Source organism: Pleurodeles waltl, chromosome 2_2, assembly GCF_031143425.1.
Source record: "Pleurodeles waltl isolate 20211129_DDA chromosome 2_2, aPleWal1.hap1.20221129, whole genome shotgun sequence".
NCBI classification, from domain to species: domain Eukaryota; kingdom Metazoa; phylum Chordata; class Amphibia; order Caudata; family Salamandridae; genus Pleurodeles; species Pleurodeles waltl.
The window spans coordinates 54298974-54371062 of record NC_090439.1 but is presented as its reverse complement, the minus strand read 5'-3'; the positions used below and the strand labels follow the sequence as shown (position 1 = coordinate 54371062).

At 47.2% G+C, this 72089-nt stretch overlaps 1 long non-coding RNA gene across 1 annotated transcript; it reads left to right on the top strand.

The window, feature by feature from the left end:
* Positions 1–40670: 40670 nt before the first annotated feature.
* LOC138272944 (uncharacterized) lies at positions 40671–58449 on the top strand. Its single transcript, XR_011200268.1, has 3 exons — positions 40671–40778; positions 40951–41040; positions 56452–58449. It is a non-coding gene; the product is annotated as an uncharacterized lncRNA (long non-coding RNA).
* The last annotated feature ends 13640 nt before the right edge of the window (positions 58450–72089 follow it).

Genomic DNA, 72089 nt, shown 5'->3' with positions numbered 1-72089 from the left:
CTGTGGCAGAAAGTTCTGGAATCTGGGAGGAGCCACAAATTTCCTTCCACCCAGCGTTCCCCCAAGTCTCCCGATAAAAATGATACCTCACTTGCGTGGGTAGGCCTAGCGCCCGCGACAGGAAACGCCCCAAAGCGCAACGTGGACACCACCAAAATTTTGGAAGAAAACAGACCTGTTTTTAGCGAAGTGCCTACCTGTAGATTTTGGCCTGTAGCTCAGCCACCACCTAGGGAAACCTACCAAACCTGTGCATTTCTGAAAACTAGAGACCTAGGGGAATCCAAGGAGGGGTGACTGGCGGGGCTCGGACCAGGTTCTGTTACCCAGAATCCTTTGCAAAGCTCAAAAATTGGCTAAAAAAACACATGTTCCTCACATTTCTGTGGCAGAAAGTTCTGGAATCTGAGAGGAGCCACAAATTTCCTTCCCCCAGCGTTCCCCCACGTCTCCCGATAAAAATGATACCTCACTTGTGTGGGTAGGCCTAGCGCCCGCGACAGGAAACGCCCCAAAGCGCAACGTGGACACATCACAGAAAACAGACCTGTTTTTAGCAAAGTGCCTACCTGTAGATTTTGGCCTGTAGCTCAGCCGCCACCTAGGGAAACCTACCAAACCTGTGCATTTCTGAAAACTAGAGACCTAGGGGAATCCAAGGAGGGGTGACTGGCGGGGCTCGGACCAGGTTCTGTTACCCAGAATCCTTTGCAAAGCTCAAAAATTGGCTAAAAAAACACATGTTCCTCACATTTCTGTGGCAGAAAGTTCTGGAATCTGGGAGGAGCCACAAATTTCCTTCCACCCAGCGTTCCCCCAAGTCTCCCGATAAAAATGATACCTCACTTGCGTGGGTAGGCCTAGCGCCCGCGACAGGAAACGCCCCAAAGCGCAACGTGGACACCACCAAAATTTTGGAAGAAAACAGACCTGTTTTTAGCGAAGTGCCTACCTGTAGATTTTGGCCTGTAGCTCAGCCACCACCTAGGGAAACCTACCAAACCTGTGCATTTCTGAAAACTAGAGACCTAGGGGAATCCAAGGAGGGGTGACTGGCGGGGCTCGGACCAGGTTCTGTTACCCAGAATCCTTTGCAAAGCTCAAAAATTGGCTAAAAAAACACATGTTCCTCACATTTCTGTGGCAGAAAGTTCTGGAATCTGGGAGGAGCCACAAATTTCCTTCCACCCAGCGTTCCCCCAAGTCTCCCGATAAAAATGATACCTCACTTGCGTGGGTAGGCCTAGCGCCCGCGACAGGAAACGCCCCAAAGCGCAACGTGGACACCACCAAAATTTTGGAAGAAAACAGACCTGTTTTTAGCAAAGTGCCTACCTGTAGATTTTGGCCTGTAGCTCAGCCGCCACCTAGGGAAACCTACCAAACCTGTGCATTTCTGAAAACTAGAGACCTAGGGGAATCCAAGGAGGGGTGACTGGCGGGGCTCGGACCAGGTTCTGTTACCCAGAATCCTTTGCAAAGCTCAAAAATTGGCTAAAAAAACACATGTTCCTCACATTTCTGTGGCAGAAAGTTCTGGAATCTGAGAGGAGCCACAAATTTGATTCCACCCAGCGTTCCCCCACGTCTCCCGATAAAAATGATACCTCACTTGTGTGGGTAGGCCTAGCGCCCGCGACAGGAAACGCCCCAAAGCGCAACGTGGACACATCACAGAAAACAGACCTGTTTTTAGCAAAGTGCCTACCTGTAGATTTTGGCCTGTAGCTCAGCCGCCACCTAGGGAAACCTACCAAACCTGTGCATTTCTGAAAACTAGAGACCTAGGGGAATCCAAGGAGGGGTGACTGGCGGGGCTCGGACCAGGTTCTGTTACCCAGAATCCTTTGCAAAGCTCAAAAATTGGCTAAAAAAACACATGTTCCTCACATTTCTGTGGCAGAAAGTTCTGGAATCTGGGAGGAGCCACAAATTTCCTTCCACCCAGCGTTCCCCCAAGTCTCCCGATAAAAATGATACCTCACTTGCGTGGGTAGGCCTAGCGCCCGCGACAGGAAACGCCCCAAAGCGCAACGTGGACACCACCAAAATTTTGGAAGAAAACAGACCTGTTTTTAGCGAAGTGCCTACCTGTAGATTTTGGCCTGTAGCTCAGCCGCCACCTAGGGAAACCTACCAAACCTGTGCATTTCTGAAAACTAGAGACCTAGGGGAATCCAAGGAGGGGTGACTGGCGGGGCTCGGACCAGGTTCTGTTACCCAGAATCCTTTGCAAAGCTCAAAAATTGGCTAAAAAAACACATGTTCCTCACATTTCTGTGGCAGAAAGTTCTGGAATCTGAGAGGAGCCACAAATTTCCTTCCACCCAGCGTTCCCCCACGTCTCCCGATAAAAATGATACCTCACTTGTGTGGGTAGGCCTAGCGCCCGCGACAGGAAACGCCCCAAAGCGCAACGTGGACACATCACAGAAAACAGACCTGTTTTTAGCAAAGTGCCTACCTGTAGATTTTGGCCTGTAGCTCAGCCGCCACCTAGGGAAACCTACCAAACCTGTGCATTTCTGAAACCTAGAGACCTAGGGGAATCCAAGGAGGGGTGACTGGCGGGGCTCGGACCAGGTTCTGTTACCCAGAATCCTTTGCAAAGCTCAAAAATTGGCTAAAAAAACACATGTTCCTCACATTTCTGTGGCAGAAAGTTCTGGAATCTGGGAGGAGCCACAAATTTCCTTCCACCCAGCGTTCCCCCAAGTCTCCCGATAAAAATGATACCTCACTTGCGTGGGTAGGCCTAGCGCCCGCGACAGGAAACGCCCCAAAGCGCAACGTGGACACCACCAAAATTTTGGAAGAAAACAGACCTGTTTTTAGCGAAGTGCCTACCTGTAGATTTTGGCCTGTAGCTCAGCCGCCACCTAGGGAAACCTACCAAACCTGTGCATTTCTGAAAACTAGAGACCTAGGGGAATCCAAGGAGGGGTGACTGGCGGGGCTCGGACCAGGTTCTGTTACCCAGAATCCTTTGCAAAGCTCAAAAATTGGCTAAAAAAACACATGTTCCTCACATTTCTGTGGCAGAAAGTTCTGGAATCTGAGAGGAGCCACAAATTTCCTTCCCCCAGCGTTCCCCCACGTCTCCCGATAAAAATGATACCTCACTTGTGTGGGTAGGCCTAGCGCCCGCGACAGGAAACGCCCCAAAGCGCAACGTGGACACATCACAGAAAACAGACCTGTTTTTAGCAAAGTGCCTACCTGTAGATTTTGGCCTGTAGCTCAGCCGCCACCTAGGGAAACCTACCAAACCTGTGCATTTCTGAAAACTAGAGACCTAGGGGAATCCAAGGAGGGGTGACTGGCGGGGCTCGGACCAGGTTCTGTTACCCAGAATCCTTTGCAAAGCTCAAAAATTGGCTAAAAAAACACATGTTCCTCACATTTCTGTGGCAGAAAGTTCTGGAATCTGGGAGGAGCCACAAATTTCCTTCCACCCAGCGTTCCCCCAAGTCTCCCGATAAAAATGATACCTCACTTGCGTGGGTAGGCCTAGCGCCCGCGACAGGGAACGCCCCAAAGCGCAACGTGGACACCACCAAAATTTTGGAAGAAAACAGACCTGTTTTTAGCGAAGTGCCTACCTGTAGATTTTGGCCTGTAGCTCAGCCGCCACCTAGGGAAACCTACCAAACCTGTGCATTTCTGAAAACTAGAGACCTAGGGGAATCCAAGGAGGGGTGACTGGCGGGGCTCGGACCAGGTTCTGTTACCCAGAATCCTTTGCAAAGCTCAAAAATTGGCTAAAAAAACACATGTTCCTCACATTTCTGTGGCAGAAAGTTCTGGAATCTGAGAGGAGCCACAAATTTCCTTCCACCCAGCGTTCCCCCACGTCTCCCGATAAAAATGATACCTCACTTGTGTGGGTAGGCCTAGCGCCCGCGACAGGAAACGCCCCAAAGCGCAACGTGGACACATCACAGAAAACAGACCTGTTTTTAGCAAAGTGCCTACCTGTAGATTTTGGCCTGTAGCTCAGCCGCCACCTAGGGAAACCTACCAAACCTGTGCATTTCTGAAACCTAGAGACCTAGGGGAATCCAAGGAGGGGTGACTGGCGGGGCTCGGACCAGGTTCTGTTACCCAGAATCCTTTGCAAAGCTCAAAAATTGGCTAAAAAAACACATGTTCCTCACATTTCTGTGGCAGAAAGTTCTGGAATCTGGGAGGAGCCACAAATTTCCTTCCACCCAGCGTTCCCCCAAGTCTCCCGATAAAAATGATACCTCACTTGCGTGGGTAGGCCTAGCGCCCGCGACAGGAAACGCCCCAAAGCGCAACGTGGACACCACCAAAATTTTGGAAGAAAACAGACCTGTTTTTAGCGAAGTGCCTACCTGTAGATTTTGGCCTGTAGCTCAGCCGCCACCTAGGGAAACCTACCAAACCTGTGCATTTCTGAAAACTAGAGACCTAGGGGAATCCAAGGAGGGGTGACTGGCGGGGCTCGGACCAGGTTCTGTTACCCAGAATCCTTTGCAAAGCTCAAAAATTGGCTAAAAAAACACATGTTCCTCACATTTCTGTGGCAGAAAGTTCTGGAATCTGAGAGGAGCCACAAATTTCCTTCCCCCAGCGTTCCCCCACGTCTCCCGATAAAAATGATACCTCACTTGTGTGGGTAGGCCTAGCGCCCGCGACAGGAAACGCCCCAAAGCGCAACGTGGACACATCACAGAAAACAGACCTGTTTTTAGCAAAGTGCCTACCTGTAGATTTTGGCCTGTAGCTCAGCCGCCACCTAGGGAAACCTACCAAACCTGTGCATTTCTGAAAACTAGAGACCTAGGGGAATCCAAGGAGGGGTGACTGGCGGGGCTCGGACCAGGTTCTGTTACCCAGAATCCTTTGCAAAGCTCAAAAATTGGCTAAAAAAACACATGTTCCTCACATTTCTGTGGCAGAAAGTTCTGGAATCTGGGAGGAGCCACAAATTTCCTTCCACCCAGCGTTCCCCCCAAGTCTCCCGATAAAAATGATACCTCACTTGCGTGGGTAGGCCTAGCGCCCGCGACAGGAAACGCCCCAAAGCGCAACGTGGACACCACCAAAATTTTGGAAGAAAACAGACCTGTTTTTAGCGAAGTGCCTACCTGTAGATTTTGGCCTGTAGCTCAGCCACCACCTAGGGAAACCTACCAAACCTGTGCATTTCTGAAAACTAGAGACCTAGGGGAATCCAAGGAGGGGTGACTGGCGGGGCTCGGACCAGGTTCTGTTACCCAGAATCCTTTGCAAAGCTCAAAAATTGGCTAAAAAAACACATGTTCCTCACATTTCTGTGGCAGAAAGTTCTGGAATCTGAGAGGAGCCACAAATTTCCTTCCACCCAGCGTTCCCCCACGTCTCCCGATAAAAATGATACCTCACTTGTGTGGGTAGGCCTAGCGCCCGCGACAGGAAACGCCCCAAAGCGCAACGTGGACACATCACAGAAAACAGACCTGTTTTTAGCAAAGTGCCTACCTGTAGATTTTGGCCTGTAGCTCAGCCGCCACCTAGGGAAACCTACCAAACCTGTGCATTTCTGAAAACTAGAGACCTAGGGGAATCCAAGGAGGGGTGACTGGCGGGGCTCGGACCAGGTTCTGTTACCCAGAATCCTTTGCAAAGCTCAAAAATTGGCTAAAAAAACACATGTTCCTCACATTTCTGTGGCAGAAAGTTCTGGAATCTGGGAGGAGCCACAAATTTCCTTCCACCCAGCGTTCCCCCAAGTCTCCCGATAAAAATGATACCTCACTTGCGTGGGTAGGCCTAGCGCCCGCGACAGGAAACGCCCCAAAGCGCAACGTGGACACCACCAAAATTTTGGAAGAAAACAGACCTGTTTTTAGCGAAGTGCCTACCTGTAGATTTTGGCCTGTAGCTCAGCCGCCACCTAGGGAAACCTACCAAACCTGTGCATTTCTGAAAACTAGAGACCTAGGGGAATCCAAGGAGGGGTGACTGGCGGGGCTCGGACCAGGTTCTGTTACCCAGAATCCTTTGCAAAGCTCAAAAATTGGCTAAAAAAACACATGTTCCTCACATTTCTGTGGCAGAAAGTTCTGGAATCTGAGAGGAGCCACAAATTTGATTCCACCCAGCGTTCCCCCACGTCTCCCGATAAAAATGATACCTCACTTGTGTGGGTAGGCCTAGCGCCCGCGACAGGAAACGCCCCAAAGCGCAACGTGGACACATCACAGAAAACAGACCTGTTTTTAGCAAAGTGCCTACCTGTAGATTTTGGCCTGTAGCTCAGCCGCCACCTAGGGAAACCTACCAAACCTGTGCATTTCTGAAAACTAGAGACCTAGGGGAATCCAAGGAGGGGTGACTGGCGGGGCTCGGACCAGGTTCTGTTACCCAGAATCCTTTGCAAAGCTCAAAAATTGGCTAAAAAAACACATGTTCCTCACATTTCTGTGGCAGAAAGTTCTGGAATCTGGGAGGAGCCACAAATTTCCTTCCACCCAGCGTTCCCCCAAGTCTCCCGATAAAAATGATACCTCACTTGCGTGGGTAGGCCTAGCGCCCACGACAGGAAACGCCCCAAAGCGCAACGTGGACACCACCAAAATTTTGGAAGAAAACAGACCTGTTTTTAGCGAAGTGCCTACCTGTAGATTTTGGCCTGTAGCTCAGCCGCCACCTAGGGAAACCTACCAAACCTGTGCATTTCTGAAAACTAGAGACCTAGGGGAATCCAAGGAGGGGTGACTGGCGGGGCTCGGACCAGGTTCTGTTACCCAGAATCCTTTGCAAAGCTCAAAAATTGGCTAAAAAAACACATGTTCCTCACATTTCTGTGGCAGAAAGTTCTGGAATCTGAGAGGAGCCACAAATTTCCTTCCACCCAGCGTTCCCCCACGTCTCCCGATAAAAATGATACCTCACTTGTGTGGGTAGGCCTAGCGCCCGCGACAGGAAACGCCCCAAAGCGCAACGTGGACACATCACAGAAAACAGACCTGTTTTTAGCAAAGTGCCTACCTGTAGATTTTGGCCTGTAGCTCAGCCGCCACCTAGGGAAACCTACCAAACCTGTGCATTTCTGAAAACTAGAGACCTAGGGGAATCCAAGGAGGGGTGACTGGCGGGGCTCGGACCAGGTTCTGTTACCCAGAATCCTTTGCAAAGCTCAAAAATTGGCTAAAAAAACACATGTTCCTCACATTTCTGTGGCAGAAAGTTCTGGAATCTGAGAGGAGCCACAAATTTGATTCCACCCAGCGTTCCCCCACGTCTCCCGATAAAAATGATACCTCACTTGTGTGGGTAGGCCTAGCGCCCGCGGCAGGAAACGCCCCAAAGCGCAACGTGGACACATCACATTTTTTCATTGAAAACAGTGCCTACCTGTAGTTTTTGGCCTGTAGCTCAGCCAGCACCTAGGGAAACCTACCAAACCTGTGCATTTCTGAAAACTAGAGACCTAGGGGAATCCAAGATGGGGTGACTTGAGGGGCTCTGACCAGGTTCTGTTACCCAGAATCCTTTCCAAACCTCAAATATTGGCTAAAAAAAACGCATTTTTCACACATTTCGGTGACAGAAAGTTCTGGAATCTGAGTGGAGCCACAAATTTCCTTCCACCCAGCGTTCCCCCAAGTCTCCCGATAAAAATGATACCTCAGTTGTGTGGGTGGGCCAGGTGCCTCCAACAGAATAAGGCCCAAAACTTGTAGAGATACAGGGGATAGTACTGCGAGTTTATAAGGACATATTCTTTTATACATCTTTAGACTGACTCTGCTTTGGGGACCCACATACGTGAGGTGTCATTTTATTTGGGAGACTGAGGGGAACACTGGGGAGTAGGAATTTTGTGCTGGAGTGGTGATCGTACGAAGAAAAGTCCGGAAAATATGCTTTTTTTAAGCACATTTTGAGGTTTACAGAGGAGTCTGGGTAAGAAAATGTTGGGGGATCCACGCAAGCCACTCCTCCCTAGACTCCTTGGGGTGTCTAGTTTTAAAAAATGTCTGGGTTTGGTAGGTTTCCCTAGATGAAGGCCGCACACAGGACCAAAAACATAGGTGCCCTCTCCCCCCCCAAACACAGGTAGTTTTGTAATATATCGTTTTGATGTGCCCACATACGTCCGTGATGTGCCAAACACTAAAATTTTGAAAAGAAACACACTTAGGTTATGTGAAAAAGACCCCTCACCCACCAACCAAGTTGGTGGCATGCTTCATCATCGGGGTCCCACCTGAGGCACCTAGCGTGTCATAGGTGTGCTGCGACGCCTGATTACAGCGGAGCAGGTTTGGTCATTTTTACCACACATACTGGTTGGATTTGGCACGAGGGTGAGTGATGGTTCAGTGGATCAAATTTTACTAACAAGAGCTTTCACAAAAATGAAAAGCACTGTTAGTAACTGAAAGGCAAAAAACTGAACCAATGACTCACAGCTCGTGAGCTGTAAAGCCGCGACAAGGCACCAACCGCTTTACAGTCCATTCACACAACTTTCATACATGACACACACAAGGCCATTCACACCGCCAGCCACGGGCCCAGCACATTACAACACTCACATCGACAGACAGCGCCACTCAAGGGCCCATCACTTACATACGCCCACATGCCTGATACAACAATCACACCAGCTGATGGGAGTGTGTGGACTGGTGTTTGGCTTGCAGTGTGTTGCAGTAGCCAACATCAAGTCAATATGTACAGTCTCAGCCAAGCCCCACTCCACACACAATGGCATCATATTTTTTTTTTTTTTAACAGAGGAACCCCTAACTAAGTAGAAAGAATTACAAAACAACAAACACAAAAGCTCTAACTAACAACATGACAGAAATGCTAACCATGAAACTAAACACATGAAAATACAAAACAGACATGAGTTTACACTCATGGTTGTTCCCAGAAATTCTTCTGGGTGTGGTAATTCTTAAAACAAGCACCGACACACAGCCCAGGCTTTGAAGGACAATCTGGGCAGTACATTCGAGACTCCCTCCGGATACCTCTTCGAAAACACACTCTACATTTCTTAGCTGGAAAGTCTTTTTTGGGTGTGGGAGGAATGTGCTCAGCAAAGTGGCGATCTTTCAATCTAGCCACATCCTCCACCACTGCTTCTCTAGGAACTCTGGCCTGTTCCACCACAATAAGGCTCTCTATCACTGACTCCTGAAATTTCACAAATGTCATCTTTGAGTCTGGAGACCTATCCCTAAACACAATAAAAGCATTGAAGGTTGCTAAGTGGAAGAGGTGAAGTGCTAACTTCTTATACCAAACATAAGACTTACGAATAGCAGTATAAGGTTCCAACCTCTGGTCAACTCTATCTACACCTCCCATGTGCTTATTATAATCTAAAATGCACACAGGTTTGCGCACTTCAGCAACCTGGCCCCAAACAGTCACAGGGGAAGTACTCTCATCATGGATGGTACTTAGCATGTAGACATCCCTCTTGTCTGAAAATTTCAAAGCTAGCAGCTCCTCGTTCCGCAAGGCACAGCACTGTCCCCTCTCAAGTTTTTTACAGACAAGCTCCCTTGGATAGCCTTTCCGGTTAGAACGGATTGTGCCACAAGCAACTGTGTCCACTCTAAACAATTCCTTGAACAACTGCACACCAGTGTAGAAGTTATCTACATACAAATGGTGACCTTTGTTGAACAGTCGTCTACCAAGATCCCACACTATTTTCTCAGTAACTCCAAAAGTGGGAGGACAACCAGGGGGGTCAATATTGGAATCCCTACCAGTGTACACACGGAAACTATACACATATCCTGTCCTACTTTCAGACAGCATATACAATTTAATTCCATATCGTGCCCTTTTGCTAGGAATGTACTGCCTAAAAACCAAACGACCCTTGAAGAGGACCAAAGACTCGTCCACACTTATCTCTTTGCCTGGAACATAGACCTCCGAAAACCGATCTACAAAATGATCAAGGACAGGCCTAATCTTAAAAAGACGGTCAGAATCTGGGTGATCTCGTGGCAAGGCTAATGCATTGTCAACAAAATGCAGCATCCTAAGAAGAAGCAAATACCGATTACGACTCATGGTAGCTGGAAATATAGCTGTTGCCATCAAGGGACTAGTAGACCAATAAGAAGCCAGTGACGGCTTCCTTATCAACCCCATCAAAAAAGTCAAACCCAAAAACTTTTTTAGCTCCTCCAAATTTGTGGGAATCCACTGCGCAGCTCTAGAGTGTGGCCTAAGTCTAGCAGCGTTGTCCCTCAAATGCTGCTCCGCATACAAATTAGTCTGCTCAACAATCTCTTCCAAAAACACATCATCCATGAATAACTCAAAGAAATTGATAGGCATAAAGTTCTCTGTATTGGCGTTACACCCCGGGAGACCAGTAAAGGCAGGCAACTCTGGCTGCTCCATGTTTGGGGCAACCCAGACATCAGGTCTTCTAACGGGAAACCTTTCAGCCCCAGGTTGCTGCACTATTGGCACATCAATGTCCTCCTCTAAAACAGAACCTTCATCTGCACTGAGTGTGGCTTCATCATCAGAAGATTCCCCTCCAACAGAAACATCACTGCCAGAATCTCTGACTTCCTCCTCTGCCTCAGATGCAGAGTCCGTCTCATAGTCATGATCAGACTGTGACTCAAAAAGCATACCAACCACCTGCTGAGCGGTCATCCTGCGGCTAGCCATGATCTCTCCTGCTAAAATTAACTGGACAAATTCACCACCAACAACCAGCACTGTGTAAGACAAGTAACAAAGTGTAGCTTTGTTAGTAAGAGTTACAAACTCAAAAACTATACCGCTCACTTGCCTGAAAAAGCTTGATTCACCAGCAACTACACAGCAATCACCAATGATATCCCACTAAAAAGAAAGAAAGAAAGGCAAATTAGAAATAAGACACAACAAATATCATTGTGCACAAACCTAAGGACAATTTCACACACAATCCTGCATTTAGTACACCCCCTACAAACATGTCATTCATGCATGGCAACAATACTCCTTTGGAGTAAATTGTTTTTACTTACCTAAAACATGCAACTGTGCAAACTGCAGGTCAACCACCGCCAAAACCGCAAGGAGCCACAGCAAATAAAGCAAAAGCTTTGAACTAGAACAAAAAGGAGGAAATTTTTTTTTATCACAAATGCAAAGACTTCTTCAGTTGACAAACACCCCACCATCAAACATTTTAGAAATTGGTGCCTAAGTGGATTCTGTCATAGGGGCAGATGGGCCTACTAAAAAAATAGGCCTGTCTGCCCCAAGGAAGCCAGAAAATACCTTTAGTACTGTGTCCCCATGGAGAGCGACCCTTGCCAAAGGGGACAGCCCTCAAACAAAAAAAAAACAAAAAAAACACACACAACACTATCCCTGGTGCCTAAGTGGCTTCTGCCCCCTTGGGGGCAGGTGGGCCTAAGAAAATAGGCCCATCTGCCCCCAGGGGGTGCAGAAATGGCCAACAGGTCAATGCCCCCCTTGGGGGGGCGCCCCGTGACCAAGGGGACGCCCCCCCACAAAAATAAACACATAAAAAAAAATCCCTGGCGTTCTAGTGGTTTCTGCACCCCTTGGGGGCAGATCAGCCTAAAAATAATAGGCTGATCTGTCTCCAAGGGGTGCAGAAATGGCCTGGGTACATGTGCCCCCAAAGTGGGGGGCGACCCTTGCCCAAACCCCCCCCCATCCACTAACACACACACACACACACACTATCCCTGGTGTCTACGTGGCTTCTGCCCCCCTTGGGGGCAGGTGGGTCTAGAAAAATAGGCCCATCTGCCCCCAGGGGGGGCAGAAATGGCCAACAGGTCAATGCCCCCTTGGGGGGGCGCCCCGTGCCCGAGGGGACGCCCCCCCACAAAAATAAACACATAAAAAAAAATCCCTGGCGTTCTAGTGGTTTCTGCCCCCCTTGGGGGCAGATCAGCCTAAAAATAATAGGCTGATCTGTCTCCAAGGGGTGCAGAAATGGCCTGGGTACATGTGCCCCCAAAGTGGGGGGCGACCCTTGCCCAAGCCCCCCCCCATCCACTAACACACACACACACACACACTATCCCTGGTGTCTACGTGGCTTCTGCCCCCCTTGGGGGCAGGTGGGTCTAGAAAAATAGGCCCATCTGCCCCCAGGGGGGGGCAGAAATGGCCAACAGGTCAATGCCCCCCTTGGGGGGGCGCCCCGTGCCCAAGGGGACGCCCCCCCCACAAAAATAAACACATAAAAAAAAAACCCTGGCGTTCTAGTGGTTTCTGCCCCCCTTGGGGGCAGATCAGCCTAAAAATAATAGGCTGATCTGTCTCCAAGGGGTGCAGAAATGGCCTGGGTACATGTGCCCCCAAAGTGGGGGGCGACCCTTGCCCAAGCCCCCCCCCCATCCACTAACACACACACACACACACACACTATCCCTGGTGTCTACGTGGCTTCTGCCCCCCTTGGGGGCAGGTGGGTCTAGAAAAATAGGCCCATCTGCCCCCAGGGGGGGCAGAAATGGCCAACAGGTCAATGCCCCCCTTGGGGGGGCGCCCCGTGCCCGAGCGGACGCCCCCCCACAAAAATAAACACATAAAAAAAAATCCCTGGCGTTCTAGTGGTTTCTGCCCCCCTTGGGGGCAGATCAGCCTAAAAATAATAGGCTGATCTGTCTCCAAGGGGTGCAGAAATGGCCTGGGTACATGTGCCCCCAAAGTGGGGGGCGACCCTTGCCCAAGCCCCCCCCCATCCACTAACACACACACACACACACACTATCCCTGGTGTCTACGTGGCTTCTGCCCCCCTTGGGGGCAGGTGGGTCTAGAAAAATAGGCCCATCTGCCCCCAGGGGGGGCAGAAATGGCCAACAGGTCAATGCCCCCCTTGGGGGGGCGCCCCGTGCCCAAGGGGACGCCCCCCCACAAAAATAAACACATAAAAAAAAAACCCTGGCGTTCTAGTGGTTTCTGCCCCCCTTGGGGGCAGATCAGCCTAAAAATAATAGGCTGATCTGTCTCCAAGGGGTGCAGAAATGGCCTGGGTACATGTGCCCCCAAAGTGGGGGGCGACCCTTGCCCAAGCCCCCCCCCCATCCACTAACACACACACACACACACACTATCCCTGGTGTCTACGTGGCTTCTGCCCCCCTTGGGGGCAGGTGGGTCTAGAAAAATAGGCCCATCTGCCCCCAGGGGGGGCAGAAATGGCCAACAGGTCAATGCCCCCCTTGGGGGGGCGCCCCGTGCCCAAGGGGACACCCCCCCACAAAAATAAACACATTAAAAAAAATCCCTGGCGTTCTAGTGGTTTCTGCCCCCCTTGGGGGCAGATCAGCCTAAAAATAATAGGCTGATCTGTCTCCAAGGGGTGCAGAAATGGCCTGGGTACATGTGCCCCCAAAGTGGGGGGCGACCCTTGCCCAAGCCCCCCCCCATCCACTAACACACACACACACACACTATCCCTGGTGTCTACGTGGCTTCTGCCCCCCTTGGGGGCAGGTGGGTCTAGAAAAATAGGCCCATCTGCCCCCAGGGGGGGCAGAAATGGCCAACAGGTCAATGCCCCCCTTGGGGGGGCGCCCCGTGCCCATGGGGACGCCCCCCCACAAAAATAAACACATAAAAAAACATCCCTGGCGTTCTAGTGGTTTCTGCCCCCCTTGGGGCAGATCAACCTAAAAATAATAGGCTGATCTGCCCTCAAGGGGGGCAGAAATGGCCCTAAAAGACATGCCCCCCAAAGGGGAGCGACCCTTGCCCAAGGGGGCGCCCCCCCATCCACTACACACACAATCCCTGGTGCCTAAGTGGCTTCTGCCCCCCTTGGGGGCAGATGGACCTAAAAAAAATAGGCCGATCTGCCCCCAAGGGGGGCAGAAATGGCCAACAGTTCTCTGCCCCCTTGGGGGGGGCGCCCCTTGCCCAAGGGGGCACCCCCTCCCAACATACCTGCACAGAAAATATAATTCCCTGGTGATCCAGTGGTTTCTGCCCCCCTTGGGGGCAGATCCGCCTAAAAAGTAGGCCAATCTGCCCCCAAGGGGGGCAGAAATGGCCGTAACTAATTGCCCCCACAAGGGGAGCGACCCTTGCCCAAGGGGCCGCTCCCCGCCAGCAAGAAACACGAGCAAACAACAACAAAAAAAAATCCCTGGTGTCTAGTGGGCATTCCTGCTGCCCGATCGCAATGCGATCGGGCAGCAGGAATGCTCAAAGAGACACCGGGGGAAAGGAAAAGCCTTTCCTTTCCCCCGGTGCCTCTTTAGCCCAAACCCCCCACCCACCGGGAAGAGGAACTCACCTCTTTCCTCGTCGCCGCACAGGAAGCAAATGGCTTCCTGTGCTGCGAAATCCCCATAATGAAGTCAGCGCGCGATCGCGCGCTGACGTCATTATGGGGGGGTGGGGGGGTCGGGGGTGGAAGGGGAAGGGCTTCCCCTTCCATCCCTGACTTTGGGGGGGTGGGGGGAAGCACACAGAGGGAGCGAGAGCGCTCCCTCTGGGCTGTGTGCCGAGGACGTAGTGGTTACGTCCTCGGCACAGCAGCACTGTGCCGCGGGACGTAACCACTACGTCCGCGGCACAGAAGGGGTTAATGCCCAGATGCAGTTGAGGATCATTCAGCATGCTACTTGAGTACTGGGTAAAGCACTCCTAAAGGAGGTGCCAGCACATTGGAACTCAACCTACTACATGTTACAATATCTGTCTGAGCTGTAAAGATGGATCACCATCTATGTCCTTCAAAGAGGAGGTGATACAATTAGGAAAAGCACGGCCATGGAGATGTACAAATGGGCCTAGTGAAATGCCTGTCAGAAATGCTACTTACTTTCGATGTTTTCACACAAGAAGTCAGCAAGGAGGACTGTACAATGAGCTGAGCAATCCTGTTGTTGCATATGCTACAGATCCCGCAAAGGTTCACCAGTTGAACAAAGAAGCGTATTAGGTGGTTCAGAGCTTATTCCTTCACTTAGCTGTTAATAAAAATGGAAAAAGAAAAGACGACGGAAGGAACTCTGACCAAATCAAACATTCATCCCCATTCACAGATCTGTGTATAATCCATATTTTTTGCACACCATGCCTTTCCAATTTGGATTCAGCCATATGCAAATCAGTTTTGACCTTTTGAACTTCCAGGCCAGGTCCTCCCTGGACTGGATGCAAGCATCCTGTGACCAGTTTTGGGGTACCACTCCTCATCAGCCAGGCTAACTTGAACCTGAAAGGCATATCAATCATGGGCCCGACGACTGGGCATACCTTTTCCAGTTGGGGTGACAAATTAAAAAAAGATGATGGATGGGATGCTGAACAAATCAAACATTCACCCCTAGCCACAGATCTGGGTTTAATCCATTTTTTGTGCAAGCTATGCCTTTACAGTTTGGACACAGCCATATACAAATCAGTCTTGACCCTGTTCCACAAGGGAACAGTCCAGCCCATGGCTGATGAGCAGTGATACCCAAAAACTGGTCTCAGGATGCTTGTTTCCGGTCCATGAAGGACCTGGCCTGCCAGTTCGGGCTAGACTGTTCCCATACGAAGCAGGGTCAAGACTAATTTAGAAATGGCTGGGTCTAAACTGGGGTGGCCTGGTGGGCAAAAAAAACAATGGATTACATCCAGATCTTTGTGACTGGGATGAATGTTTAAATTGTTCAGCATTCCATCCATCATCTGTTCTTTTTTCCCTAGCTGTTAATACAAGGCTGAAAGGAGAGATTGTGTACTCCAAAGAGTACATCTGTGGCACAACACTTGATCCACAGTACAAAAAATACTGTCCACTTTCATTCCTTTTTTAGAAGAGCTGTTTCACCTTACAAGATGTGGATTGCTGAGCAAGAGACAGACCTGGAAGAAGAATGGCTGAAAGTTAGAGGCCCTGGCAGAAGCTCTGTAATGAGCCTTCAACCTGCAGAGAGGGCAGTGCTATTGTTTCACAGTAGCCGACACCAACAACACCAGCAGCAACACCAACAACAACACCAGCAAGCACAGCAGACAATGCCAGCAACAGCAGAAACAACACCAGCAAAAGAAGAATCTATCTCAAACTCTGCAATGGCTTGGTTTCAAGTGGCATGGCTTACGTCAGGTACAGAGGTGAAGGCAAAAGAGATTGAGCAAGTGGCAGCATCAATGACGTTCAGAAGATGATCCAAGACTATCTGGATGACCTAAAAGAAGACTATCGGGATCAAATCCATTGGTCTATTGGTATGGGAAGATGTACCAATGGCCAGAACTCAACAAGCTGGCAATAAAGTATCTGGTTTGTCTTGCAGCCAGTGTATCTGCTGAGCATGTGGTCAGTGCAGCAGGATCAGTTGTGACAGTCAAAAGAACCATTTTCTTGCCCCAAAATGTGAAAAGATTGACCATTAATAAAATGAATCAGCACTTCATACTACAAGATTACACTGTTCCTGAAACAGCATTAGAGGAAGATGAGGATGAATGGTCAGATTCATGTGGATTAGCTGACCAGCTTCTGGGCGAACCCCGTGCATTTGAGCACAAACTCTACTTCCTTAAGGGGCCACAATAGAACTTTTACATTATAATTAAACTGCTTTGCAAAAAAAGAAAAATGGTTACAGCTAGAGAAGCATTTGTATTTCTGGTGATTTAGGCAGTCCTACCAATTATTCACATATATGATCAGATTAAAGTTGGACCAGTGTGCACAGACGAAGCCTTCTCATTCACTTAAAGGAAATGAAGACTATGACTGCCTCTGTCCAGTCCTTCTTTTTTCATTCTTTGGCTGGCCTGCCCTACTAATGATAATTAATTTGTAGGACTGCCATTATGTTGCTTCTGTTGGAAATGAGGACATACACTAGATGTAGGAGGTTGGCCTGGTTTGTAGTGGGTACCTTGGGTACTTACACCTTATACCAGGTCCAGTTATCCCTTATTAGTAAAATGTAGTAGTGTTCTAGCAGCCTTGGCTGGTAGAGGTAGCTATAGCAGAGCAACTGAAACTGAACTAGGAGACATGCAAAGCTCATGCAGTGCCACTTATAGTTACACAGTACTTATACACAAGTAAAGACAATTCTCAGTGGTACCAAAAATAAAGGTAGTTTATTTAGGTGACACAGTACCAAAAATATCTTAGAGGCAATACTCCTTCTGGAGGTAAGTATTATACACAATATATACACTAGACACCAAAATAAGGTAAGTAATTAGACATAGTATAGTGCAAACAATAGGAAATGCTGTAGAATGCAATGGGAGAATATAGGTCTAGGGGCAACACAAACCATATGCTTAGGGAGTGAAATGCGAATCACAAATTCCCCCCTAGACAAGTGTAGTGTGTGCAGAATCAGTGGGAGAGTAAGAATACAGTAAAAGTAAGTAAATTGCCCGACCCCAGAGCCCAGAAAAGCAGGAGTAAAGTACTGCAAGTTTCCTTAGTACACACTGCACCTCATGATTGGAATTATTGCAAGAACCAACATAGTCTGCAAGCAACAAACACTGGATTCCTGGACCTGAATACCTGCAAAAGAAGGAGACCAAGTCCAGAAGTCTCAAGAAGTTCCAGGAAGGACAGGAGCCCCTGCAAACCCAGAAGAGGGTGCAAAAGAAGAGTCCTCGGTTGGACGAAGACTGCAGAAATGCACCCTAGGAAGATGCCAGTGGGTTCCTGAGTGATGCAAGGGATATCCCACATTCTGAAGTTGGATGCAGGTGAGTTTTGGCAATGGATTCCTCCAAAAAGCCTTGGTTCCGGCGAAGTCAAGTTTTGCATAAACTAGGAGCTATCTGGACCCAGGGGAGAACTGGGGGCCTCAACTCTGTGTGAGGAGGAAAAGGGGGCTCTCAGCACTTCAGAGAGACCTCAGGACACCAGATAGCACCCACGGGAGTCCCAGGACATGGGGACAAAGGAGGTGCAGCGAGTTGAGCATCACAGAATAGAGTGTTGGGGACCTGGGCCAGGCTATGCTTGTAGGAATTTAGCAAATAGTGCACAGAGGCCTCATAGGTGAAGAAGACGTGGTGCACAGGGTTACTGTTGTTCTGGGGGAAGGCAAGGTCTTACCTCCTCCGAATTGTGACAGCAGGGCCTCAGGATAGTCTGTGTCGATGGGGACCACCCTCTGTGTTCCAAGGAGCACGCTCATTGCTGTGAGAGGAGTCCAAGAGAACCGGTCATCGACTTAGAAGGTGCCTGCTTGAGCAGGGGAGTGACTGAGTCACCCCACGGGAGATTTATTTGGTCCTTCTTGTGCACGGTGAAGACAGGGAGTCCTCAGAGCATCCACACTGTGGAAACTGTTGCAATTGCTGGCTGGAGCTGAAGTTGCAAAAGAAAGTATCCTTTGTGGATTCTTTGTTACTGTTACAGCAGTTCATGGAGCAGGCTGCAGTTGATCCGAGGTCAGAGGATGAAGTAGTTGTTGCAGAGGATTCCTGCTGGAAACTTGCAAGTAGAATCTGAAGACAACCTACAGGAGAGACCCTTATTAGCCGTGAGAGGGGGATTGGCTACGTTATCAAGTAAGTACCTATCAAGAGGGGTCTCTGACATCACCTGCTGGCATTGGCCACTCAGAGCCCTCCAGAGTGCCCCCACACCTTGCAAAGCAAGATGGCTGATGTCTGGGCCACACTGGAGGAGCTCTGGGCACCACCCCTAGGGTGGTGATGGACAGGGGAGTGGTCACTCCCCTTTCCTTTGTCCAGTTTCACACCAGAGCAGGGGACAAGGGGTCCCTGAACCGGTGAAGGCTGGCTTATACAAGTCACCCCATCTTGGATTTCCCTATGTCTCTAGTTTTGAAATATGCACAGGTTTGCTAGGTTTCCCTAGGTGCCGGCTGAGCTAGAGACCAAAATCTGCAGCTAGGCACTTTGCAAAAAACACGTCAGATTTCAATGTAAAAATGTGATGTGTCCATGTTATGTTTCCTGTCGCGAGCATTAGGCCTACCCACGCAAGTGAGGTACCATTTTTATCGGGAGACTTGGGGAAATACAGAATAGCAAAACAAGTGTTATTGCCCCTTGTCTTTCTCTACATTTGTTCCTTCCAAATGTAAGGCAGTGGGTAAAAAAGACGTCTATTTGAGAAATGGCCTGTAATTCACATGCTAGTATGGGCATCCCAGAATTCAGAGATGTGCAAATAACCACTGCTTATCAACACCTTATCTTATGCCCATTTTGTAAATTCAAAGGTTTGCTTGATACCTATGTTTCACTCTTTATATTTCAGCAAATGAATTGCTGCATACCCGGTATAGAATGAAAACCCATTGCAAGGTGCAGCTCATTTATTGGCTCTGAGTACCTAGGGATCTTGATGATCCAACAAGCCCTATATATCCTCGCAACCGGAAGAGTCCAGCACACGTAACGGTATATTGCTTTAAAAAATCTGACATTGCAGGAAAAAGTTACAGAGTAAAACGTGGAGAAAAATTGCTGTTTTTTTCAGCTCACTTTCAATATCTTTTTATTTCAGCTGTTATTTTCTTTAGGAAAACCTTGTAGAATCTACAAAAATGACCCCTTACTGAATTCAGAATTGTATCTACTTTTCAGAAATGTTTAGCTTTCCGGGATCTAGCATTGGTTTCATACCCATTCCTGTCACTAACTGGAAGGAGGTTGAAAGCACCACAAATAGTAAAAATGGGGTATGTCCCAGTAAAATGCCAAAATTGTGTTGAAAAATGTGGTTTTCTGATTCAAGTCAGCCTGTTCCAGAAAGGTGGGAAGATGGTGATTTTAGCACCAGAAACCCTTTGTTGATGCAATTTTAAGGGACAAAAACCACAAGCCTTCTTCTGCAGCCCTTTTTTCCCATTTAAAAAAAAACAAAAAACTTTTCACTGTATTTTGGCTAATTTCTTGGTCTCCTCCAGGGGAAACCACAAACTCTGGGTACTATTAGAATCCCTAGGATGTTGAAAAAAAGGACGCAAATTTGGCGTGGATAGCTTATGTGGACAAAGAGTTATGAAGGCCTAAGCGCGAACTACCACAAATAGCCAAAAAAGGGCCCAGCAGCTCAGAGGTTAATTATCATAAATTTGTTAACTGCATGTTTTCACTACTGACTAATTTAGATCTTTGCAACCTAGATGACAGAACAATTAGATAATCATTGGGTCTCTGGGTTGAAGGACTGTTTGCAAACCATTTTGCTGAACTGAGTTATTTCTTCATTTCCTTCCACAACTGATTTCATGATGACGATGTGCTTCTCAACGACCTGATGAATTTGCTTGTTGTGTAGTGTTTTTCTTTGTCACACCTTTTCCCAGTTCCCCATTCCCACCCATTCATCAAACCCCTGACCATCTTCCCCCAGGATGTGTGATATATTGAGGTGTGACTTACAAATATACACCGTAAATGGATGACAGACTTGGTGAGGCAGATGTGGTGAAAGTGACACCAACTCACTGATGGATCCTCCTACCTGAACAATAGCCCACGCAAGCCACACTTCTCCACCAGGCACAAACAGTATACATCATCACAATGCAGAGCAGAACAATATATGTTCCAGTGTTCTACAATAGGTGGTGCTAGTGTACATCATCTGGCCTGATTCACAAAGATAAAGTTTCACTTTTGTTGTAAGTTCACTCTTGCAGTTTAAATGAGCTACCAGAATTTTGGTAATGTTATGGCTAGTAACACCCTTAGGGCCATATATACGAAAGCTTTTTCCCATAGGCACAGAATGGGTAAAATCATTTGTTACATCTGTCCCTTAGTACAGTATAATTGATTGGTACCTGGGTACTGCTGAGCCTCATCAAGTGAAATAGAGTTAACTTAATCACTCTTCTGTTCTCAGACAGTGCCACTCTGGTGATAGATTATAATGAATTACTAGACTGAAGAAAGGAATAAGTAACACACTAAAGAGTACAAAAATGGCAAGGGAATTCAGTTAAGGAAATTTTAGGGGAAAAAGATGATGTGTAATGTGTGACAATTTCTGAGGGCAGCTCCGTGTTATTCTCTTGTGTCAACATTGAACAGTGCTATTCAATGTCAAATAGCAATTGAAAAGCAGTTAATAATAAAAAAAGAAAAAAGTAAAACTCATTAATTTTCATCTTACCAAATCCACCCTCTCTACCCACAAAAGGTCCATCCCCCTTCCAAAGCCAAAAAAGTCCCAAACGTCCAAAACCCGTTCCCCAACATATCTCCTTTCCCATCCTGTTAACCCACAACATGCCCTCTCATCAAAAAAGAAAAACTCAATTAAAAAGGGTTATAAGGGCACCCATCTTCTTGACCAGGTTCTGCTGCCCAGACCGGAGCAGTACTGTTGTTCACCCTAGGTGGGGCAGGTTGCATAGGATGAGATAGAGGAGCTGTAATGTGATTTCAAAGAGGTAAGGTTGATGGCAGTATGGGTGGTAGCGGACCCCAGCTACAGTTGGCAGGTCTCTCTGGCAGGACAAGCAATGTGAGGCCTGTGACCCTCCTCCTCTTCTTCCAGGGCTACCAGCAGGTGATACTTCACAGCCACTGCCTCCAACTTCTGCTGCTGTAGCTGAGCAGCTATCCCCTGTCATGATGGAGGTGATAGTTGCTGCTTTTTGCCAGTTACAGTGGCAAGAGTAGCTATATCAAGAAAGTAAGAAGAACAAATAAAGAACCCACAAACTGTGATGTACAGCTCAAACACTTTTTTATACTGTCTATAGATGTGCAGTACAATAGCAGAACATTGCTGATGCCCTAGAGTCATTGAAATTTAATTTGGATGTGATGATTGATGATATTAATTAGTCACAGACCCACCCAGTCAGCATAGATAGGTAATCATTCATAGCACTGACTTCAAGAAATAATTAAGCCACAAACCCAACATGATCAAAATCTGACATTTTCTTAAAGTATTTAGAGTGAAACTGAACAAACACTTTATGTATGTTAAAAATGAATAACGTGCCATTAATGAGCAAAGTCTATACAGATATGCATAAATCTCATATGCTGTACAATTGATACTTTTTTTTTTGTCTTCATTTACTTAACCCCTTCACTGAAACGTCCAATAAACAACCTCCAGGAATATTCTTTCCGATCGTTTGCCATATAAAACTATCAGATCTGGGGGCAGGGCAGTCCATATTTTTGGGCTAAATTAGCCCTCTAGTGTGCTGTGGCACCTCGTTCCATGGACCCATAAGTGTATAATCATTAGACAGACACTATTTTCCTGCAAACCAATTAATTAGTGGGTCCCAAAATTCACACCTCTTCTCACTACACCCCTTCCCCTTAGTGTCACACATTAGGTTATACATTAAGGAATATTTCCTTCCATATATTTTGAGGGGGTCGGGCTGATCCATTTCCTGCATATCTCTCTTCTAGCCACCAAAATCATGTAAAACAATAACTTGGCACTATCTTTTTTAATCCCATTATCTTTCTATATGCAGCCAAAGATAATCAGAGAGGGAGTTATCTTACATTTTATGGATAGTACTTTACTAATACAGTCACCAACCTCTGTTCAAAAACGACTAAGACATGGACATTCCACAAACATATGTAAGTCACCTGCAGACTCCACGCCACACTTCTGACAACTAACCCTATTTCCAGTCTTCACTCTTGTTAGTTTTTCAGGGATCCAGAAAACCCTATAAATTGAAAAAAAAATATTCCTTCTTAAACACGCCAGTTTAATTGTAGAATACAACAATGCTATAGATACTTGCCATAACTCTCTTATCTGTACTCCTGGGAGGTGATCTTTCCAAATGTCTTCCGGCATGAGAAATTCGCCATCTATTGTATCCAGGAGTGTCCAATACCAACTTGACAGTTCTTTTTTGTTCATATCTCCCTTTTGAAGTACCCTTTCCACTTCATTAGAACCGCCTACTCCCTCTTTGATCTCTTTCACCCAACTTCTTATTTGCAAATATTTAAATTTAGATAGGTTTCCACCTGACTCTAAAAAGATCTTTATAAGGGACCAAACCCTCTTCAGAGCACAGTTGGCCCCATTGTTTAAACCCGGCCTCCCGCAGAGGTACAGCTAATACATCTTTTGTCCATTCTGGCAAACCAGGTGAGCTCCATATGGGAGCATATTTACTATAATACTGTAGATTTATGACTCTTCAGAGCTCATGCCAAACCTTGGCTGCGTCAGACAATACTCTGAGCCTCACTTTCTTGAAAAAGTTTGGATCTCCAAATTTAGACAAGAAACCCACCTCTACAACCTTCTCAATTTTCACCAAAAGCCCTCCTCATATTTTTTATAAAGGTTGCCCACCCATAAGATTGTAAATCCGGTAATGCTAATCCACCTTTCTTTCTCTTCCGCCTCAACTTTTTCCATGCTATACGTGCTCCCTTATTGCCCCATATAAAGCTACAGATCTTGCCTTGAAATTTATTCAAACTTGCTTTGTCAAATCTCAGAGGAAGTGCATTAAAAATTAAAAGCAATTTTGGTAAAATCATCATTTTTACCAAGTTGGCTCTTCCAAAAATAGTTAGAGGTAAATTACCCCAACTCTTCATCTGCTTACAAGACTCAGTCATAACTCTCTCTAAATTTCTTTCTGCGGTCTCTCCCACATCCTGTGTTATCATAATGCCCAAGTACTTCAACTCTATACTAATCTTAACACTACCCTCCAGTATGTCCTCGCACATATTCCATGGCATTACTTTTGTTTTACCTTTATTCACCACATACCCTGCAATTCCCCCAAATTCTGTTATCAGGTCTTCCAAAACAGGCCAAGCTTCCTTAAAATTGCTTGTGTAGACCATCAAATCATCTGCGTATTGAGCTACTTTTCAACTGCCACATTGAAATGGTGGTATCCTTCGGTCATTTCTAATTTTACAAGCCAGGGGTTCTATGCATAAATTAAATAACAAAGGGGATAATGGGCATCCCTGTCTAGTTCCCCTACAAATCCCAAAGGGGCGGGTTAGAGAGCCATTAACCAATATTCTTGCCACTGGGTGATGATAAATGAGCCCTAATATCCTTACAAACCTTCTCCCCAGTTTAAGAGATTCACAAAGAGTAATCAAATAGGACCAATTAACCATACAAAATGCCTTAGCGGTATCGATCATCACCACTACCAGGGATACTTTACATAAACTTGCCAGGTCTATTGCGCCTATCACACCTTGAGTTAACTCATGTAGATATCTACTCTTGAGAAACTCCTTTTGGTCTACATGAATCAATTTCTCCAACACCATACCCAGTCTTTTCGCCAAGATCTTAGTAAAAAAATTATAATCACTATTCCTGTGTGTTCCTAATTCCACTATGTCCAGCAATAGGGGAGTCGTGACACATTTGCATGGCTTCAGTTTACACCTACTTAGTAGACAAAAACAAGGTGTTTTTATGATAGTAGTACTCCTGATGCTTCTGTAAGTGGCAATTCAAAGCCTTCCATTCTTCCATGGGTACATTTTGACACTCTGCTTTCACATGGTCGAGAAAGGATTGAATGACTCCCACTATTCGACATGTCTTTTTTGATGTGTGGATAAGTAAAATTTGTGCTCTCCGGATATCAGTGGGATAGAGCATCTACTACAACATTTTGGGATCCATGTATGTATGTTACTACAAAATCGTATTGACTAAAAAAGAAAGCCCATCTGGCTTACTAATTATTCCGGTATTGAAACCTGCAGAGTCATTGTAGATTGCAATGACCTGGTGTAACTTCAAACGTCTCCTGTGAACCCATTAGAAAATGTCTCCATTCCTAGCAGGCAGATTTTAATGCTAGTAATTCCCTCTCCAACACGGAATAGATTTGTTCTGCATCTGACAAAACATGGGATAGGTAAAAGACAGGATGGTCAAGGCCATCATCGTCTTGTCTTTGTAGTAACACAGCTCCAATAGCTCTACCTGATGCATCAGTGACCACTATAAATTTCTTTGTAGTGTCAGGATGACGTGATATTGGAGCTTGTGTAAAGGCACATTTTAGGCTCTGAAAGGCTCTTTCTGCTTATTCTGTCCAAATTAACCCATTCTTTAGATTTTCTTTTTTGATGGTCTGGGTTATTTGACATTGTTGTTGGGCAAAGTCTGTTATAAATTGTCTGTAGAAATTGGATAACCCTAGAAAGCACTGTGTCTCCTTAACAGAAGCAGGAGAAGGCCAATCGTACATAGCTTGTACCTTTTCTGTGTCCATGGCGATGCCAACTTGGTTGATGCGGAACCCAAGATATTGAACCTCAGTCTTGTTGAACTCACACTTTTCAGGCTTACAGTACAGATTGTTTTGTCTGAGTATTTCCAGGACCTGAAGAACATGCTTAGTATGGAGTTCAGGACAGCGAGAATGTACCAGAATGTCATCTAGATAGATAATAACACTTTGATTCAAACGATCTGAGAAAACCGAATCCATAAACTCTGGAATATGGAAGGTGAATTAGTCGAACCAAAAGGCATGACGCAGTATTCAAAATGACCTAATGCAGTACGAAAAGCTGTCTTCCATTCATCACTTTCCTGAATCCGTAAAAGATAATAGGAACCCTGCAGATCTAACTTGGTGAATATCTTGGCTCCCCGGACTGCTTCCAAAATATCCTTAATAAGAGGTAGGGGATGCCTATCCTTGATGGTAATTTTATTCAACTCTCAAAAGTCAAAACAGGGGCGGAGATCTTTAGTGACCCGCACTGCCACAATAAAGGCCCTCATTACAACCCTGGGGTTGCTGTTAAAGCGGCGGTAATACCGTCAACCGGCTGGCGGCAAAAAAAACTGGAATCACCACCACGGCGGAAACCGCCAACACATATAGCCACTTTAACACTCCAACTGCCACTGCGGTAGCAACAAACACCGTGCCAGTGACTGCCAACAGCCAGGTGGAAGACAATGTACTGCCCACCCCATTACAACATGCCCATCCGCCAGCTTTTCCGGGGCGTTACCAACTCCATCAAAAGCACGGCGGAAACAGTACACAGAAGGGAAATCACTCACATCTCGACACTCAAAAAAGAACCAGGATGCCATGGAGCCCGAGCTGCAGGCCCTGCCCATGCTGGTTTATCTTCTCATACAGCAGGAGTACCAACGGCGGCGACGACGACCACTGTGAGTACAGCACCTAGTAGACAGGGTAGGGGGGAAGGAGTAAGGGAGGGACACACGCAACACACAACATCTCCCCCTGCCCCCAACACCATACAAACAAAGACATGCATCAACATTACATATACACCCGTAACCCTCTGGAAGAACGCAATGACGAAAGGAATGGAGTCAAATGAGTGTTATATTAGAAATAATCAGATATACGTTATAAAATCAAAAACAGTATTTACAAAATATGCAATATGTACAAAAGGCGGTCCAGTGTCCACTCAAAATGTCCGTGGGTCACTGGGCCAAAACTCATAGACAAAGCCCACACTTGACTCCTGCCTCAATACGGAGAGATCACTGCTGGGGCATTAGGTCGAAAACACACAGACACCTCAGGGGGACGGTGAAGGGGGGGCACCTCAGCCGGAAGATGATACAATGCCACTGCTCCTGGAGGGAGCTCCATGCCCACAGCGATGTCCTGGGGAGTGCAAGGCCACAGTCTCTCAAGTCTCTCAAATGGGTGGTTTGCCCACTGTTTGATCCTGGGGAGTGCAAAGCCAGTCTCTCTAGTGGGTGGTTTGCCCACTGCTTGGTCCTGGGGAGTGCAAAGCCACAGTCTCTTAAGTGGGTGGCTTACCCACTGTTTGGTCCTGGGGAGTGCACAGCCACAGTCTCTCTAGTGGGTGGTTTGCCTACTGCTTAGTCCTGGGGAGTGCAAAACCACAGTCTCTGGAGTGGATGACTTCTCCACTGGTTCTGGATGGGGCTTTGTGCCCAGGTTGCTTCATCCTGCCAACGATAGGGTGAGTGGATGCCTTTCTCCACTGGTTCTGGAGGGGGCTGTGTGCCCAGTGTGCTTCATCCTGCCAAGGATAGGGTGAGTGGATGCCTTTCTCCACTGGTTCTGGAGAGGGCTTTGTGCCCAGTGTATTTCATTCTGCCAAGGATATTGTGGGTGGATGCCTTTCTCCACTCGTTCTGGAGGGGGCCTTGTGCCCTGTCTGCTTCATCCTGCCAAGGATAGGGTGAGTGGATGCCTTTCTCCACTGGTTCAGGATGGGGCCTTGTGGCCAGTCAGCTTCATCCTGCCAAGGATAGGGTGAGTGGATGCCTATCTCTGCTTTTTCAGGAGGGGACCTGGCCATTCTGCTTCATCCTGCCATGGATAGGGTGAGTGGATGCCTTTCTCCACTGGTTCTGGAGGGGGCCTTGTGCCCAGTCTGCTTCATCCTGCCAAGGATAGGGTGAGTGGATGCCTTTTTCCACTTGTTTTGGAGGGGGTTCTGTGCCCAGTGATGCAGCACTTGGTGGGTGGCAGGTCACAGTCCCTCACCTGGGTGTCAGAGCCACGAGATTTGCAGTGACCAGGATGTATGATAGTCCATGGAGGCAGGGCGAGAGTCCATCTGGTGGCGGCTATGGCTGCACAGTGGTGGTTGTGCCGGTGCTGGTGAGGGTGCTGCCAATGGTGGAGGGAGGCTCCAGCCCCTCTCCTGCAGCCTCGGATGGCTGCCCACTGGGGCTGCTGCTGGCAGTGGTGCTACTGTCAGCGGTACAGGTGGAGGTGCTCGCGGCGGTGCAGATGGCAGTGCTGGCCGTGGTGCAGGTGTTGGTGCTGCCGCCAGTGGTGGGAGGAGGCTCCAGCCCTTCTCCTGCAGCCTCAGACGGCTGCCAACTAGGGCTGCTGCTCCTGGCAGTGATGCTACTGTCAGCGGTGCAGGTGGCGGTGCAGGTGGCGGTGCTTGCGACGGTGCAGATATGCAGTGCTGGCCGCATGCAGGTGGCAGTGCTGCCAGTGGTGGGGGGAGGCTCCAGCCCTTCTCCTGCAGCCTCGGACGGCTGCCCACTGGGGCTGCTACTGCTGACAGTAGTGGTACTTGCGGCGGTGCAGGTGGCATTGCAGGTAGCAGTGCTTGCAACGCTGAAAGCGGTGGTGCTGCTGGCAGTGCTGGCCGCCGTGCATGTGTATGTGCTGGCGCTGTGCTGGTAGCCACCAGGCCTTCCCCTGCAGTCTCGGACAGCTGTAGTGCCTTGCCTGGTGTTTTGTGACCCTTCCTGCCCTTGGCAGCTGGTGGTGTCACCTTGGGTCTGGCAGCTGGAGTCTTTGAGTTGGCCTTGATGGGTGGTTGTGGCTCCTTCCCCTTGCTGGATGCTGTCCCCTTCTTCACCTTGCCAGGTGGCAGAATGGTCTTTGCCTTGGCAGGGCTTGGTGCACACTGGCTTGGCTGACGGGTGCCCCCTTTGAGCCTATGACAGCTCCTGGAACCACAACAGACATGGACTTGGTGGCTGAGATGCTGGGCTGGGTTGTCGGCACCCTGGCCAGAGGAGAAGGATGTGGGAGGGGTAGGGAAGAGGTCAATGTTTGCCAGGAAAAGCTTCTTAGGGACATTGGGACGGGAAGAAGGTGAAGGTTTGGGAGTGAAGGAAGAGGGAGTGGTTGAAGGAAGTGTCAGTCTGCTTTGTTTGGGTGCAGGTGCATGAGCTGGATGCTGTTGTGAGGTGGATGGCTGTTGGGTGGGTGTGTGTTTGCGTTTGTGTAATTTGGGAGGAGGGGTCACAGACACAGTGGGAGAGGACACAGGGGATGTGTGAATGGATGTGGGGGTGGTTACTGCCAGTGAGGGGCGTGTAGTGATAGGTGTGCTGGTGATGGAGGAAGTGGATGAGGATGTACTGCATGCAGGTGTGAGTGGAGACGGTACTGGGAGGAAGGTGGACAACGAGGAGGAGGGGGACACACTGGAGGCAGTGGATGTTGGTGTGTCTGCATGGGGATGGTGCTTGTGTGAGTGCCAGAGAGATGAAGTGTGGTGCTTGTGTTTGCTTGAGCCACTTCTGTGTGTTGATTTGGGTGAAAGCTGGTCTGACGGTGTGCTTGGGATAGGCTGTGGTTGAGGGGATTGGGACTGGGTAGAGGAAGTTAGAGGGGGGAGACTGGAGACAGGGACAATGGCTGCCATCAGTGCTGAAGCCAGAGCCTGAAATGCTCTCTGTTGGGCCGCCACGCCAGATTGAATGCCCTCCAGGTATGCATTTGTTTGTTGCAAATGCCTCTCGACATCCTGGATGGCATTTAGAATGGTTGACTGACCAACAGTGAGGGGTCTCAGGAGGTCAATAGCCTCCTCACTGAGGGCAGCAGGGTTGACTGGGGCAGGGCCTGAGGTGCCTGGGGTGAAGCAAATGCCCACCCTCCTGGGTGAGCGGGCACAGGAAACATGCTGAGGGGCTTCTGGGAGGGCAGTGCTGGTGGAAGGGGTGGCAGCTGTACCTGTTGTTGGGGTGGGCACAGAGGTGTCCGCCACCGCCAGGGAGCTTCCATCGGAGGAGGAGATGCTGTCTGTAGTGTCCCCTCCTGTCTCCGTTGTGGTGCTCCCCTCGCCCTCCGTCCCAATGGTGCCCTCACCCTCGGTGGATTCGGCCTCCAGGCCCATGTGGGATGCAGCTCCCTCCATCGTCGGTGCCTCTGCTCCTCCAACAGATGATACTAATGCACACAAGGACAGGGTGACAAAATAAAAAGGGGGGAGGACAGAGGATACACTTGGTCAATAGCAGCAACAACACTACCATTGGCATGCACAACACACAGGGAACAGCCCTATGCCCTATTCCATGCACTATTAGTTACAATGTTAGTCACCTTCCCATGGGGTACAATGACTAACACCATCAGCTGCACACCTGAAACAAACAGGGCCCTGACCAGTAGTAGATGCCCACTAACACTATTGGGGTTGAAGTGCTTCAGAGCCTGCCACAACAAGGGACCTACCCTGGCATGTCTGCCCTGGCATAGGGATACCCACAGCCCACATCCCCACCCAGGTAACACCTTAACGGCCAGTAATTCATGAAACTGAATTTGTACTCACCCCCTTGTGGCTGCTGTGATGCACTCAAGCGCCCATCCAACTCCAGATAGGTCACCAGCAGGATGCAGATCATCAGGGAGGCCAGGGTACAATAGTTAACCGTATGGCCCGTCACACTCATGGCCCACCATATCCGTCCCATCCCCTGACGCACATACATTGACCACCATACATGCAGCACTCTGGCCAGGATGCCTCAGCCCCCCCCTACATGTGGCTTACACACACAGCAGTCCATACATTTATGGCCCACGCATCATGCTCACAGTGTACTCCCCTGTTTGTCTGTAGGACCCCATCCACAAGTCTCTCCAACTCCTCTGCAGTGAAGGCAGGGGCCCTTTCCCCAGACACATGAGCCATTGTCACTTCCAGACACAGGTCACAGCAGCACTTGCAGTTTAGGTCCTATCCTCTCAAAGGTCAGGTAGCAAGTGAGTGAACAGATCGAAAATGGCGGTCATGTCTGTGGCGGTGCATACCCGGTGCATACCGTCACCACGGTGTACATTACCGTTGGCTCCTGGAACCCATGGGGCCCAATGATAACCAATGCGAAGTTGAGCAGGGGGCGTCGACTGCCTACCGCAATAGCGCACAGCGCCAGCAGACTTACCTCATTTCCACTTGTCCCTCCACACAGGTCAGGCAGCCACCATTTCAGGGGGACACAGGGAATGGCACCTAACTGCGTCACAGCAGACATTGGCACATCAACTGACTCTCGGATTCACATACTGGTTCTGTAAATGAAGAGATGCATCATTATTGCAATAGATGTGTGATTAGGACCCTCTGCTCACCGTTTCCCTCTGTAGGCTTCGACCGCTGAAGATGAATATGAGATGGAGACATCCTCCAGTGTACAGACCCCTGGTGGACCTTGCGAAAATGGAGGACAGACACATTATCCTAACCTCCAGACATGATCGGGCCACAATCCAAGAACTGTGTGCTCAGTTGGAGCCAGACCTGATGTCAGCTATCCGCCAGCCCACAGGTATCCCCCTCTAGTGCAGGTCCTGTCAGTCCACGTTATTTCACAGCCATTTTTCACTGCACATAAGTAACTTATAAGTCACCTATATGTCTAACCCTCAGTTGGTGAAGGTTGGGTGACAAGTTACTTAGTGTGTGGGCACCCTGGCACTAGCCAAGGTGCCCCCACATCGTTCAGGGCAATTTCCCCGAACTTTGTGAGTGCGGGACACCATTACACGTGTGCACTGCACATAGGTCACTACCTATGTGTAGTGTCACAATGGTAACTCCGAACATGGCCATGTAACATGTCTAAGATCATGGAATTGTCACCCCAATACCATTCTGGTATTGGGGGGTGTTAGAAATGGGGTCTCTGGTTGACAGTCAGGTTACCCCCTGTTCAAGCAAGGACCCTCACTCTAGTTAGGATAAAAGAGAATCACCCTCAGCTAACCCCTGCTTACCCCCTTGGTAGCTTGGCAGAGCAGTAGGCTTAACCTCAGAGTGCTGGGCGTAAAGTATTTGTATCAACACACACAGTAACTTAATGAAAACACTACAAAATGACACAACACCAGTTTAGAAAAATAGGAAATATTTATCTAGACAAAACAAGACCAAAACGACAAAAATCCAACATACACAAGTCAAGTTATGATTTTTTAAAGGTTTAAAATAAAAAGAGTCTTTAGGTAGTTGTAACACCACACTAGCGCTGCTAGCGTGAAAATGTACCTGGTTTGCGTCAAAAATAACCCCGCACGGGCGGTGTGCGTCGAAAGTACCCCTGCACGGCTGTGTGCGTCGAAAACAACTCGGCACGGCGGTGCGCGTTGAAAAAGCCAGCCACACGACGATCCGAAAGTCCCGCGGCGCAGGGTGCGATCTCTCAGCCTCCGTCAGCGATGCTGCGCGTCGTTTCTCCTGCTCCGGGCGTCGGTTTTTCGGTCGCGTTTCCTGCGGCGTCGTTTCTCAGCTGCGGAACCGGCGTCGCGTCGTTTTCTCAGCCGCGATCGGATTCGCGTCGATCTTTTCTCCGCACGGCGCTCGGTGCGTGTATTTTTGTCCTTAGGCTGCCAGCCTCTCCTTTCAGGGTCCCAGGAACTGGAAGGGCACCACAGAGCAGAGTAGGGGTCTCTCCAGAGACTCCAGGTGCTGGCAGGAAGAAGTCTTTGCTATCCCTGAGACTTCAACAACAGGAGGCAAGCTCTACGTCAAGCCCTTGGAGATTTCTTCTTCAAGGTGGAAGGCACACAAAGTCCAGTCTTTGCCCTCTTACTCTGGCAGAAGCAGCACTGCAGGAAAGCTCCACAAAGCACAGTCACAGGCAGGGCAGCACTGGTTCCTCAGTGATCAGCTCTTCTCCAGGCAGAGGTTCCTCTTGATTCCAGAAGTGTTTCTGAAGTTTGTAAGTTTGGGTGCCCTTCTTATACCCATTTTAGTCTTTGAAGTCACCTTCCTTCAAAGGGGACTCACACCTTCTTGTGAAATCCTGCCTTGCCCAGGCAAGGCCTCAGACACACACCAGGGGGCTGGAGACAGCATTGTCAGAGGCAGGCACAGTCCTTTCAGATGAGAGTGACCACTCCACCCCTCCCTCCTAGCAGAGATGGCTAATCAGGAAATGCAGATCACACCCCAGCTCCCTTTGTGTCACTGTCTGGTGTGAGGTGAAAAACAACCCAACTGTCAAACTGACCCAGACAGGGAATCCACAAACAAGGCAGAGTCACAGAATGGTTTAAGCAAGAAAATGCTCACTTTCTAAAAGTGGCATTTTCAAACGCACAATCTCAAAATCAACTTTACTAAAAGATGTATTTTTAAATTGTGAGTTCAGGGGTCCCAAACTCCACATGTCCATCTACTCTCTAGGGGAATCTACACTTTAATCATATTTAAAGGTAGCCCCCATATTATCCTATGAGAGAGAGACAGACCTTGCAACAGTGAAAACGAAATTGGCAGTATTTCACTGTCAGGACATATAAACCACATTACTATATGTCCTACCTTATCCATACACTGCACCCTGCCCTTGGGGCTACCTAGGGCCTACCTTAGGGGTGCCTTACATGTAAGGAAAGGGAAGGTTTAGGCCTGGCAAGTGGGTACACTTGCCAAGTCGAATTTACAGTGTAAAAATACACATACAGACACTGCAGGGGCAGGTCTGAGACATGATTACAGAGCTACTTATGTGGGTGGCACAACCAGTGCTGCAGGCCCACTAGTAGCATTTGATTTACAGGCCCTGGCACCTCTAGTGCACCTTACTAGGGACTTACTAGTAAATCAAATATGCCAATCATGGATAAACCACTTACATACAATTTAAACAGGAGAGCATATGCACTTTAGCACTGGTTAGCAGTGGTAAAGTGCTCAGAGTTGAAAAGCCAACAGCAACATGTCAGAAAAAAATAGGAGGCAGGAGGCAAAAAAGTCTGGGGATGACCCTGCATAAGCAAAAGTCCAACACGACCCCCTGCCAGCCTAAAGCCAGGGGAGAACAATCAATACCTTGATGTACTTCCCTGATTGGGGCGATAGAACAGGGACCCAGGCCCACAACAGCAGGGGCATGTTCCAGTTCTACGCCTTCCTGACTCCAGTTGGATCCCTCTGTCCATACTCTCAGGGCCCACTAAGCTAACCCATGGGGAACCCTTCTCCACATCTACAGACACCATCTGTGCAACACCTAACTTTACTTTGCTCACAGATGTATTGCAATGGGCAGATAGTACCACCAGGGCCAACACAGTGGTGTTGCCCACTCCACCCCCGGGGTGTGACTCTCGTCCTCCCCCCCCCAGGGGCAACTCTGTCCACCAGGACAGCAAGCCACAGTGGCCCCAGACAACTGTCAGGGATGAGAGCCCGACCTCAGGCCTCTCTAACCACTGTGACTGTGGAGAGTGGGGGGTGGTAGCCCCAGGTGCCTGGCACCCTTTGACCACTCTCTCTTCCACCAGGTCAGGGATGTTAACCTGACCCTGGTCCTCCCCTCTGGGGCTCTGTACCCTCCCTGCAGAAGCGGCACCCCCAGAGTCAAAAACTGTCAGGGTGCTTGTAGAAGCAGTCCTGCACAATTCTTCCATCAGTGCAGGGATGTTAACCTGCAACTGATCCTCCAACCTGGGGTCTGTACCTTCAGGTTGGACCAGGGCCAGGGGTGAGGCTTCCCTCCCCCTGCCCTCTCTTCTGGGGTCCTGAGCCACCCAACTAGGAGTGGCCCCCCCAGAAGACAACATGGTAGGGGCACCGTTAGCAGTAGCCCCTTCCTCCAGGTCAGGGGGGACACCCTTAACCGGGCCTCCCAATCCAGGGTCTGTACCCACAGACTGGATCACTGCCTGGCAAACCAGGGCTTCCTGGGGGGCATACCTACCCCCTACCAGGTCAGAGTTTACCCTCTGAACCTGGTCATCCAACCTAGGGTCACCACCCTGCGGTTGAACCACTGCCTGGCACACCAGGACTTCCTTGGGAGCACACTTACCCCCCATCAGGTCAGAGTTTACCCCCTGAACCTGATCATTCAACCCAGAGTCACCACCCTGCGGTTGAACCATTGCCTGGCACACCAGGACTTCCAGGGGGGCACACTTACCCCCCTCAAGGGACACACTGTCCCGAAGGGCCACACAAGAGTCTGGCTGGCGCAGGTCCCCTGACCTCTGCCCATCTGACAGAGTCTGGATTCCCCCCAACCCAGAAATGGTCTCACCAAGGTCATTCATGGGGGGCTCTGCTCTCAGAGCTGACCCCTGACCCTCCAGGTTCTCCACTGGGGTCCGCAACCCCCTCTCAACCCTCTGTCTGGACTTCTGCACCCCCTCACTAGGAGTGGTACTGCCAGACACCAGAACTGGTGGGACGCTGGCTACAGCCGCCCCCCCAAGTTCTCCTGACACTGTGGGGTCTCCCTCAACAGATGGCCCTATGGTACAGGCTAGGCTCCCCTCCTGGTGTTCCCGCAGGGAACCCTCCAGGACCTGGGACCGGATCTCGGGCACCTTGGGCCTCAACCCATCCCCATTCCCTCTCCTCTGAGACGGGACATGGGGTCCCTCACCCATCCCACTACACTGGGACCTACCTGGGACACTACAATCCTTCCCTACCTCACCTGGTTGGGAACTACCTAGACCACTCCTCTCAGGAGCACCCCCAAATGCCTCTTCAGACTCTCTGGTACTCACCAAGAGGTCTGCCTCCATTGTAAGCTCCCTGGGGTCAGAGAACTCACACTCCACCTGGTGTTGGCATAGCTCTGGAAAATAAGGACTAGACATATGCTCTCCAGCAATTACATCACTCAGCCCCTCACATGAATTAACCAAAGTACCCTTCACCCAACCATCCAGTGACTCTGCCTTGAAAAAGCACCCCACATCACCCTCCTGAGACTGGTGAGACAGTACCTGACTGTCCCTGACACTCAACCCACACTCTTCTGGGATGTCTTCACACTCCATAACCAGGACTTCTACCTGGGGGGAACCCCTCTCCCTGTCACTCTCACCTAGAGTCAGTAGAGTGTCCCTCCCACCAGTAGGAATATGACTCCCCGTGCCAGTTCCCCCATCCACCTCAGGGACCCTGTGCATCACTGGAGCTACCTCATACCCCTGAACCTCCTGGCGTGTGTTAACTCCCTCCTTCAAGTAGGGCACCACCTCTCTGGGCATGTGCACTTCTGCAGCATCACTGGATACAAGATTTTTGCTGCCACCATCTGAACTGGATTCAGCCCTCATGGCCTCCAGCTTCAGCTCCTCACAGCTCAGCTCTTGAGCTGCAATCCTTTCTTTTTCCAGGACTAAGGCTCTCTGCTCCTCAGCCCTCTCAAGCTCTGCATCTAGCTCTTCCAGACTCCGGATTCGAGCTAGGAGCCACTCATCTCTTTCTGTTCCCTCCTCTTCGGAGTAGTCATCCTCCTCAGACTCATTTGGTGGTGTTGCCTGACAACGTTTCAATTCATACTGAAACAGGGCTGACTCAAGATCCTCCCTTCTGGATTTCTTGTTCACAGCCAGTCCCCTTTCCATGCAAAATGCTTTAAGCTGCCACTTTTTATACATAAATAGGTGCCAGAAATTGACTTCCATTCTGCAAAGGCTTCACAACCAAAAACCAAAGTCCAAAAATATTAGCAATACTTCCAGGAGGACATCAGAGAACAAAAAGCAGAATCACAAGACAAGTAGTATGTGGTCACGTAGTGGTCTGAGATCAAAACAGTAGTGTTCACTTAATTACTGTATGTCAAGTACAAATACAAGTCCAAATCCCGACCGCTGGTCACCAATGTTAGAAATGGGGTCTCTGGTTGACAGTCAGGTTACCCCCTGTTCAAGCAAGGACCCTCACTCTAGTTAGGATAAAAGAGAATCACCCTCAGCTAACCCCTGCTTACCCCCTTGGTAGCTTGGCAGAGCAGTAGGCTTAACCTCAGAGTGCTGGGCGTAAAGTATTTGTATCAACACACACAGTAACTTAATGAAAACACTACAAAATGACACAACACCAGTTTAGAAAAATAGGAAATATTTATCTAGACAAAACAAGACCAAAACGACAAAAATCCAACATACACAAGTCAAGTTATGATTTTTTAAAGGTTTAAAATAAAAAGAGTCTTTAGGTAGTTGTAACACCACACTAGCGCTGCTAGCGTGAAAATGTACCTGGTTTGCGTCAAAAATAACCCCGCACGGGCGGTGTGCGTCGAAAGTACCCCTGCACGGCTGTGTGCGTCGAAAACAACTCGGCACGGCGGTGCGCGTTGAAAAAGCCAGCCACACGACGATCCGAAAGTCCCGCGGCGCAGGGTGCGATCTCTCAGCCTCCGTCAGCGATGCTGCGCGTCGTTTCTCCTGCTCCGGGCGTCGGTTTTTCGGTCGCGTTTCCTGCGGCGTCGTTTCTCAGCTGCGGAACCGGCGTCGCGTCGTTTTCTCAGCCGCGATCGGATTCGCGTCGATCTTTTCTCCGCACGGCGCTCGGTGCGTGTATTTTTGTCCTTAGGCTGCCAGCCTCTCCTTTCAGGGTCCCAGGAACTGGAAGGGCACCACAGAGCAGAGTAGGGGTCTCTCCAGAGACTCCAGGTGCTGGCAGGAAGAAGTCTTTGCTATCCCTGAGACTTCAACAACAGGAGGCAAGCTCTACGTCAAGCCCTTGGAGATTTCTTCTTCAAGGTGGAAGGCACACAAAGTCCAGTCTTTGCCCTCTTACTCTGGCAGAAGCAGCACTGCAGGAAAGCTCCACAAAGCACAGTCACAGGCAGGGCAGCACTGGTTCCTCAGTGATCAGCTCTTCTCCAGGCAGAGGTTCCTCTTGATTCCAGAAGTGTTTCTGAAGTTTGTAAGTTTGGGTGCCCTTCTTATACCCATTTTAGTCTTTGAAGTCACCTTCCTTCAAAGGGGACTCACACCTTCTTGTGAAATCCTGCCTTGCCCAGGCAAGGCCTCAGACACACACCAGGGGGCTGGAGACAGCATTGTCAGAGGCAGGCACAGTCCTTTCAGATGAGAGTGACCACTCCACCCCTCCCTCCTAGCAGAGATGGCTAATCAGGAAATGCAGATCACACCCCAGCTCCCTTTGTGTCACTGTCTGGTGTGAGGTGAAAAACAACCCAACTGTCAAACTGACCCAGACAGGGAATCCACAAACAAGGCAGAGTCACAGAATGGTTTAAGCAAGAAAATGCTCACTTTCTAAAAGTGGCATTTTCAAACGCACAATCTCAAAATCAACTTTACTAAAAGATGTATTTTTAAATTGTGAGTTCAGGGGTCCCAAACTCCACATGTCCATCTACTCTCTAGGGGAATCTACACTTTAATCATATTTAAAGGTAGCCCCCATATTATCCTATGAGAGAGAGACAGACCTTGCAACAGTGAAAACGAAATTGGCAGTATTTCACTGTCAGGACATATAAACCACATTACTATATGTCCTACCTTATCCATACACTGCACCCTGCCCTTGGGGCTACCTAGGGCCTACCTTAGGGGTGCCTTACATGTAAGGAAAGGGAAGGTTTAGGCCTGGCAAGTGGGTACACTTGCCAAGTCGAATTTACAGTGTAAAAATACACATACAGACACTGCAGGGGCAGGTCTGAGACATGATTACAGAGCTACTTATGTGGGTGGCACAACCAGTGCTGCAGGCCCACTAGTAGCATTTGATTTACAGGCCCTGGCACCTCTAGTGCACCTTACTAGGGACTTACTAGTAAATCAAATATGCCAATCATGGATAAACCACTTACATACAATTTAAACAGGAGAGCATATGCACTTTAGCACTGGTTAGCAGTGGTAAAGTGCTCAGAGTTGAAAAGCCAACAGCAACATGTCAGAAAAAAATAGGAGGCAGGAGGCAAAAAAGTCTGGGGATGACCCTGCATAAGCAAAAGTCCAACAGGGGGTAATTCCATGATCCCCCGGGTCTCTAGCACAGAGCCCGGGTACTGCCAAACTGCCTTTCAGGGGTTTCCACTGCAGCTGCTGCTGCTGCCAACCCCTCAGACAGGATTCTGCCCTCCTGGGGTCTGGGCAGCCCCGGCCCAGGAAGGCAGAACAAAGGATTTCCTCTGAGAGAGGGTGTTACATCCTCTCCCTTTGGAAATAGGTGTGAAGGGCTGGGGTGGAGTAGCCTCCCCCAGCCTCTGGAAATGCTTTGATGGGCACAGATGGTGCCCATCTCTGCAGAAGCCAGTCTACACCGGTTCAGGGATTCCCCAGCCCTGCTCTGGCGCGAAACTGGACAAAGGAAAGGGGAGTGACCACTCCTCTGACCAGTACCTCCCAGGGGAGGTGCCCAGAGCTCCTCCAGTGTATCCCATACCTCTGCCATCTTGGATTCAGAGGTGTTGGGGGCACACTGGACTGCTCTGAGTGGCCAGTGCCAGCAGGTGACGTCAGAAACCCCTCCTGATAGGTTCTTACCTCTCTTGGTAGCCAAACCTCCTTTCTTGGTAGCCAAACCTCCTTTTCTGGCTAGATAGGGTCTCTCCTCTGGGATATTCTTCAGATAACGAATGCAAGAGCTCACCAGAGTTCCTCTGCACTTCCCTCTTCGACTTCTGCCAAGGATCGACCGCTGACTGCTCCAGGTCACCTGCAAAACCGCAACAAAGTAGCAAGATGACTACCAGCAACATTGTAGCACCTCATCCTGACGGCTTTCTCAACTGTTTCCTGGTGGTGCATGCTCTGAGGGCTGTCTGCCTTCACCCTGCACTAGAAACCGAGAAAAAATCTCCTGTGGGTCGATGGAATCTTCCCCCTGCTAACGCAGGCACCAAAAGACTGCATCACCGGTCCTCTGGGTCTCCTGTCATCCTGACGAGCGTGGGTCCAAGTGTCTCCCACAGTCCAGTGGCCCTTCTGTCCAAATTTGGTGGAGGTAAGTCCTGGCCTCCCCACGCCAGACAGCAAACCTGTGTACTGCGTGATTTGCAGCTGCTCTGCTTCTGTGCACTTCTCCAAGGATTCCTTTGTGCACAGCCTAGCCTGGGTCCCCAGCACTCTGTCCCGCAGTGCTCAACCCGCTGAGTTGGACTCCGACGTCTTGGGACCCTCCTTTTGTGACTCTGAGTTCACAGAAATTCCAAGTACCTGCTCTGGTACTTCTGTGGGTGCTTCCTGCTTCTGCGAGGGCTCTTTGAATTGCTGAGCACCCCCTCTGTCTCTTCCTCCAAGGGGCGACATCCTGGTCCTTCCTAGTCCCCAGCAGTACCCAAAAACCTCTACTGTGACCCTTGCAGCTAGCAAGGCTTGTTTGCAGTATTTCTGTGTGAAAACACTTCTGCAACATCCAGCACACCGTGGGACATCTTCCATCCAAAGGAGAAGTTCCTAGCCCTTTTTGTTGTTGCAGAATCTTCAGCTTCTTCCACCCTGAGGCAGCCCTTTTGCACCTTTATCTGGGGTTTCCTGGGGTCCTGCCCCCCGCACACTATCGCAACTCTTGGACTTGGTCCCCTTGCCCTGCAGGTCCTCACATCCAGGAATCCGTCTTCAGTGCTTTGCTGGTGCTTGTGGTTCTTGCAGAATACCCCTATCACGACTATTGTGTCTTTCTGGGCTAGTAGGGTAACTTTACTCCTACTTTTCAGGGTCTTGGGGTAGGGTATCTTTTTTGGTTTTTTTGTTTTTTATTTATTTGTTATTTCCTCATCCTTTCCTATTCTACATCTTCTTTCGTAGCCATCTGGTTCCCTTACATTTTTAATTCTTTCATTTTATCCTACATTTTATTTCCCCACTCTCATTCTAATTCTTTACCTTTCAACTCAGATATATAATTTCTTGTCTCATCCCCTTTTTTCGCTCATGTCTTTTTTTCACTGTTATTGTCTATAGTACCATATTGTCATCTGTAAGAGAAATAGAGTGCCCTTTGTCATCAATCCGGTTGCTCCTATATAGCTGTGGACTCAGTTACCAGCGCTTCCCAGTAAGGAGCACTCGCTATCTTTATTATTATTATTATTTTTATCTCTACAAGACACTAGTGTCGATAATACACTTCTATAGCCAGCAGAATTCTTTTTTCTTCCTTGGTGTTTCATACTGCCCAGGTCTTTGATAGGTATACATTGCGTCCCATTTAGAGATACAGGGCCACGGAATTCCAACATGGCGGCCATACTAGTCCGCAATGCTGCACTGTGAAGCCGCGGTGCAGTTTAGTTCCAGACATTAATTAACCACACTATTTAAACAGAGTGGAGCCGCGGCCGCCGATGCTTATCGACTAACGAGGAGTACATCGGCATATCGGTGAGTCCTCTCCTCGTCATTCTTTGATACGCTCAAGTTATTCAATCCCGAAAAAAACCCTCACGGACTTCTTCCCGTTTTTCTCAAAAACTATATTTTACAAGTGTAGTGTTTTGTAACCATCCTCAACAACTTTCGGTGAGTCTAACTATAACTATATCTCTATGTCTAGGACCCTCCATTCAAATCTCCATTAGCCTGAAATTTGAAAACATATCACCAAACAAAGGCCATCAGCTCGATTCATTTTCAGCCTCGGCAGGTAACCACTAGCGCTTACTATTTTTGTCATAAAGTTTTTATTTAATAATAGACCTTAGAGCCAATAATCAACATTATTACAATTCTGTACATTTTGCCATTCAGCTTTTCCAACTGGTCATGCAAGCATATACTTTAGTATCTATATTTGTCTATCGTTCTGCATTGCAGCCAGATCATCTTTTCATATTATAGCAGTTGGCTACATACCTCTATAAAAGATTGGATCAACCATATAATAACAGTACTATCTGAACTACCAGCACAGACAATTCAAGTAAGCCAATATTTATCAAACAGAACTAACTTCACAATATGCTCAGAAGCATGTTTCCACAGATATGGGAAGCATGTTTCCACAATCAAAGATTTAAGCACCATCACATAAGGAACTACCCTATCATACTTTAACTATGTCACTAATTAACATAACTAATATAACTATTGTTAACTGTCTACCTTGACTTCTTTACTCACATCTCTTATCTGTCTCTCCAGTTATCATCAAGATATATTGTCCCATCTCAAATTTTCATTCTTACTTTAAATTTCTATCTTGATTGCTTCCTAGCATTTGTTTCAATATAAAAATGGCCATCTCCACTATATATTTTTATGTGTAGACATATATATCTGCATTTAAAAACTATAATGGATAACTATCGGTAAGCTAACAGCATTATAAGATTACATAACCATACATTCTCTCTTTATTAGATGACATGACTATGTGATTCCAGCATATTAAGCATCTGGTTTCCAATCAACCTGAGAACCTGGCTGCTAAAATCTGATCTTTATCGTATTACATTAATGGCCCTGAGGAAGGTGACCCATAACTACTAGGAACACCAAAACGCGCGTAGGCTGTCGGTTCCCCCAGCATATTCCTGCTGTAGCGACGCCACTCGGATCCATTCTCTTTTAAAACATAGATTATTTTTGTATCAGACCATTATATATATATATATATATATTTATCAGCCTTTGAGTATTGTTTTTCCGTGTTTGTATTTGTTGTATTCCTGAAGAATTATTGTGCTAATTTTGTTGTATTTGTATGATTACTCCTTTCGATTTCATCATATTGTTTATTGTCGTTTAGGTTGACTGTGGTGTGCTTGAATTAGAGTGTTAGTTTTTATACATTTCATCTTTTATATTACATGATTATTTGTTTGTTCACATGATTTAATTAAAGTTTTCCTCATTGTGATTCTGTTCCTTTTCTCCCTCGTCAGCATTTGTCTGTGTTTAGCAGCCTGATATCATCACTTATTGATTGACTTGAATTTATCATTATGTATCCATCAGCGCCTACGGGGATCTTCCTCTGAGGTTTATTATATCCTCAGATACATTACTATTGTAGCTCACGCTGTAGTTTTTCACACACATATTTTCCCCTGATTGAGCTACTAGCATTCTTTTAGGAAACCCCTTCATAGTTATTCTCTCAGGGTACTCAGGGTATCTTGAACACCCTGGCTGTTTTCTTACAGTCCCAGCGACCCTCTACAAGCTCCCATAGGTCTGGGGTCCATTTGTGATTCGCATTCCACTTTTGGAGTATATGGTTTGTGTTGCCCCTAGACCTATATTCACCTATTGCATCCTATTGTGATTCTACATTGTTTTGCACTACTTTTCTTACTGTTACTTACCTGTTTTGGGTTTGTGTATATTACTTACCTCCTAAGTGAATGTATTTTCTGAGATACTTTTGGCATATTGTCATAAAAGTAAAGTACCTTTATTTTTAGAAACTCTGAGTATTGTGTTTTCGTGTGATATTGTGCTATATGATATAAGTGGTATAGTAGGAGCTTTGCATGTCTCCAAGTTCAGCCTAAGCTGCTTTGCCATAGCTACCTTCTATCAGCATAAGCTGCTAGAAACACCTCTATTCTACTAATAAGGGATAACTGGACCTGGCACAGGGTGTAAGTACCACAAGGTACCCACTATAAGCCAGGCCAGCCTCCTACAGGGTCCCAAAATGGCTGCCACTTCTTCATGGTTGAAGTAGTGGTCGCCAATCGCAGCACTGCTCTTGCCACATGGATCCAAGGATTCACCATGGTGGATCTGTGATAGATCCACTTGTCTAGATACACATAAAACATTTTCATTAATAACTCCAAAACTACTGAACAGATTTACACTAAGGCCCTCCTTATGACATTGTTGGTAAATCCTGCTTACCGCCGCGCTCACAGCCGCCAACTTACCGCGTGTTGGCGAATATCCGTTCACCATATTGTGACACACACATGTCTGATAGAATACAGCCCACATACTCAAATCTGCCAGACCAAAGGTCAGTGATAAAATGGCGGTCCCAAAACCCACACCGTTAAGCCAACAGAACAATGCCCATCACATTATGACCCCCAAATCACCACGGTGAACGTTCAACGGCAGTAAACCATTGGCGGTACACAGTGCTGCACTCAGAATGGACACCCACATACAAAACAACACTACATTGGACTATACCAGAAAACACACACCTGAAACACATACACACACCACACCCACACACCCACACCACTCTCAAACACACACCCACAATACCCACAACCTCTTTCGTACAACAATTGCCACCAGGAGACTGAGAAGGAGGGCACAGAGACAACTAGACACACACACCACATACACCCATACATCCCTCACACATTCCACAACATACACCCCACCACATTACTAAACACACGCTCACCAACACACATCAGACAACATCCATGGCACCACAAAGGCACCCCATTTCACTGATGAGGAGTTAAGGGTCATGGTGGAGGAAATTGTCAGGGTAGAGCCACAGCTATTTGGAGCACAGGTACAGCAGATATCTATCGCAAGGAAGATGGAGCTATGGCGGAGAATTGTGGACAGGGTCAACGCCATGGGACAGCACCCAAGAACAAGGGACAACATCAGGAAGAGGTGGAACAGCATACGGGGGAAGGTACGTTCCATAGCAGCAAGACACCAGCTCGCCATACAGATGACTGGCGGTAGACCCCCACCTCCTCCCCCACAGCTCACAGCATGGGAGGAGCAGGTACTGGCAATACTGCATCCTGATGGACTCACTGAAGTTGGCAGAGGTCTGGACACTGGTAAGTCAACTTTTAACAATTATCCATCCCTATAGCTGCATGCCATCACACACCCTCACTCTCATTACTCCACCACAATCCACAAACTCCACCCAGACATCTCACTTATCCCAGTGCCAGGCCCTGCATGATATACCAATGCATGGACACCCCTCACAGCCCTGCATGGACACTCATCACTAAAGCATGCACAGCATAAGGAAACTAACAATCCCAAAATACACCAACATACACAAGCAAAAGCTGGCAGGGTAACAACAACCATAGAGGGGAAGCCACAGAAAAGGTGCTACCACTATCTAGTCCCCCAACAAAAGAGGCCCCCAGTGATGACAGTAACTCTGGACTTCTGGATCTGGACAACCTACCTGGCCCATCAGGGACCACTGGACAGTTGGTCACCCAAGCCCACTCACAGACCACCACAGAGCCTCCCCCATCAGGAACCAACATCACAGTACCCACCGAGCATACCCACACCTCTGTCCCCAGGACTTGTCAATCAATCAGCAGAGTGGTCACCTGTACAGGGACCCCAGGCCACACCTCCCCCACAAGACAATCAGGGATCTGGGGTCAGTGGCAGTGGGCACATTGTTCAGGGGACAGAGACACACACCAACAGGGACACTGGGAGGACTGCTGTGCCCCAGGGGGAGGACAGGAGCAGGGAATCGACTCTCCAGGAGGCACTCTCAGAGATCTTGGGAGCCTACCAACATTCCCAGGACATGATCGGCCAGATCCTAGACAACATGCAGGACAACAGGCGGCTGCAGGAGGGACAGTATCAGGGCATCAGGAAGGACATGCAAGCCATTAACAACACCCTGATCTCCATAGCAGGGGTGCTGACAGACATGGCCAACATCATGTGGGAGGCAACAGCACATCAAGGGGCCCCTACCACTAGCCAGACATCTGAACAGCCCTCCACTTCCACTGCCGCTAGTGGCCAGGAGGCCCCGCCACAGTACCCACAGGCCCCCATCACCCCTCTCCCTGCAGAAGGTGAATCACCCCGTAAACATTCCCTGTAAACCAGATAGAAACCAGAGACACTTGCAAAGACCACCGCCAGGAAATGAACTCTCCTGATTGTCACCTTGTCCACTTTGAACTGCCATTGCTCCCCTTCCTATGTCCCCATGGGCACTACACCTGTGCTACAAACAGACTGGAACAATACCGTGGACTTTCCTCCATCATCACCCCATTCTATTGCACTTTCCCCTCTGTGGAGAAGTGTGGCTCAATGGTTAGAGTGGCAGACCCTGAAGCAGAGATCTGGCTCAAGACCAGGGTTCAAGTCCTGCTTCGGCAGGTCTTGGGCTCAATTCCCCTTGACCAGATAATTCTCACCTCGGTGCCTAATCTAATTCATGGGTCCCACTCTGGGCAATAGCTTGCTTAATCTCCACAACAGCCCCAAAAGCGCTTGGATGCCTGGCTTCACCCTGGGGGTGCTCAGGTGTGGGCACCTCACAGTGAAAAGCCAGGAGGGGTTCCACAGCGGTATGAATACAGCGCCTTGAGACCCTAACGGGTGAGTAGTGCGCTATACAAGTGCTAATTTACATTTATATTTTTAGCACAACAATAATCACTCTTGGATAAAACTTGACTAGTAGTATTTTATGTTTTGCAAATTTGTATTGATTGAAGCAGCTACAAACATTGCAAATGAACTGTACATAGTATGAGCATAGAATTAATAACCTGTTGCTGGCTGTTGTGATCACATCAGGACATTGTTGTCATATCACCAACATCTGTAAAATGAATTTCCATAGGTAACAGTAAGTAGGGGAAAGAAGTGGGTAATGCAAGCATGCCAATGCCTCTTAGAATACACCAATAGTCATAGAAATGTGAAGTTGCAGTGTCTCACCTGTGTATCATTGGAAGTACTGACGTATCACCAATGTTCTGTTGTCCACATACTCATCCTCTACCTCCTCATCCTCAATGTCCTCAGGGTCCACTGCTGACACAGGGGCATCTTCAGTCTCCTCCTCCTGTAGAAAAGGTACATCACGTCTGAGAGCCAGGTTTTGCAACATGCAGCATGCCACTACTATCTGGTAGAACTTCTTGGGTGAGTGGCACAGGGATCCAACTGTCAGATGGAGGAACCTGAAACTGGCCTTCAGGAGGCCAAAGATCCTTTCAATGATCCTCCTGGTTTGCCCATGTGCCTCATTTTAACGTTCTTCTGCCCTTGTCCTGGCATTCCTCACAGGGGTCAGCAGCCATGATAGGTTTGGGTAATCAGAGTCACCTGCAAATACTGAGGGACAACATTTACACACACACTATCCTATATGGACAACAGCATAGGCATACACCAACATATACTGGGTGGGAACCAAGGCTCATCTATTAGCCACACCCTTTGCCTCTGTATTTGGGACATCGCATTTGGGATGCTGCTATTCCTTAGGACAAAGGCATCATGCACCGACCCAGGATACTTAGCAGTGATGTGGGAGAGGTACTGGTCCTCCAGGCACACCATCTGCACATTCATGGATTGGAAATTCTTATGATTCCTGAACACCTGTTAATTTTGCCGGGGGGGGTTGGAAATGCAATATGTGTTCCATAAATCTCTGTAGTTATATTGGGGATATGTCCCATTGCATAAAACTCTGCCTTCACAGTGGGCAAATCCTCCACCTGGGGGAAAGCAGTGTAGCTGCTCATGTGTTTTATCAGGGCAGACAATACTCTTGCCAGCACTATTGAGAACATTGGCTGTGCCAAGCCCACTATCACATGGAAAGAACCAGTTGCCAGGAAATGGAGCACTGATAGAACTTGCACAAGAGGGGGGATCCCAGTGGGATGACGGATAGCTGAGATCAGGTCAGGTTCCAACTGGGCACACAGCTCTGTGATTGTGGCCCTGTCTATAGGTGAGTATAATGTGCCTGTCCTCCAGTGTAGCCAAGTCCACCAGGGGTCTGTACATGGGAGTATGTCTCCATCTCCTATTCATCCACAGTGGTAGGTATCTAAGGAACACAAGAGTGAGTAGGCTGTCACATTTTGAACAACTATACCACAACAGCAGTCCACATCGTGCAATCATGTTTTGAGACAGTGTAATTTAAAAGTATGTGCCTACATATCCTTTGATGCAGGAATAATCAATAGCCATATTCCCCCCCTGAAATGGCGACTTCCAGTCGTGTGTGGAGGGAGAGGTGGAAGTGAGGCAATGCCACTGCCGTTGGGCGTCATGGCGGTCGGTGGTTGAGAACCGCTGTGAAATTCCTCATTGGTTTATATTGGGCCCCATGGGATACAGTGGCCAATGGGGATCTACAACGGTGGTGACGGTATGCACCACCGCGGACGTGACCTCTATTTTATTTCACATTCCTCACTTGTTTCCTGACCTTCCATAGGAGAGGACCTACACTGCATGCGCTCTGCTGTGACTTGTGTCTGGAACCTACCATGGCCAGTGTGACTGGGGAAAGGGCCCCAGCCTTCACTTCGGAGGAGTTGGAGAGAATGGTGGATGGGGTCCTATCCCAGTACGGACTGCTGTATGGGCCTCCAGATCAACAGGTGAGTACACTGTGGGCAGGATGCATGTGGCATGAATGCATGGAGTTGTGTGAGAAGGCATCATGTAAGGGGGGGTGGGTGGACGGCCTCTTGGCGGTGTACATGTTTTGCGCTGAGCTATGTGTGCCAATGGTGATGGAAACGGGTATGGTGGGCCATTTGTGTGACAGGCTTGATTGTTTGTCTAATGGTGTTCTCCTGTCTGTATTACCTTTGCAGGTCAGCGCCCATCAAAAAGAAGGGAATATGGCGTGCCATCGCCAAGAACGTGCGGGCCCTAAGAGTCTATGACAGGCAGAGCACCCACTGTCAGAAACAGTGGGAGGATCTGAGACGATGGGTACGAAAGACCGAAGAGGCCCAGCTAGGCATGGCCTCCCAATGAGGAAGGGGTGCCCGTTGAATCCTGACCTCCCAGATGGCCCGCATACTGTGGCCTAACCTGAGCTGGATGGGTGCTTGAGGGCATCACAGCAGTCACAAGGGGGTGAGTACAGTGACTATCATTACAACTTACGGCTGTTGGGGTGGTATCCAGGTGGTGGTCGTGTGTCCTTGGGCACCCCTAGGCCAGGCCAGACACAGCAGCATAGGTCCTCTGGAGGCTAAGCGTTTGAATGGAAAATAGTTCTTACCTAACTTGTTAGTATTCACTTCTGGGCAGGGCTGCGTGGGTCCCAGGTGTGCTGCAGTTGGTGGTGTCGCTTCTCATTCCTTGGTGACTAGCCATTTCACTGATAGTGCAATGCATAGTGCGTAGGCCTGTTCCCTGTGTGTGAGTGTGCTGTGTACACCAGCGGTGGTGTTGGTGCAGTCATTGACCCAGTGTATCCTTTGTCTCTCTCCCCCCTTTCTTGTTTTGTCATCCTGTCCTGATGTACATTAGCATCATCTAGCGGAGGAGCAGAGGGACCAGTGACAGAGGGAGATGCATACCACAGGACCCAGGAGGGAGAGTCCACCGACGCCAAGGGAACCAGTGGGACGGAGAGCGAGGGGAGCACCACGGCGGAGACTTAAGGGGACAACAGAGACTCTGATGCCATCTCCAATGAGAGCTCCCTGGTGGTGATGGACATCTCTGTGACCACCCCTGCTGCAGGTACAGCCGCCACCTCGTACCAGCACTGCCCTCCTAGCAGCCCCTCAGTGAGTTGCCAATGCCCGCTCACCCAGGAGGGTGGGCATTTCCTTTGCCTCAGGCACCTCGGGCCCTGCCCCTGTGAGCCCTGCTGCCCTGAGTGAGGAGGCAATTGACCTCCTGAGATCCATCTTGGTAGGGCAATCAACCATTGTGAATGCCATCCAGGGGCTGGCATCCCAGATGCAGCAATGCAATGCATTCCTACAGGGCATTCACAGTGGATTTGTGGCCCAACAGAGTTCAATTCAGGCTCTGGCCTCCTCTCTGAAGTCAGCCATTGTCCCTGTTTCTACCGTCCCCCCTGCAATTTGCACTTCCCAGTCCCATTCTGCTCAACCCCTACCCATCCCAAGAACACAGGCAGACGAGCATGTATACAAGACAACACACAAGAGTGGCAGAGGCAAACACAAGCACCACACTTCAACCCAAAGGCACTCCCACAAACACCATTCAGTTGCAGACACAACAACATGCACTCCTCCCACTATCTCCCCCTCCTCCTCCTCTGCCTCCCACCCAGTTATGTCACACTCACACCTGCATGCACTATATCAATATCCACTACCAGCATCATCACTACACCAAGCAGAACACACACCTCACTTGCAGACACCTCAAAAAAATCCATGCATGCATCCCAGGTGTCCCCTCCCACTTTCTGTCCCTACCCTCCTGAAGGACACAAACGCAAGCACTCAAACACCCAACAGCCATCCACCTCATAACAACATACAGCCCATGTACCTGCAACCAAATCCAGCACACATACTCCTCTGACGACCACTCCCTCATCCTCTACTCCCAGAACTCCTCCCACCCCAACATCCCTAAAAAGATTTTCCTTTCCAGATTGATATCTTCCCTACCCCTCCCACTGTCCTGCACGTATGGGCCGGATACGAAGGACACCGCACAGCAGCTCAGCTAAACAGTTCCTGGGGACAATGGTAGCACCACCTACTCGTGCTGGTAGGGATACCAGACCAACAACCCTGAAGGGTAAGGAGGAAGCACAACCTGGGGTGAAAAGGAAGAGTCCGGCACCAGCTGTGAGGAAGGGGAAGGAGCCTGCATCAGCTGTGAGGAAGGGGAAGGAGCCTGCACCAGCTGTGAGGTAAGGGAAGGAGCCTGCACCTCCAGGCTTAGAGGGGAACAGCCCACCCACCCCTGCCAGAAAGGGTAAGGGATTCCCATCCCATGACCAGGAGTAAAAGAGGTACTCTACAGCAGTGGAAGCTGTCAAACAGACACCACTACCACCAGCAGCTGTCACAGGGCCCCCACTGCCAGCCGTGGATGTGCTGCCATCGCAGAGTGCAGGGGCTGCCCAGGAGCCTCTCCCAACCACCACCAGCATGCAGCCATCACAGAGTTCAAGGGCTGCCCAGGAACCTCCCCCAACCACCACCAGCTTGCAGCTATCACAGAGTACAGGGGCAGCCCCGGAGCCTCTCCCAACCACCACCAGCATGCAGACATCACCTCTGGCGGACGCCACGTAGTCCATCCTCCAGGGTGCGGCTGCACCTTCCAGAACTAGTGGGCTATTCACCCACTCAAGAAACTGTGGCCTTGCACTCAACAGGACATAGAGCAATGGGCATGTTGCCCCCTCCAGAACCAGTGGGCAAGTCTCTAACTTGAGATACTGTGGCCGTGCTCTCCCCAGGACAAAGCAATGAGCATGTTGCCCCCTCCAGAACCAATGGGCTTGTTCCCGCAACAGGCTGAGGTGTCCCTCCCTCCCCGAGGTGCCTGCCTATTCACAAACTGATGCCCGGGCAGTGTTCTATCCGGATGTGCTCAGGATTCGAGTTGAGCCTTCAACTGTGCCCTTTGAACTTTGGACTGGGCAGTGTCTCTTTTTTATACAAGTTTACATATCTGGTTCATGGCCAAATCCACTTATTAATTTTGGTGTTGAACTGATTACAATCACTTTCATCAATTCCTGTTGTCCTTGCATTATTCTGCAGATTTTCAGGGTCAAATTGTTTTTGTAGTGAAGTTGGAATGTGTGTGTATGTGTATGAATGGTGTGTGTTTGGCATGTGTGCGTCACTCTCTTTTACCTCCCACACCCCCCTTTGTGTGCTAGGCACCTGTACTCCCCATCGTTGTCTTTGTCGGCGTTGGCGTTTTTCACTTTTGTGCTCTGTTTCTGCTAGGCTTTTGTTGGCTTTTGTACCACCCCGGAAAAGATGGCAGTTTGCAGGGTCTTAATATGGTGGTCGGAACTTTGACTTCTGCCTGGTTGTAGGTGGCTACCGCTGTGGTGGCTGTTCTTTCCGCCCTGGTGGTTGGTGTGGTACATTGGCTATCGGAGATATCACTGCCATGGTCATAATTTGGCGGTTACCGCCAGCCTGTTGGGGGTATTGCCGCCACTTTATCACCCACCGCCAGGGTCGTAATGAGGGCCTACATTACAAAAGAACTCTTTCTGAACCAACATCAAGCATTCTGCCAAATGTGGTAAAATTCAGTTCAGTGGTCCAGGCTGTAGTCTTGTCTAAAATCTCTATGTAAATTTGCTTGAGATGACCCCTGTTTTTCACTGTGCCCACTTGACGAATCTCTCCAAAACTTTTTAGACAGCAGCTGAACTGAGTGGAAACCTAGTATTGCAAATTTTGTGAAGATTCATCTAACAGCGCCAAAGTTATTAGCACAACAAAAATATTATTTACTCACCAAGCCCCGCAACCTCGACACCCAGCAGTTAGAGCAAGTCCTGCTCGCGGTCAATGACATCTGCCCAACAGTGCATCAGCTGCTGCTTGGTGCGAGTAATGCCAGTGCAGAAGCGCACACATTACCCCAGTCACCCCCAGAGCACTTGACATTCCTGCTGGGCATTGCCATTTCTGGGCCTGCCACCTGCTTCCAGCATGCAGGGGAAGTAGCACTGCACTCAGAAAATGAGTGTGCCCAACGCGGCCTTGCTGAAAACGGGGTGGAACCATACCCCTGCTCATCTGCATCACTTGCATGGGGTGTGGGTGGTGCTCTTGCTGCCTGCTTCTGCTATCAAGACTTTGGGAGTGGGACTGGAGTTCACAAATGGGAGGGAAAGTAATCAACAGAAGGACAAACACCCAGAACAGGTCAGGAAAGGAAAAGAAAGAGCAAAGTTAAAAAAAATAATAGAAATGAAAAATAAACATTACAAAAACACAGGGAAAGTGAGACAATAACACAATAAGTACAACATGTTGGGACTAGGAATAGGGAAGAGGAGATGGGGCTGGATTAAGGTGGATTGATGAAAAGGCAGCCAGCAGGGAGAGAGAGGAGAAGAAACAGGCAAAACAAAATAGGCATGCCACTGTGCACGGAGTGATGCTGTTTGTGCTGATTTTTCAATGCGGAGCTCGTGCTACTGACCATAAAAAGCAGTACAAATGGCTGCCCATTCACAGAATTCCACAGGAGTTTAGTGATTTTTTTTTTAACTCTGCAGAATTCTTGGGGTTAAAACTCAGAGAGTTCCACCCAGGCCTAGTTAAGAGATCAGAAAGAAAGGCGCCTGGTAGTATAATTTTCATGTATGTATATTTTATATTTTTGAATAACTAAAATTGTGAGCAGCTACAGAAAAGAGAGCAATAAACCTTTCTGTAAACTCGTCATTTGTAAAATAGACCTGGATGTTTATCCTCCTGGCAATGTGTCTTTATTTAGCCCACAGAGTTACAACTTGATTTCTAATTTCAACCTCATGAGAGACATGATCCATATTTCTAATAATAAACTTTAAAACATTTTGGGGCATATTTAAGAGCTCCTAACACCTCCTCGCTCCACATTTGCATAATTTTATTTTACGCAAATGTGGCCCAACAAGGCCAAAAATGCAGCACCATATTTACAAAGTGGCACAATGCATGCATTGTGCCACTTTGTATCCCTTTGCACTACATTATGCCCATGCCAGGCATAATGTATGCAAAGGGGGTGTTCCCTGGTTAGGAGGGGCCAGAAAATGGTGCAATTTTTTTGGCACTTTTAACGCCTGCTCAGAGAAGGAGTTATAAGGAGGCTTCCATTGCTTAAAATAGGCCTCTGGGTGCTTTGCAGGATTAGCGCCATTATTGTTTTACGCTAATCCTGCAAAGCACCAGACTGGTGTCATAAAGTTTGACGCTAGTCCCCTAACTGCCACCATGGTGTGCCATATTTGAAATATGTGGCGTTACGGGGGGCGCTAAAGGACGCATGAAAAGTGGTGCTGCACTGGATACACCGTCACTTTTCATAAATCTGCCCCTTTATCTACTCCCCTATAATTATAGCCCTCGTCCTCATCTTCATGTGCTCTAAACCTCTTTGCTTACGCTCATGTTCTCCCCCACACTCAGTAGTGACCTCGAAATGCTTCACAAGAATTATGTCTATGACAACTCCGAGCATGGAGTGCCTCTTGAGGTAAGACCAATGAAGTTGAGTCTCATACTTGTATACTTGACACCCACATTTCGACTTTACCAAATCCCCGTTCCAGTGCCTAGCAAAGAATAATTTTTGTATGAACTCCAGCTTTACCTTTTGCATTTCTCATAGCAGAGTGGTTCTTTCATCAATATCCATACACCATTTTCCTTTGCTATTACACAAGGGTCCTGTTATCCCTGCCCATCCGACCATTAAAGTGCCTATTTGTCCTAACCCATACTTTCTTAACTCTTGAGACTTTCATCTTTCTGAGCCTGGTGATAGACCCATTATATATGAGATAAAGTACCCCTTATTGTACATTATAAGGATATGTAAAGTCTGGCCCATCTACCATGGCCATGTAGAGGGATGAAGCTGAAGTGTTAAAAAAAGTCCCAGCCCTGCGTGCCTATAGGGAGCGAAAGACGTGTTGGCTATGAGATGTTCCTTTCTTCTCATATGTGAGTTCCACATGTAATTGATGACAAACCACCAAACCACAACTGCCTTGACATCGAACATATCTGATGTTTCCTTTTTTCTTGTTGTTTTTGATTTCTCATTATTTAGCACAGGCATTCAATACATTTATCGTTTTCTTCTTTGTTGGTGTTCAGAAGGTTTGCATACATACATACATGAAAGTGATTCTATCAGCTGTGTTTAATTACGTTGTGTAATACGTATTCATGTTGCATTCCATACGCACCCTTTAGATCAGATAAGCAGCATTCTTCAAAAGCTAGATTTTGCTTCCCAATACTGTCTCGTTAAAATTATATCCAGTTCATATCCAGTTGAAAAGGGACAGTGTGCATTAAAAAAAAGAAAAAAAATATTTCAACTAGTAATAACTTGAAGTTAGCCTACTTTATGATAGCTCCTCTCTCTAATCTCCATAGGCCCGGCCTCATGCACAGACACTAACGTCTGGGGGCAGAGGAAAACCGGTGATGTGGTGGTAAACTAATGCTTGTGGTAACTAAAAAGCAACCCAAATGTTCCTGAATATAACCACTGCTGAGGGAAACAAGAAAATAAGCGTGGTAGAGGTTGAGCATGGTACTCCAAATCTGGGATATCTTAGAAGTCACGAAAGGGGTCTATGTCAATTCATTGCAGCTGGGAATGTAAAGGGGAATCCATGTCTTTCTCCACTATAAAGAAACGGAGAACTTTAACTAAAGACAATAGGAGAAGGCCAAAAATGAAAATCTCAGACAATTGTTGGACATTTCTGATACTTCTGATTAAAGGATACCATATTTTTGGAGAAGAGCAGGCAGGAAGGAGGTGGAGCAAAAGAGAGATTTATTTCATCTGCATTGGTCCAAACCCTTATTGTACCTAACCGGGTATCATCAATGACAAACCTACTGAAGATGAGGAATCACCAAGTTAATTTCAGTCAAGGACTAAGGGGCAGATTTCAGAAAAGTGTCTCTGCACCTAATGCAGCGCCACTTTCCTTGCGCCCCTTAGCGCCCCCTACCGCCACCATGTGTGCGCCGTATATAAAATATGGGAACACCATGGCTCAGGGTAAGCAGCAATAGCGTAATTGTTTTCTACGATATTGAAGTACTCTGCAGGAGTAGCACCAACATTTTGGGGCTACTCCCTCAGAGTACATAGGGACCCATTATAAATAATGGAAGTCCCCTTTGAATGCCTGCTCTGAGCTGGTGTTAAAAGTGCTGAAAAAGTGGTGCAATGGCCCAAGGAAAGCTCTTAGATTTCTTTGTACCATTTTTATGGCCCCCCTAATGGGGGATTGACCCCACTGCATACAATATGCCTGGTGCAGGCATAATGTGATGCCAGGGTTTTCAAAGTGAAACAATTCAAAATTCTCCTCTGGTCTCTGCTGGGCTTTCTGCCCCCCCTTGGGGGCAGATGAGCCTTCCAAAAACAGGCTGATCTGTCCCAAGGGGAGCAGAAATGGCAACAGTGATGTGCTCCCATGGGGAGTGACCCTTGCACAAGGGGCTGCCTCCCCCAAACAACACACACATACACATAAAGCAATCCTTGGTGCCTAAGTGTTTTTGCTCCTCTGGGTGCAGACCGCTCTAATAGAAATAGGCCGATCTACCCTTGAGGAGACAGAAATGGCCTAAAATATATATATATCAAACAAAATAAACTCCCTGGTGTCTAGTGGACATTTCTGCAGCCCGATCACTTCACGTTCGGGCTGCAGAAATGCTCACAGAGATTTAAAAGGAAAGGCCTTTCCTTTCATGCCTCTGCCTGCCCCCAGACTCTGATCGGAAGAGAAATGCTTTGCCTTTCTCTTTCGATCCGTGCTGGAAGCTGAGCCTCCAGTGCGGTGGGGGCAACCTCTGACGAAGTCAGTGCACAATTGGGTGCTCACTCCATCAGACGTCACTAGGGGGGGCAGGGGTGAAAGGGGAAGCAATTCCCCTTCCATCCCTGATCGGGGGGTGTGGGTGGGAGGCCAACAGGGGGAGCACTAGCACTCCCTTGTGGGCTGGGTTCAGGACAAGCTGGTCTCATCCTCTGCCAACAGCAACCATGGCCGAGGACAAGGACAGCTCGTACCAGGCACAAGAGGGGTTAAAAGCCAAAAAAGTAAACACAAGCTCACTGATCATTAATATTAAGTCCTCCGTTAGTCCCATATAATTTGAAATAAGGCCAATCTATCTCTAGTTGTAACTCATGGAGGCTAACAACGACATCTCTGGTTTACCATGGACCCATGTATGTGTGAGTGGAATACATGTTGGCATTATGACTACCTACCTATGGAGAACCAATGAGCAAATAGCTGATCACCAATGTGTTACTTCACACATGTAGTGAGTGCACATAACATAGAGTGGTCAGGGACATCTCCAGATAGCCATCACAGAAAACTACTGTATCACCATGAAAGACTTGATGTAGGACTGCACAATGTATCAGGTCACACTCACCATTTGCTATTACACAGTGAAATCGAAGAGACATGTGTAAATCTACGGCTAACTGTATAAGTAACACCTATTGTGAAATACAGTAAGAACTGGGTATGATTATTTCAGTAAACATAATACATTTGGACAGGAATGTAGTTGTAACAGAAATCAAAAGCATTGACATGCATGCTTTTCACTTTCAGCTGACCAAGTTTATGGTCTACAATCGTGGGACATAACCCCAATGCTACATCCCCAGACTGACCCAGCGAGAAACTACAATCAGGCACTGATCAAGACACTCAACATTGTTGAGAAGACCTTCAGTGAGTTCAAGTCCCGGTTTAGGTGTTTGGACGTGTAAAGTGGGAGACTTCTCTACTTGCCACCTCTCATCTGCAAGATAATACTTGTCTGTGCCATTCTTCACAATATCTGACCATGAAGAGCAGGACCCAATGGAAGATGGGGATGGTGGTGAAATCCAGAATACAGTTGATAGGAATAGGAGACTCATACGCTTTGTGCAACATTTCTTCTCCTGAAACGATACTATGATGGAGTATGTCCATACATAAATGGAATGTTTGACATGCAAATAAATGTTTGAATCCTTTTTTCGTCTTTGCGATTATGTCAAAGTCCCAGGAAACATCAACTCACCCACATCTCTTACTAGAAGTAGGCCTCAAAAAGTACCAATCATGCCATCAGACCTGTTGAGCAACATGGGGCCATGCCTCCAAGAGCACATATGCAGAAAAGACATGTGAAGCAGTGTACTGCATTTAAAGGACAGGCCAGCCAAGCAACAGTATGAATTCACAATGAATCTTCACTCTCCCCTTGCAGAGCTGCCCAACTAACAGTCTTGCTGTACAGGTTCCCACTTGGTTCTTGATATCATTGAAGGAAATTGCCTTGACAAAGAATTACATTTTATTCAACAATTGCTTTTACTTCCAAGCGAAAGGAGTAGAGATTGGGGCAGGCTTCACCCTGGATCCAGCTAATTTGTTTATATCTGACTATCAGAATCAACAGATTTTCACCACAGAAAATATTTTCAGAAGAAATTTGATGAGATTGTTTAGATATATAAATGATGTATTTCTTATTTGGAGGGGGTTAATGAATGATTTACATTTTCCACACATGGCTCAACCCCATAGAGAGTAGCAAGAATAACATCCTGTGTTTGGACCTCCAGGCGGAGGTTGAAGAGGGCAGGATAGAAGTATCAATATATGGAAAACCCACTGAAAGGAATTCCCTACTCCATTACAGTAGTGGACATCGAAGGAGCCTGAGGGCCAACTTGCTGTTTGGTCAGATTTTGCAGATAGGGTGAAACTGTTCCAGACTGGTAGACTATTTCAAGGAGTCTGATATAATCCTAAATAAATTGAATGAAAGGGGTTACCTAAGGAAACTGGTGAAGCAGGCCTGCAAGAGAGCATGGTATAACCATAGGGCCTTATCTCACACATCATTCGGCTGCAGGCAGTGTGTACGAGGTCACAGAAATGATTGATATCCCCTATGACACTGTGGTGATTTCTTCACATAGCGGCTTCTTGGTAAGTCTACTGTATGCAGATTAAGGTCTTCTTCCATTTGCTTTGGTTCTGTTGGGGAGGGCATCCCTAAGGGGCCAAACACTGCTGTGTAAATCATGTAATACATGTGTATGACATTCTGATATATATTTCTTTCTTTTAGTTGCTTCCTACTATATTTCTTGGCCCTGATGATGACCCGTTAGTAAATTATCTACCGCTGGGGTCGAAACATTGACAATAATTTCATGTGGACTGTTGATAAATACATATGAGTTGATTTATGACAAGCAAATAATGGATGCTGCTTTACTTGAGCAATGAATCTTTTAACACTCACATTTCTGCATGTATATATTCTGTATGTATCAATGGTGCACTATACATTCACTTAATCACTTCTGCACTGTGCCATCACATTAGCACTTTATTCTCATTTTCAGTTTAAGAATTTTATGTTTACTTTGAACATTATATGTGGACTTCCTGATGTGTATTCTTGTCATTTAGATATCATTTGCTAAAGACTTTAATTGTGATAGTATAATATAATACAATTATTATTTTTTAATAAAATTAGTCTGTATTCACCTTACCTCTAGGAAGGGTGTATATTGCTGTGGAAGTAAAGGCTGACACTTCGCCCATGGATCATTTTTTGTTTATAAACAATATTGCTGTTTTGTGCAGCTGCAAAGTGTACAACAGATGACACTCAGTGAAGTGTTGAACACAATCAGCTTCCTTACCAAAGAATAATCTCACAATGTAGTGTGTCTCACAAATGTGTGAGCATGCAGAATGACAGCATCTTGCCCGAACTAATGTCATTGCAGATACCATCAGAGATAATGAGTGACAGTTGTCACAGACAAAGGCATAGTGTCATGCGAGCATTCAAAAGCTGTCAATTGTAATGAATGTATACATTAATTTGTGCCTTTCCACAAAACACAGCACATGTGAAGATTTTTCTGGCTACATTTTCACTATACCATATCATGCTACAGTAGATAAAGGGCACATTTCACATGCTTGCACAACAATGTAATGAGGAACAAAGGCATGTAAAATTAAAATGAGCCAATGACATTCTACAGTCAATAAATATGCAGAGCAGCATGCCATTGGATAGGTAATATGCAAACATCTGAACACTTGAAGAATACTGCATTGTCAAGAGTGGTATTACACTTGGGTAAAAAGTCAAACAAAACTGTATGTGCATACACCCAAACTCATTGCACATGGTTAGATGGAGATATTTTAATAAGAAATTTGCTTTGCATGGCAATAGTTGGGTACCTCTGACCTGACTGTACAAGTGTATAGTAGTACGAATCACAAATTTTGTGTCCACAAAAAAATGAAATTTGAGAAAAGGTCTTTTTTGTCATGGTTAGCCCCCACTTTGTGCCTGGTATTTGGTGTTGTCTCAAAGTTGTTAGTGCCCAGGGCCCCTTTTAACCAGGTCCACTGGGCTGGATCTTTTTCTCAAAATTGTTGTGATGTATTGGCACAATTGGCAACACCTTTGGCTGCCACTATAAGTCCCTAATAGATGGTACATAGGTACCCAGGGCATGAGGTATTAAGGGTAGGCTGCTGAGGGAAGCCGTACAGATTGTGCCACCTTCGAGGGCCATGCATCAAGATGCACCTAGCACTGCCATTGTAGGCTGAGTGTCCTGTCACAATCCTAAAATGTAAACTCGACATGGCACACAGACTGTGTGCCCTGTCCACAGTGTGCCTTGTTAGAATGTGCTGAACACTGGTCAGTTCAAGTTTCAAAGTTACATGATGGCTACTCTGAACTCTTGCTGGTTTGGTATCAAACAGCTCAGAATGATACATCTAAACTGGTACCAGTATTGAATTTATTGCAAAATGTACCCCAGGCCACCTTACAAGTGACCCTTGCAAAGTTACCTAACAAAGGCATGGTTGCTGTCCAGTCACAACCATTTTGGCACCACTAGACAAGGTTCTGAAACCCTGGGGTGAGAGCTCCTGCTCTCTGGGTCCCAAAACAAAGCACTTCCTGGGTGGAGGTGTCTCACCTCCCTCCTCAGGAATGTGCACTGTCCTGCTGGCAAGCTACAAAGGGCATATCGCTTCTGAAACTCAACCCCTAAACCTGCTTTTAGCAGCAGATGGGTACCCCATTGCAAACTCCCAATTTTGGTGGGAGCAATGGTGGTAAAAACACACGAAGGACAGAAGGAGTGGTCAGCCCCAGCTTGCACCACCCCTATGGTGTTGCATGTGGGCGACCCCTCCATTTCATTTCCTCCAACTTGCATGGAAGGAAAATAGCCATTCAGGTGTAGGAAAGTGACCTCTGCACACAGGAAGTGGTCACAGTGGGTGTAACCACCCTAAGGTAGATGATCCATTGGTCCCTACTAGGTACTCCCCTAAACACCCACTAAATACAGTATTTTGTAGGCACCCCCATACAAGAGATTTGAATTTCAAGGACACAAGAAGACAAGCAACAAAGAAGACCCAAGGCTTGAGAACTGAAGTCTTGCTGCATCAAGAAAAAGGAGCCAAACCCTGTCTGCAGCACCCAGGACTTAACAATTGTCACTGAGGAGTTGCTTGGACATCGGACAGACTCTACAAGCCCACAGAGGACCTCTTTTAAAAATTGCTGAAGATCTCCCTCTAGAGTAAAGACATCAGTCTCCTGCAACAAATACCAAAAGACAAGTGAAGTCAAGTTCACTGACTGGCTGCTGACCAAGGAACTGGATGCCAAAGCTGGACCACACTTTACCCAACTGACCATGATGACAAAACCTAACCAAGGTTGGGGAACATGGCGGCCGTCTGAGGAGCCAGTCGTGGGGGACGCCGCTCCTGGAAGGATAATGCGTTATTAAGATAATCCCTTACCAGGGGTTGCTGGGTTCGGGAAGCGTGTTAAAAGCGCGATCGAAGGATTCGTTTTTCTTTTTCTCCCCGTTTTTTCAATTTCGGCGGGAAAGCAAAAGGACGAAGGATCTGGCGGGGAGACAGCACTCCTGGGAGCACGGAGCTCCATTGCTGAGTGCCTCTCTGAAGCTCATCCGGGTCAGAGAGGCTGTGGCTCGAGTTTCCCTCTGGGGGAATCAAGGTAGAGCCAGCACAAATGCAGATATTGGTGGAAGCAAGAAGAACAGGTGCTTCAGGATTGTTCAGCAGGCGGAGGACTTGGGGACTATTGAGTCTGGTGGGAAAGTATCAAGATTGGAAGGTTTTTTTCAGGCTTATGTTACAAATGTTGTAGATACTTTATTAGAACTTATGATGGATAGGGTAAAGTGGCAGGTGGGGTTTGGGAAAGAAGGGGGGAAGGTGGCATTTAGAAATTGTGCTGGTCAAGTAGCGTATTCCCTCCGTAGCGCTAAGAAAAGTAAGAAAAAAGTTGAAATTGAAAGTCTGCATCTCTAAAAGTTATGGTAAATAATAAGATGTGTAATTTTACGGACTGGAAGGAAGTGGACAAGTTAATTATGGAAATTGAGAAGGAGGGAAGGAATGAGGCAGGTCTAACCTAAGTTTGGAGTGTTCCCCGGTAGGGAGGTATTGTGGGGAAGGTCTTAACTCAGGAGCGGTGATCCCCCCTCTGACCTTGGGTCAGGTCAATATTTGGGTGGGGTCCCAGGGGAGGAGGGGGATTGGGTGGGGTGCAGGAGATGGGTGGAGGGGGCACTGGGTGGGGTGTGTAATTCTGGTTAAAAAGTTTATTTTTGGTGTAAGTAGTTTGAGGGGAAAGGGAGGGGGATGATGGTGAGCACTGGGTGGGGAGCATATTATGGGATAAAAAGATCCTCAATGTGGAAGGTGGACCTGTGGGGTGGGGAGGGATGAGGGGGTGGGGTGGGGTGGGGTGGAAGAAGGTAGTCGGTTTGGAAATCGGAAAATGGCAATGAAGCACTTGAGACTCCTGTCCTGGAATGTAAATGGTCTCAGGGTAAAGAGTAGGCAGAAAAGGTTGGTGCAATATTTGAAAGATGTCCCATTCGACGTCTTGATTTTACAAAAGACTCATCTTTCCAGGGAGGAATGTTTTGAAGTTTTCTGGTGGGTACAGCAGATAGCCAGCTCAAATTGTTTGAGTGGTAGTAAAGGAGTGGCTGTTCTAATTAAGAAACATGTTAGTATTACTTTCCTGGAAGGCCCCATAGATAACTCGGGGAAGTGGGTGGTGGGGAAGCTGTCTGCTTTTGAATATCGCTTTACCATGGTAGGATATTACGGTTCTAACAGGGATTATGTAGGCCCTTTAAGGGAACTCTCAGACTCTCTTTTACAATATTTAGATCCAGTTATATGGGCAGGTGATTTTAATGTTGTTTTGAATTACGAACTAGATAGATCAGCGGGTAGTAGGTCCAAAGTAAATGAGAAAATGCAGGGTCAGATTTGGGTAATGATGTCCCAATGGGGGTTATATGATGTTTGGAGGGATAAAAGGGGGTCAGAGAGAGGTTATTCTTATTATAATAAGAAGTATCAGCATCATTCCAGAATTGACTATTTTCTGTTGGATATGGGTTTGAGGGACTTGGTTGAATCAGTTGTACGTATTGGAGCCCATTTATCAGATCAGTCGGTGGTTAGTTTAGTTCTTAGGTTGCAAACAAAAAGGAGGGAACATAGGTGGACTCTTGATAGAACCTTGCTTCTGGAGGATGAGGTGGTTACGGAACTGCGAGCGGATTCAGAGGAATTTTTTAGGATAAACTTGGGTTCAGCTCCCTTGGCGATAGTTTGGGATACATTTAAGGCCTTCTTGAGGGGATGGCTGCATATAGGAGGAAATTATATAATGAAGAAATAAGTAGGTTGGAGACTCAAATACGACAATGTGAGCAGGGAATGTTAAGTAAGGAGCAGGATGAGGAGTTGAACAACTTTGTTAAGCAACGTCAGACAGCTAGCTTGGAGTTGGCAGCTCTTTTGGATCGCAGGGTTAGATTGAGATGTGAAGCTAATAGGGTGATGCACTTCGAGTATAGTGAGAATAGTAGTAAATTGTTGGCCTGGAAGATAAAATCAGATAGGGTCAGGAATCAGGTGACAGAAATTCAAGATGAGAACTAGGGTGAGATTAGTAAAGATGCTGAGCAGGTGGAAGAGGGTTTTTTAAATTTCTTTAAGGTTTTATTTACGGAAGATTTGAAGCCGCCAGAGGAGAAATTAAAGGAGTGGCTTGGGGAATTAGAGTTACCGACTTTGGATGAAGAGGAGAGAAGGTTGGTTAATGAACCGGTACGGCTTAGTGAGGTAGAAAGGGTCATCTCAGCTGGTAAATTGGTGAAGGCAGCAGGACCAGATGGGTTACCGATGGAGGTTTATCAAGCTCTCGGTAGTAGCATTTTAAAAATCCTGAAGCAATTATGGGACAAGATTATGGGGGGAGATGAGAATCTTCCTTCATTTTGGAAAGAGGCGATTATTACGCTAATTCTAAAGCCCGGTAAGGACCCTAGGAAGTGTGATTCATACCGCCCAATTTCACTGTTAAATTGTGACTATAAAATGTTTGCTAAACTCCTGGCTGATAGATTGGCGATGGTAATGGGAAAACTCATACACACAGACCAGAGAGGGTTTCTGAAAGGTAGGCATATGCAGGATTTGACACAGGGATTGGTAGGGTCGATTGCTTTAGCTACGTCATTGCATATGCCTTTGGCGGTGGTAATGGTAGATGCAACAAAAGCATTTGATAGGGTTAATTGGAGATATTTGATGAAGGTTTGTGAATCACTGGAGGCCAGTTTATTAGAATATTGAAGAAAATCTATCAGGACCCAAGTGCAAGAATATTGGTTAATGGTACACTTACTCCTTTCGTAAAGATAGAAAGAGGGACGAGACAGGGGTGCCCATTATCCCCTCTATTATTTGATCTTTATTATTGAACCATTAGACTGTAGAATTAGAAGAGATAATAGAATACCGCCTTTCCGGTGTGGAGAACTGGTTAAGAAGGTCTCTTTATATGCGGATGATCTAATGGTTTATACAGTGAACCTAAGTCAGGCTAATTCGGTTCTACAAGTGTTAACATAGGATTTTGGGGGGATCTCTGGTTATGCGGTTAACAATCAAAAGACTGAAATTATGGAATGGAACATGGAACTAAATGATGAGGTAGCAAATGTAAACAAATAAGTCAAATATTTGGGGATTACGGTAACTCAGGATTTATGTAAAATGGTGGAAATAAACCTTGCTCGGTTATGAGGGAGGTGGACCTTTTACTGAGGAAATGGCTAAATCTTCCACTAACTATAATAGGTCGGATTAATGTGGTAAAAATGGTGATAGTTCCATAATTAACTTTAATCTTTAATGCATTGCCATTAATGTTTAACAAGGTTGCTTTAAAGAAGTTGCAGGGGAGAATTAGTAGTTTTATTTGGGCATCAAAAGGTGTTTGTATATCATGGAAAAAGCTCAGGAGAAAGAGAGAAAAAGGTGGGCTGGCAGCTCCTGATATATAGTACTATGCATGGCATACTTGTTAAAAAATGTAAGACTGAGTTTTGTTGCATGTCATCGGTCTGAGCTGGAGCAGGTGTTAACTGTTATGATGGAAGGTGGGGAGGTTCAGAGAAGTTTTTTGTATAAGTTTGCGGATCCAAAGTTAAAAAAAAAAAATCGATTTAAGATATATGATTGGGCAGTGTTGTGGTATGAGGTGAGGAAGATTACGAAGTTATCATATTATAATGAATATGCTCCAATTTGGGACTCTCCTGGATCTCCGGAGTGGACTAAAGATGCCCTGGCTACTCCCCTGAAAGAGGCAATTTTGTTGCAATGGAAACATCTTTGTTATAATGGTGAACCTAGAGATTTTGATCATCTTAACATTGAGGTAAGAGGAGGGCTGTCTACTTTTAAATATCTTCAGATGAAGTTGAGGGCTGGGAATGTAGCAGAGGAAGTGGGAAGTACTAATGGACTGGTGGACCAGATGCAGCTGGATACCTCGATGAAGAAGGAAGTGGCAAAATGGTATTGGCTGATGTTGGATATTGTGGATGGGGAATTTAACCTTCCAGAAGAAAATTGGAGGGAGTGCTTTCCGGAGCTGCAGCTTAAAGACCTTTGGCAAGTATCTATTACACTTTTGTATAACACGGTTAAACCTGCTACGTTAAGGAGAAATCATCTATTTTCTATCCACAGAGTCTTCTCGACTCCCAAAAAACTGTCCAGTCTGAGACAAGATAATGTGGTGAGGTGTAAGAAGTGTGGTTCTTCATCAGCTGATGATTTACATATGTTTTTTGACTGCCCTTTACTTCGCACGTTTTGGCAAGAGGTGGGGGATGCAGTTAATGCCATTCTTCCCTCAAGCCCAAAGGTAAGACCTTCAATTGTGATGTTTGGCTGCTCATATGAGACACGGAAGATGGGTAGAGATGGAGCTAAACTGTTGTTTTATATGATGCTGGTGGCGAGAAGGGAGATTTGTAGAAAATGGATCAGCCCTGTCCCCCCTGCCTATATTGAATGGAAAAAATATTTAATTTACTATTATAAGTTGGACTGTTATAAAGTTTGTAAGAGGATTAGATTTTGGAATCCGCTGAAGCATTGGTTGGGAAGTAGGGAGGTAGAAATAGATAGGAGATGATCCTATGATTATATCCTTCCCTCTGCTTAATGAACTAGAGTTCTGGATGGAAGGTTTGTCCCGGGCAGGGGTGACGTGGGTAGAGGTTAGAGGGGTGCAGTTGGGTGAGAACCTTGGCTGCCCCACCTCCCCACCTCCCCCACCCTATTGGTCATGTGAGGGAATTGGGAAGACATATGAGGATCATAAAAAACAAAAACAAAAAAAACTAACCAAGGTTGGTGGCACTGCAACCTTCACTGAACGAACCGTGCAATAGCTCGGGTACTGGTCACTCAATGGTGGACACCCTGAAGGGCAGTCCACTGTGGACTGAAAAAGGAGCAAGAGGAATCACTACTTAAGGGGCTTGAAAAACCACCAGGATTTCCCATCAGAGTGCTTCTTCTGACCTGCAAGAGACCCTCAAAGTGACCTACTTCTAGATTCGCTCTGCATCCGGTCACCCTATGCCCTGCACGAAGATCCAGCTGTGTTCTAAGAGTCCCCCACTACTTGCGACCTCACACTCCAAGGGGACCCACTAGACTTACTGTGAAGTCCACCTGTGGAGTGCTGTGCAAATTGTTCTCCTGCAGTGGCCTTGCACATGCTCCAATGACTTTCAGCAGCTGTTCAAGCTGAAACCGAGAGTTACCTAAACTTCTCCAGCTGGTCAATAGGGCCAACTGATGACCTTGGCCTATCTGCAAAAAGAGACATTGGTACACACACTGGCTGATTTTATATGCTTTTTAAAAATGTTTCTCTATTGATTCCTAAGGTGCATAATTATGCACAGAACAGAGATTTTTTTAAGTTTAAAAATTCATAACCTAAAAAGTACTTACCAGATTTTGATGATCTTGGTCTTAAAAATGTTATAAAAAATATTTTTGTAAATTGGTCTCAAATTATTCTTCTGAGTGTGTGGTCTCATTTAGCGCTATTGTCAATACAACAAAGGCTTTGCACTTCTCCAATATTATCCCAACTGTTTGATCAAGCTACCATTACAATGAGAGCATTAGGTGGTCTAGTTTTTACCTCTATAAATCAATGTGTGGTTTCCTGGACCCTATACACAGTGTAAAACATTTTGCACACTGCATAGAAGGCCAACCGCCTACAAATATAAATTTAGTGTGTCCCATTACATTTACCTGTGTCAGGGAATGCAGTATCCTTGGATCAGAAGGCACACACAAAGAGTGTCCCTCATAGTAGATATACTGCTATTAATGTTGACAGGAGTAAGACAAAGACCATGTTAATTGAACATCAATAGTTACTTTAACTAGTCAACCATGTTTTACTGCAGTGATGACTATTGACTCACTCGCCTACTGCTAAGGTCTGTTGCTGAGTGACACTCACCCCAGACATAAATCATGTTTTCTGAAAGATCTGTGCATGATAACACCATGTGCCAAATACGTGTGTCTGTGCAACACATATACAACAGAAAGAGAGCAGTTTGTAACAGTGGGCACATACAGAAATTGTGTGTGCTGATAAAGTGTGTTCAGCTACAGACCCAGTTCCACAGTCCAAAGTGAGTGCAGTACCAAAGAGTGGGCAATGACTAAGTGTGTGTCCTGCGCTTTATGACTTTCATACACTCACCTGGTCCAAACTAGTGAGATGATCCCGGAGCCTATTCTGGCCCTCCTATCACTTTCAGCTCTGCACAGCATCAAGGAACAATATCACCTTTAGATTATGTATGGCCTCTGGTGGTTTTGGATACAACACTGTACAACAGGACTTGTTGCTGAAGCGGCCTTCTGTGTTTGGGGGGTAGATATGCATTTGACCATAACCTCTAGTTTGGTCTAAATGCAATACACTGGAATGACCAGAGGAGGCAGTTATAATCAGTACACAACAGGCCTCTAGATATATTGGCAATTCTATAATATCAGTGATACACACTTACATGCTTCTTCTGAAGCACTACATGTGAGCAGAATAATCAAGACCACAGAAACGAACATCTGAGACTCCCAAGGGACAAATTTGAAATACTGATTAGAGTTCCCTAGCTCACAGTAATTTGTTGTAATCTGTTGTAATACATATTGGAGTCACTGACACTCTCAAGACTACACTTAGAACACAGGTTGGAGTAAATGGCACTTCTAAAGTTAACCTCGGAATACAGGGCTTGTTACAAGGTTAAATCAAATATCAAGTTCTCCGAAGGGCTTTCTCTTGGCTCTACTGTTCATCAGAGACACACATAGACAAAGTATTGGCAGCTTGTGCAATTCTCAATTCTGGTGCAGTGTAGCAAGAAGGGTCCGGAGCATGAACTGACAGGATGCACTGGATGAAATCATGAAGAGGTACAGGAGACAAGTCTATATTCTTGAGGAAGCTGCTACTCAATCCTGCTCATTACAATAAAAGGATTAGTGTGCACTTACCTGACATCAAGCGCTAGGCCTAGTTCTTCCACCTATCTGATGTAATGTGAAGATCCCGAGGCCTTGACTCAGAGTTGCAGGAGAACTTGAGCAGCTGTGTAGTAGGTGGAGACAAAGCCAGCGTTTAAGGGGCTGGATCCATGGGAATCACTGGTTCAACTAAGACTGCTGAAGACCAGATCACTGATTTGGTTCAGCTGATTCTTCATGTGAGTGGGACGGGCGGATTGAGTTCTGCAGGGAGCGTAGGGTAATGAAGGTCCTCAGGTTTAGGGCTGATAGACAAACCAAGTTCAAGGCCCAACAGATGTAGCATTTCATGTGTGGAATGTGGATTACGTGGCAGCCTGGAAGATTTGCCAAGACCCTGGAAGGATAAGCGTGTTGGTACACTGGCTTCCACCTTTCGGTTAAGGGCAGGTCGAAACCGACATTATGACCTAATCATCCAGGAAACAAATGTATCTGTAAATCTCAAATGTTTACAAAGGAACACATAACCAAGACCCTAGTAGTAGTGGATGCCGGGAACTCATATGTTCACAGGTGCTGGCGGGCGCTTGTTGTGACTGAAGTGGATGGGAGTCACAGCTATTGTGTAAAAAGTCATGGAATTCCTAGACCTCAGAGGGAAGCACTGGGATATTATAACAGACTAAAGTGTAAAGGAATCTGAGGGATTTAGAAAGCTTAGTCATTTGTTCTCCATGTAGAACCACAGGGGTAACACAATATGACCCCTGCACACTAGACCCAATCCACAGAGGGTAGATGATGGGGTCATGGCAATGACTTTGGTTTTTGTTTTACATGTATTGATCACTGTATAGTCTACATTATGTTGTGTGATTGGAGTAAGAGAGGCATATATTGGCAATGGCCACACAGTGCCACACAGGTAGTCTCCCTATGCCACAGCTATGTTTGCAAGCATATTGCAAGATTTGCACATTATCCAAGATATCAGTTCAAAATGTTTCCTTTTGAACTGTGCAGGGTTTGGAATGGCCACCTAGGGCCAATGCAGACACATGTGCCCCATTAGGCAAGGAGGCAACTGTTACATGTGGGAATGGATTTGACTGTAATGGTGCTTCTTACTGATAACCTACATATTCTGTTAGCCCTAGTGCTCCAACTATGTATGCTACAGTACCCAGGACATCAATCAAACAGAAATAAATAGAAGATGTTAAGGTCTAACTACATGTAATATCACCCCAGTAAAGGTAGAGGTAAGTGACACTTTAAAGGTTTGCCTGGTGTCAATTGTCAGTAAATACACATACTATCAGCTGATCAGCATGGCTACCCACATGCTGAGGTCAAGGAACCCCTCTCTGATGCAGAGTTATACAATGCAGGGAATTAACTATATTGTGGCACTCAGGATTCATCACACTTGTCAGGCCTACTAAAGCTGGATTCTTGATGCCCAATTCATTAGAAAACATATTTATCCAAGACATCCAAGGTTCATAGTGCATGTGCCACACATTTTGTTTCTGACACAAAGCCCAGAAAGCAGATGTGTCTGTACCAAGAAATCCCATGGTGGAATTTGGCAAGTCTAGTGTGCTTACTGATGTCTGTCCAACAATCAAAGATGTCATGTTGGCCTAACAACATACCTATAATATCTATCCAGTAATGTGGTAAGCAGGATGCCACATACACACATACACTGCACACTGGCTGAACCAGACAGTTTCTGTGTCTCCATAAGTGTAGATTGCATCTCTTACAAAACTAAGAGCAGCAATGCAGACAGATTGTTTGAATTTTGATATGGTGCATAAAAGTGTATACAACTGTGCATTTCATAGGCAAGGCGATGCATTATGATCGAGCTAAATGATGCCTACTCTACAGCTCCATATGTTTACCCAAGGATACCCCGTGTATAAACCGTAGTTAGATCGTATACCTGATTTACTGGGGAAGGGCCTTTATGCACGCTTTCGCTTTGGAAGCCTCTCGTTGCTATCCCTTTCAAAAAGCTGGGGATCTACTTTACTTTCTGAATTTTGTCCAGTCTATCATGGTAGCCCAGAAACTGTAGAACATTTTATGTTCTTCTGTCCTGCATATTCCTTGTCACGGTTAAAATGGATTTGTGTAATCTGCCAAGATTTGGGTCTGAGCTAGTGTTGTACAGCTAGAAGAATTTTAAAAAGTGATACCTCCAACTTTTTAATTCTCGCAGTTAGGAAGTTGCTTGTGGCCGCTTGGCATGTACGAAGTCATTTTTTAAATAGTCCTTTATGAATTAATATTAGGTTAATAGGTATTTTAAAGTCATGAAGCTCAAGATTGTTACGACTCTGTTGTCCCATTTCTAGGGGGCGCTGTAAGGAGACTGTCAGAAGCTTGGGAATCACCTTGAACACTTATCTAGAGGCCCTTGCTGACTCCTATTTGTTTCTCTTTTGGCCATGGTATACTTGTGTAGTACTACAGTTGCTTCCTGGGACTGCAACTCCCATAATGCACAGACTGGTAGTCTGCAAAACCTGGATTCTGTTTCCCATTGTTTTCTATGGGAGAAGTCCAGTTGCTCCTTTTCCCCGGATCCTCTCCTCCAGGACTTGCAACTGTCTGAAATTACACACACCTGAGACCTCTCCTGTGCAGCCCAGCTTGGAACTGCTTATAAGCAGCCATTTCCTCAAGATCCCCGTTGTGCATTGGAGTTCGATTCCTTTGTGTTACAGACCCTTTGTCAGATGGTGTTCCAGTTTTGTTCCTGTTCTGTTCCAGCTTAATCCTGTTTCCTGTTTCTCTGCCCTGCTCCTGATTGTTCCAGCCAGAGTCTGCTCCCTATCTCTTAGCCTTCTACCTGTTTGTTTCTTCCAGAGCCTGCTCCCTGTTTCTCTGCCCTGCTCCTGCCTTGTTTCATCCTGAACCTTCTCTGTTTCCCAGACCTGTTTACTACTCATTTCCCGCTCCCTGTATTCCAGCCCTGTCCTTGCCTGTTCCAGCCAGTGCCTGCTCTCAGTTTCCCAGTCCTGTCTCTGTTTGTCCCAGCCAGAAGTTTGCGCCCTGTTTTCAAGTCCTAGTCCCGCCTTTGCTTCAGCCTGAGCCTGTTCCTAGTTCTTGCCTCTGCCTTTTAGTTTGTTCCTTTCTGTTTCTGTTTCTTCTTGGTTATTTTTGTCTGGTAAGTGTTCTATCACTCTTCACCAGTGTATACGTGTCCTCCTTTGTTCTGGGGTTGGCTCCTGGTTTCCAGGAGGCAATTCCAGCCCCCATCCTTGTCCAGTGTTATACGTTGTATTTCGTGCCTAACAGTGACAGTGTGCTACTGCTGTTTTCTCAGGAATCGCCACTGTGTTTCCAGCTGGACCAACAAGAGCGTGTCTTGTGTATGTAAGTACTTTCCTTGTCTGTGCTCTAGGGTCCAGAGACAGAATCACTTCTGCTGCCTCCTTTCTATGGGGCTGGCAGGGTGACTATCTGTAAGAGCAAACTGCACAGAGGCATTGACATTCCCTGTCACTGTGGGAGGTTCTGCGCCCTACTCTGTGTACAACCCCAGCGTGTTTGTCCATTAGTAATCTGTTTCCTGTTTGTTCACACAAGGGTTGCTCTGCTTTTACTTTCCTGTGCCTGTTCATTGCTGTCCTTTCCGTGTATGCCTTTAGCTGTTCTTCTTCCCCAGTATACTACCTCTTTAGGATATTTGGTGACCTCAAGGGGTGTCCCAACCAGAGTAATGATCAGACCCGCCCGAAACCGTGACAAAGATTGTATTTTATTAGTTTTATGTTTTTAAATTTTGTATAAGTTTAAATCTCGAATTAATTGTATTTGATACTTTGATGGTTATGATGATCCAATAAAGCTTGTTGTTGTAATACCAAAGGATACTACAACCCACAAAAGCAACAAACTGTTTGTAATGTCTCCTACACATCACAACATGTATGTGTCATTCACATAAACATATTGTCAATTAATATATCTGCATGGCAAAAACAAAATGACACACATAGGCACCCTTTTTATACTGACAATCCGCACATCAGAAGACATCAAAACTAGCAGATGAGACAATAGGAGCAAGGAAACTGAGCACCAAGCTGTGTTCACATGCATTACACAAATCACCACTGTGTACCACAGTCAAAACCCGTGCATTGAAACATTTGTGTGTCACATTGCAACAGTTGCTTTGGTTGCAAGCCATGCAACTGTACCAATACGTTGAAAAACACTTTGGGGCAGAA